Source organism: Coffea eugenioides, chromosome 7, assembly GCF_003713205.1.
Source record: "Coffea eugenioides isolate CCC68of chromosome 7, Ceug_1.0, whole genome shotgun sequence".
Classification (NCBI taxonomy): Eukaryota; Viridiplantae; Streptophyta; class Magnoliopsida; order Gentianales; family Rubiaceae; genus Coffea; species Coffea eugenioides.
Genome location: NC_040041.1, coordinates 9545006 through 9608080, shown reverse-complemented (window position 1 = coordinate 9608080; position 63075 = coordinate 9545006). Strand labels below are relative to the sequence as shown.

Genomic DNA, 63075 nt, shown 5'->3' with positions numbered 1-63075 from the left:
ACTGAGGAGCTCCTCCAAGAGTCTGCTCCCAAATCCTCAAGCTCCAAACCAACTTTTTCCGTAGACTAGTTGTTTCTTTTGGTTTATCCAACATTTGAGATTACTTTTAAGTTCTAACTTTCTGAGTTGCCTTGAGTATTGCAACTTGAACTGGCCTCTTGTTCATTAATTCCTTCGCAAGAAATTAAGTTCAATGATTTTATGGAGGCGAGTTGTTGTCAAGGAAAATGTCGAAATCTGGGGTTTGGATATGAAGAAGAGGAAAAGCATTCCATCTGAAAGGGTTAAAGGTAGAATCATAGTCATTACTTTTTGTTGGAATTAATTGATGACCTAAAATTGTTCACCGATGAGATGTGAATCTAATAACTAAAATTGAAATCTTAAAATTTAGAGATCTTTTGACTTTTTAAATCCCACCTCTCTCCTATTTAAAAAAAAAATAAGAACTCGATTTTTTTGCTGCAAAGCAGAGGAAGATAGGTACTTGCACATCAAAATTGAAAAAAAAAAAAAAGAAGAAGAAGAAGAAGATAATCCCATCCATCTTATTTTTCTCAAGCAATTGTTTTCATCCTAACGATTGCATCCACATGCACTGCTACTTTTTGCTATACATATAATGCAATATGTTATTCTCTTTATATACGGAAGTGACGAATAAGATGTAATTAGACCATAAATTTACGCTTTCAGTTGGTGGCACTCAAAATCATTCTGCTTCATTTTTTTTCTTTTCTGATTAAGATTTTCACCATTGAGTAAACGTGAAGAAAATATTGGCAAAAGTAATTTTTCCTGCTTTAGAAAAAAATTATGAAATCATAGACTTTCAATTAACGTTGAAGATGACACATTTCATACTAATGTTGCGAAAACCATTTCTCAATTCTGGTTATATACTTTTGACACATTATATTGATAAAGACATTTATCTCAACATCCGACAATCCGCGTTCGTTCCCCCCAAAAAAAAAAATTTCTGCATTTGTTTCTTTTCTTTTCTTTTTTTGCCTACACATGAAAACGACGATATACATATGAAAATCATAGTAAGAAATACGCCATGACATCGGCTTGTCCTTCATTTTCTTGTAATGAAAGTTATAATATATGAAAAATCTTGGAAACGAAAAATGCGAAAGTGATTGTTTACCCTGTCTTGAGTATGAAAATTGATGTTTAACCCTCATATGCATGCATTCTATTGTCTTCTTCCGTCGGCGTCCCCTTGACTAGGAACGATGATACCATTATACTATTATTACTGTTAAATTTCACAAGAAACCCTTGTGCTGTTTTGCTAATCACAGTAACTCTCCCATTTTCTCACTTTAATTTCAGGGTTAATTAGAAAGTGCACTCTCAGAAGATACATGCTTCTCACTTTGCTGCCTCCTTTTTTCGAGTGGATCAATTTGCTCCCAAAACTTTTCAATTTTGTCAAGATGATACGATTACGATCAATCGGAAGCCGGAATTGAATTCGAAGTCATCGTAATTGGTGTACTTACATGAATATGTCAAAAAAAAAAAGAAATTCCTATATAAATACAAATGCAATAGATCACTCGATGAGCCTTTGATCAGTTTAACCGTTTCATGCTTTAGCTCACCTGCTATACCTCTTCAAGCTTGACTTGAGCCAAGTAAATGCCAAGTTAAGTCGTACTTTTACCCGACAAACTTTTAATCATATCAGCTCGAGTTGTGACACCAAAAATATCTCTCAAACTTGACTGGAACTCAGATCATTGCCAAATCAAGTCAAATCTTTTACCATTATTGTGACACCTTAAAAAAAAAAGGTCGAATCTTTTACCAAGATGCTTGTGACTTGTGAGGAACTTGCAAGAAGCTTGAGTTGAGTCGCTAGCCGCCTCACAAAGGATAATAATAATGTTTCTATGACTAACTGAAACGGAAACAGATAAAAATGGCAAATTGTTGTCCAAACTGTTAGACGATGATGGTCGACCTGAGCTCTGAATCGGCCTTAGTTCAACAAGATGTTGCTTGAGCGCAAACTGTAAGGATGGAGTCTTCAGAGTTCAACGTGATGTTCATTGGCAACAGCAGCCCAAGAAGGAGACGTTTAGCTGAATTTCTCCTCTCGCTGTTGGCAGTCGAGAGAGAAATAAGACTGAAAATGGCCCAAAGTACAAGGTGAAGCACTTCTCATGTTGTGACCATGGGCGATTCACTGGTAACTCCATTTGGAACCATTTTTTACAGATTATCATCAATCCAAGCATCAAAAGCAGGCCAATGCATGACGGGCCTTAGCCCAACAGAATACCAAAGCTTAAATTGAAGAAGAAAAAGAAGATAGCAAATTCGAAACCTTGTCACGATTACTGCATAATATTCTATCAAGAACTACTTAGTAAAATGAAAAAAGCCATTTTTTATTTGCTTTTGAATTTCTAAATTGAAATGTTCACAGCAAAAGTGCGAAAACAAGGCCCTTTCTTTACTTTTCGTCTTTTATCCTCGTAATTCCTCAATCTAGATCAAGCATCCCATTATTCGCTAGTTGAGATTCCATCAAATATATATAAATATATATATATATGTCAGGTTTCCTACCTTGTTAAATCCATTGGGTGCAGCCACAGCCATTTGGTGCGTGTACGAGCCGAGACTCGTAATGCGATCTAATCCATTCACCTGCAAGCAAATATGAGGGAAAACGTCGGGATCATTAAGTCCCCTGGTTTATCTATGACTGTCAAATTGGTTTGGGATTTATAGCAAATCGAGATTCTAAGAGTTCAAGTCAGATATCTCATAACTGAAGATGATCGAGGGTATTCATAGAGAGAAAATGATGAACAATGATTAATGAACTACTCGCACTTTGATTTTTGGCATGTGGCCTCAGATTCCGTATGATAAAACTGAAATCTGAAATCTAAATATTGAAAAAATTAATTTGTTGAATTTTATTTTAAACACAAAAAAAAATATGAATATCTGAATTTTAATGTTGAAATTATTTATACTGTTTGATAAACATTTATACCTGAATGCTTAATAAGTTAAATTGTACAATTTTTCCCTTATATTTTTTTCATCCAAAAGAAGAAATAGAACCTATGATTTAATCAGTTTACAATTGTTAGGCATGAAATTGACAATATTTATTTTTAAATTAAATTAATATAAAGATGAAATATATCATATGAGGAGTATGGAGACGACACAAAAGTCATTAAAAAGGGAGATCAGAGAAGTAGAAAACCGTTACATAGAAAATATCAAGTTATTTAATTAGATAAAAATTTTGAACATAAAATATCAGGTTGTTTTATTAGATAAGAATTTTGAACATAATTAACAAACGATGGAAGATTTGGTAGATAAGATAAGGTAATTGAAATAATTATGTTGATTCTTATCAGAATTAAGCATTCAGTTACGATTCTTGTACTGAAAAAAATACATACAAGTTCAGCACCACGTAATAAATTCAGCAGATGGATTTTTATTTATCAAACATCCAAAGCATCTCAATATTTGAAAAAGTTCAGTTTGAGCACTCTTTTTTTTTTATGTTATCAAACAGGCCCTTAGCCACATCCAAGTTAACCTGTTAATCCATCCGAGGCTCAAAGTAGGAAGATGACAATGTACGTTAGCTATAAATGTGATAGTTTACATGTTAAGTAATGCACACATCTATTATTTATACTGTGACTAAATTGATTTTTAAAATGTGGTTTTAGATTTTAATTTGAAAAAGTTACTTTGTCATGTTCTCAATTGTTTTTTTTTTTATATTCTGGTTTTAAATTTTTTTAGTCTATAAAAAATTGAAAATCAGAAGTATCTAGTTTGGTGCTTTTTTAATTCTCATTTTCTAAATTCAATTTACACAATCGAAAGCAATTGAAAACAAGGTGAAATCCAACGAAAAGCAGGAGAAAATATATGCTATCAAGACACAGCGGCCACTTTCAAAGCTTCCGATTCAATGATATGGAGTTATGGACAAGGTGGTCCCAAACTTTCAAAAGCCAAAAAAATAAAAAAGAAGTAATTTGATATTGAACTTGAATCCAATTATCTCCACAATTGCCTGCCATCACTCAAATCACAACCGCCGTATGTTATATATAAATATATATATATATATTTCCTAATTATTCATCAATGATCATATGCCATTTTTATTTGTTGCACCTACACGAATGAGCGTGCATTAAACACAATGTGCTATGTCTAGAAAGCTTTGAATTTTCTTTTTCTTTTGTTATTAATTTCATTTTATATGAGCCCCTCAAATTCGATTACAATTAGAGATGGCGACCACGTTGCCAAAAGACTTCTCGCTCCTATTCTCCCTTGCCTCCACCCCCTTCGCTGTAGATAGCCCTAAAGAACATTACATCCAAAGTGTCTTTCCCTCGAAAACAAGAATCATTTTTTTACTATAACTACTAAACAAAATTAAGACTATCCTACATATGGAAAATTCGTGGAAGTTTCAGGAGCGGAATGGAATGACCAACTCCTTTCAACATCAAGAGCACCAATATGCTTAGGCCACCTCAGCAAAATTATGTGCTATGCTTAGGCAGAAGAATCACAACTTCACAAAGTGTACCGCCAAAATTTGCTGTAAGAGAGAGCTTCAATTCAACCTCAAAGGTTTTCAAATTTAAAACCTCCAAGCATAACTGCAAAAGAGACTGCTCTTTGTCAATCCCAGCTTTCCGGGATTCACAATATTGCCAATCTCTCTTCTGTTCTTCCTTTTGGATGATCAATTGCATTCACTCAAATCTTCTCCGTAAGATAAGACGAGCTTCCTAGCCCCGGCAAGGGAGCCATTTCCAAGTTGGCCTTTTGGCCCATGTTCCAAAGAATCATCCAATTCATCATGTCACAGCTCTGTCATTCGCAATATTGCCCCCTTCCCCCCTTGCCAGTTGCTAGTCCACCCACACCCATTCCCCGGCGGATCCGAGACTGGAACGGTTGTCAGAGCAACCGTTTTGAAAGGTGTAATACCATTTACACACAGTGTAATATCATCTGTATAAAGTGTAACAATAGAACAACAGCAGCGAGTAATACTAGAACAATATTTTTGTGGGTCTTGAAAATCGAGTTATAAAAAGTGATCTGAACCGCACAGATTCTTTTGACCTAATCATGACCATGCACCTTCCAGAGAGACAACCGTTCCGGCCCCTCCTCCCTCCCCGGCCGCTCATTCTCTTCATATACTGAGGCTTGCAGTTTAGTGGGCCCCTAATATCATGTGCTAAAAAATACACTTCACTTGCCACTTGCCACTTGCCACTCCCGTCTTCTCTTCCTCCTCCCCCTAACATCACAAGTCCCAGGCTCCCAGCAGCCCCCACCCCACTTAACTGCAACAAATACCAAAACATAACTAAACAAAAACCACCCCCACATTGGCTTCCCTTTCGTTTCTTTTCCCAATGCTTGCATAAACAGGCTTTCTGCAACCACTAAAAAGCCTTTCTTTTTCCTCTAAAAATCCAATCTTTACCAAAATGAGAACGAAACTCGGGTTCAAGATTGCAGCTTTTTTGTTTCTTGGGTTCTCTTCACTCCTCTTTTCTGCGGACTCCCAACCGACCTCCAATGACGCTGAGGTGATGTTGGCTCTCAAGAAGAGCCTCAACCCACCTGAAACTCTTGGTTGGTCTGACCCAGATCCTTGCAAATGGCCTCATGTGGGTTGCTCAGATGACAAACGGGTTATCCGGATCCAGATAGGAAACCGGAACTTGAAAGGTACACTTCCTCAAAGTCTCTCAAATCTCACTGAACTTGAAAGGCTAGAACTGCATTGGAACAACATTTCTGGACCTTTGCCAAGCTTAAGAGGGCTGAGTTCACTCCAGTTTCTAATGCTTTCCAACAATCAGTTTACTTCAATTCCTGCAGATTTTTTTGCTGGGATGACTTCATTGATATCTTGTGAGGTTGATAGGAACCCTTTTTCTGCTTGGGAAATTCCTGAAAGTATTAAAAATTCTTCAGCATTGCAGAATTTCTCAGCAAATAGTGCAAATATAACAGGGAAAATTCCGGGGTTTTTAGGTCCTGATGCTTTTCCTAGCTTGTCACTGTTGCATTTGGCTCTTAATGACTTGAGTGGTGAACTCCCCTCGAGTTTCTCAGGTTGGCAGCTTGAGTCTCTGTGGCTAAATGGGCAGAATCTTACAGGAACAATTGATGTGATTCAGAATGTGACATTTTTGAAGGAGGTTTGGTTGCATTCCAATGGATTTTCAGGTCCATTGCCTGAATTTTTGGGTTTGAAGGGTTTGGAGACCTTGAGTATTAGGGATAATGCCTTTACCGGTCCTGTTCCAGCAAGTTTGGTGAATCTTGAGTCTTTAAAAGTTGTCAATTTGACTAATAATTTATTGCAAGGGCCAATGCCAAAGTTCAATGATTCGGTTTCTGTGGACATGACTAAGAATACTAATAGCTTCTGTTTGCCAACTCCTGCTGATTGTGATCCTAGAGTGAATACATTGCTTTCAGTTGCGAAGTCAATGGATTATCCAAGGAAGTTCGCGGAGAATTGGAAAGGGAATGACCCATGTGCAGACTGGTTCGGGGTTACTTGCAACAATGGGAACATTACCATTGTCAATTTTGAGAATATGGGCCTAAGTGGTACTATTTCTCCTGCGTTTTCTTCTCTGAAGTCATTGCAAAGATTGGTTCTTGCTAACAACAATCTCACCGGTACCATCCCGGAGGAGCTGACTACTTTGTCTGCACTTAGTGAACTAGATGTATCAAACAATAATCTTCATGGTAAAGTTCCTGCATTTAGGAGTAACTTGGATGTCAAAACAAAAGGGAATCCTGATATTGGGAATGATAAGAGTAATGCCACTTCTCCTGGCACGTCTAGCCCGGGCACATCTGGTTCACCAAGTTCGGGAAGTGATGGTAGTTTGCTTCATCACAAGAAATCCAGGAACTGGATCGGAATTGTGGTGTTTTCTGTAATTGGAGGTATCTTTGTCCTTTGTTTGATCGGAATAGCAGCTTTTTGTTTGTACAGAAGCAAACAACAGCGGTTCAACAGAGTTCAAAGCCCAAATGCCATGGTAATTCATCATCATCATTCAGGATCTGATAATGAAAGTGTGAAGATCACAGTTGCAGGATCAAGTGTAAGTGTTGGAGCAATCAGCGACGTTCATACTGTTCATACTAGTGAAACTAGCGACATTCAAATGGTTGAGGCAGGAAACATGCAGATTTCCATTCAAATACTGAAGAATGTGACGAATAATTTTAGCGAAGAGAATATATTGGGCCAAGGAGGCTTTGGGACTGTTTACAAAGGTGCACTGCATGATGGAACAGAGATTGCTGTCAAGAGAATGGAGTCTGGTGTGCTTGCTGGGAAAGGGTTGGATGAGTTTAAGTCTGAGATTGCTGTTTTGACTAAGGTTCGTCATCGACATCTTGTTGCTCTTATTGGATACTGTCTTGATGGAAATGAGAAACTCCTTGTTTATGAATACATGCCTCAAGGTACATTAAGTAGGCATCTTTTCAACTGGGCAGATGAAGGATTGAAACCACTAGGATGGACTAAGAGGTTAATTATCGCTCTGGATGTTGCTCGAGGAGTTGAGTACCTACATGGTCTAGCCCATCAAAGCTTCATACACAGGGACCTAAAGCCTTCCAATATTCTACTTGGAGATGATATGAGGGCCAAAGTTGGTGATTTTGGACTTGTGCGTCTGGCTCCAGAAGGAAAGGGCTCTATTGAAACAAGAATTGCTGGAACATTTGGATATCTGGCACCCGAATATGCAGGTAAAATTTCTCCCTGGTTAGTTGTTGATATTATGCAACTGCACTATAACTTCTGTTTAAGTATCAATTTTTTCTTTTCTATTCTAGAATTTTGTATGACATTCTAACTGTCGCTTGAACCATGTGACACCAGAAGTTGATTGTTTAGTTTCTTGAGTAATTAAGTCTGTCCATGCACTGAACCGCATAAACATTGTCTCTTGTTATCTGTACTATCATCCATTATTCTAAAACTATAACAAGAATAACTTCTTGAAAGCAAAAAACGATCTTATTGTTTGTCATGATTATCATAACTTCCATTTTAATCTCATCGAACTACCATGGGCCTGGTCTCAATGCCTTTTAAGGAATCAGCTAGCATAGAAATTATACTTCCGTAGGACTTGTTACTCTCAAATTCTACCCTCAGAGAAAGTATCCTTTGCATAAATCTGCTTAGTCTTCCAACTGGAGAGCAAGAATTCTTTTTATCAAGTAGAATATAGCATAAACTCAGGGTAGAACAGCATGAAACTTCTTGAATTTTTAGGTTGAGTGCTAAGGCTCTTATTTGACTGCAAGAGGAGAGTCTTAATCTTATGACAAGCAAGAGGGTAGAATCTTAAACTCATGTCAAGCCAGAGAATAAAATCTTAGTATTTCTAGCACTATCACAAGCACTCTATCACTGCCAGACTGATTATGCCTGGGCCTCATGTTGAGCATCCTTTCGTACAATTATTGTCTTTTACTGCTCTTGATTATCAGTAAGTTGATGCAACCACTTGGTCAAGTCCATTTGATGGATTAACTTGCCTTCCTGTTTCATGCCTTTGCCAGTGACTGGGAGAGTGACCACTAAAGTCGATGTCTTCAGTTTCGGTGTGATCTTAATGGAACTGATCACAGGAAGAAAGGCTCTTGATGAAAGCCAACCTGAGGAAAGTGTGCACCTTGTTACATGGTTCCGAAGAGCACAGCTTAACAAGGACATGTTTCGAAAAGCAATTGACCCATCCATTGACCTTGATGAGGAAACACTAGCCAGCATCAGCACTGTTGCAGAGCTTGCAGGCCACTGCTGTGCAAGGGAACCATATCAAAGGCCTGAAATGGGGCATGCTGTCAATGTATTATCTTCTCTAGTAGAGCTTTGGAGACCAGCTGCTCAGAATACAGAGGACATATATGGCATTGACCTTGAAATGTCTCTGCCACAAGCCGTAAAGAAGTGGCAAGCAGAAGGCAGAAGCCATATGGACTCGTCTTCTTCTTCCTACCATCCAAGCTTGGACAACACTCAGACTAGCATACCTACCCGACCATATGGATTTGCCGAATCATTTACATCTGCTGATGGTAGGTGATTGATCACAATTTCCAACAATAGTACCCAGTGGTGATTGATTTCTCCTGTTCATTCCATTTTCCTCTTCCTCACTGTAAGTTTATGTAACCCTCAGCTTGTTGATCCATTTTTTACTATTTTTGGAAGTCACAACAACCTCTTCAGTTGATGTAGTCTGGACATCTTAGATTGTTGTTGGAGTTTTGGCAATGTGATTGAAAAGCTTCTGAAGTTCTCTTTTTCTAAGTGTCTGATATATAGCATATCTGGTTTCCCTTAAAAACTGTCAACTGACTTGTGATCTCCTTGAGGCTTCTCAAAGGACTATATTTTGTAACGTCAGGGGTCTCTCTCTTAAAAACCATAGGTCTTCTCATAATGCCCTTGAATGCCGAGAGACAGGTATCAGTGGTCCAGTATTAAACAACTAATGCTGGTAGGATGATTGAATTGGAGTGAAAAAAGATTGCTGAAATGATTTCAAGAATACAAAGTAGCTTTCAGTAAAAGGCCTGTTGGATGAGGTGCTATAATGATAGCAGCAGCAGGGTGAAATTACTCCACTGGTCGTTTCCTTTTTCTTCCAAATGGTCCCAGAAAGATTGTTATCTCGAGTATTTCATATTTGTATCGATCATGTGAATGCTTTTCATCAACACGCTGGTCCTACGTCTTCCTTTATTCGTAAATGCTCTAATTTACCTGTTCATTGGGAAATTGTTGCAAGGTAAATTCAAGTTGACAAGCAAATAATGCTCTTCAGGACAGAACAGGCATCTTTTGAGGACAAGGAAAAGGAAGAGTTTACTTGTTTCAAGCGCAAACTTATAGTCCATGTAAATTTCTGGATTTCACATCCACAAGTAATTCGACATTACAGAGTGAACATCATTAAGAAAATGTTCTACAAAAAAATCTGCGAAATACAGACAAAATATCGTAATCCATCTTCCAGAATCCAGATTGAGTCTTACTGAAAACTTTCTGCTGTCAAGAAAAACGGCGATGCATCTATACTTGCTGCTGAATACGTGCAAACTGGATCTTTGTGCTAAATAATTCTCTCCCAAATCATAACTAAAAGCCTCTACATATAACTTAAGACCTAAAGTAGATTAGAAGCATTCTTCAAACACTAATTAAACGCAGATGCATAAATTTGTTATAGAGTTCCAGTAGACACGAAGCAACTAAATTTCATGAACATTGCTTTGTGATTTCTTTCTTTGATTTTCATATTCGCATTTTGTTTTAACTTCTATTCCATACCGGTGGCCAAGAAATAGTTTCCATTTTGAGATAAATAGCTTCACTGGCAAATCAGATGTTGTTTTCCTCTATCTTTACTTAGTCATCAAGCTTCTTAATGTTCTAAAGCATCTGGTAGTTGGTACCAAACCAAACAGAACAAATAAAGGAGTCTTGTCTCGTGGGGTCTCTCAATCCAATACCAGACAAAGAGAAAAATAGCTGCCTGGGGGGACTCACCATGTCTGATAAAAAACATGTGAATGTGAGCGCTGTGTTGTGCTGTTGCTGTCGTCTGTACAACGCATGGATTCTCATTTTGGTTACGAATTATGCAGGCATTTCTGGGCTGTCTGTGATCTGTTGCTTTCCTCTGTTTTTAAAGATTGTTTTGTGTTACGAGATCATAGGAAATGCTTTAAAATTGTGGGCGTCAACCACAGCAAAGGTTTTCCCACATGCAGCTCAGCCTGCCGCTCTCAAGTCTGAACTCATCAAACTTCCACGTATTGTTAATTATCATCACAATCTATGAGAGCTAAAGTCCACTAACTTACATGAATCGTCGTATATTGTGCATGCAGCAAGAAAAAGGATGTACTTATCCAGAGAAATGGAAAAATCAGCGAAAACTACGCTAGAAAGAAACATTTGGAAGGATGATGTAATACTCTAAAACCTTGTTCCTTTTTTATTTTTTTTGTTTCTCTCTGGAATCGTATCAAAATAATATTCTCAATTTTCACGAGCTTGTTAACGTTTTTATAATGATTATGAAGTGTTACATGAGGAGGGCATTTGATCCGTATAAAATACAAGGAAAATCCTATATTAAGCGACAGAAAACAAACTAATGGATAACTTATCTTCTTGAATTTAAGAATTCCCATATTTGTGTCTACGAATATCGTGATTTAGAATCGTCATAATATTATAGGTGGAACTTTGACAATTCTAACTTCAAATCTAGCTGGAGGGGGAAAAAATGAAGAAGAAGAAGAAGAAGAGCGTTAGGTCATAGGACTGAATTGTAGTTGTGCAAAACTTTAGTCAGATACAAATATTTTCAAATACGCCGTAAAGAATTTCAGTCCTAATTAAACATATTTTCTTGCTATTATTGGGTGTAGAATAGGAATGATGGAATCTTCCCACGTGATTTATCAAAAGTAACTTTAATTTGCTGATTGTGATTGATCAATTTTAACAAAATCTAGAACAATAGAGAATTCAATATTAGTATCAATTTATGGATTAATTTTTTATTCAGTGTCAGTATCATAAATTTTTTTATTATTAGTTATTTATCAATCTAATCCTTATTCAGTTTTTGAGGTCTCGTGCCTTTCAGAAAGGGAAAAACAGAAAAAGAACTCTTTGGTGGGCCAGCCGGTTCCGGTGTTTCCGCAAGATATCTAGAAAGCGATGACTAATTTTCCCTCCGAGTAAAATAAAACTGGACCCATTTTATTTTTCCTGCTGCCAGAATATTAAACGCAAATTTGAGTAATGGGAGGAATTGAAGAAAGGAAACTAAGAAAATCTCTAGAAGCGATAAAGATGGAATTGACAACTTTTCTATGATATCAACATCGAAGATTTATATATTTCACCCAACACTAGTTTCTTGCTTTTTGCATTTTTATAGTGATGGGGTAGAGTTTCCAGAAAGTTTTAGTCAATATAGGATTGTTGTCAAATTCTTTTATATATATATATATATATATATATTTTTTTTTTTGTAAGTGAAAATTTTTGAGCTCAATATCTCTTACAGTCCTGCTAACAACCTCTCGCACCTCATCATCTAATCCAACTCTCCTCCATCAAATTTATTTAAGCAGAGTACTTCTGAATTTGTGAAGAGAATAAAATACAATTGTTCAAAAGTGTTTTTTTAAAATATCTTAATAAAAAAGTTTAATGATGAGTATAAGGATAAATCTTTTTTACACTGATGTTATAATCCTAAATTATATGTGATTGTTTTTTATTTGGCTTGTACTTGTGAATTATGTAGTAAAAGCTAGTAATAGAAGTCTATAAAGCAACTGGCTAAGCAAAAAAACACTCGAAAGAAACTTGAATTAACACAATTCAAGGAGTAGAACACAAGAAATTGCTTAAAGATTGGATTGAATGAAAGAAACATGAAAATGGAAACTTTGCTGTATGTCATCCATGTCTTCTGCGCAACTATCACAGCCGTGAAACAGGGAAACCATTTTCTCAAGAAAGACGTGGACAGAACATGTAATTTGTCCTGAAGCCATTTGACGGGAAAATTTTCTTTCTATCATGGAGTAAGGTTTGGATTAGACAGAAAAAATATACATGCATAATTACGTTCGGTATTATCTTTTTTTCCCCTTCTTCTTTTTTTTTCAATCTGTGGACGCGGATGTTAATATCCATAACATATATAACTATCACCTTAGGTTGCTTTTATGCCCAGGTAAAAACTTGTTTTTTTGTTCTCCATTTTGGCTTGAGTTGAATCACTTTGAATAGGATTTATATGTTAATCGTAATTAAAATGTAGCAATTTTATGTTGGTTTGGATCAACTACATGACAAGTCTATTTGTTGGCCTTTGATAAGTGAAATAGCCCCATTTGAACGAATAAGGACTACACAGTTATATTTGGATTATATTTGTTATCAATCTTATTTAAAACACCAATCATATGATCGTGCTAAGGATTTTTCTAATGGATTAATACAACTAGTATTCATCTAACCTATCATATATACACATAGTAATAATTATTATTGTCTCTTGCATTTATATACTTTTCCTATTGAATGTTGCCTACATTCCTTTGTATTTATTTACTTTTCTTAATTAATCTTATATTTTAAAACATATAACACCTGAAATATATTTTAATGAGTGCTCTATGAGCACCCGTTATACTAAACTGAACTAACGGTATGTAGATATTCTATAATTATTACTAGAACTATGGGGAGTGTCCGCACACCGCGCGGGTGTTTGGTATCTGTGGTTAAAGAATTGTTTTCGTTGAACTAAAAATAGTACACTATGCGACATAATTAGAGGCAGATACGATTACGAGACAAACAACATAAGAACCATCTAATATTAGAATCAGCAAGTTCCCCAAGACAAATAAGTAGATGCAACAAATTCCCAAAAATGTACGGACGAATAGGTTTCCCATGATTCAGATAGATAATAGAGTAGTTCAAAAGGACATTATGTATGTCCACTTATTTAGTGATAGTAATAGTAGTAAAATCTTTTAGATGCTGTAATAGGCAGCATTCAGATACGTTGCTACTTGGTGGTTTCTTCATTTTGTTTTGCAGGGGTTGTACCACTGGTTCCTTCACTGGACTTTATAGACGGTGAGGGTGCCAAAGTGGTTGAGCTGTCTCTTTTCTTTGTCTCCACTGCTTGTATTGCAACATCCATTTGTGTTCCTTTAGAGTTGAGGTCCGGGTTGTCGGCAACTTCAGTTGTGCTTATTGCACTTCCGGTATTCCAAGATGCAGATGTTGTTCCGTAGTGACAAATATTAGAAAACCACACAAATGACTTGATACCCAGAAAGCTAACCTTATTCCGGAAACCCCACCGAGAGCTTTTTCTTGTTGTTATCCCGAACCTATAACATTATAAGGAAACCAGTCAAATTACAGAGGCCTTCTAAATTTGTGAAAAAATTGTATGTTGCAGCTAAATTACAAGGGTCAAGTGTCAAATTTTAGGAATTAAGCACACATCGACGCCACACACGGCCCAAACCACCCACATGAACGACAAAATTGCGGGAAAAATCTTATTTCAAGCTGAACCACTAGGAGTAGCTGCGGCTAAAGAACATTCTGAGATGCTCGGTAGAAAAGCATAAAAAATAGCCCAAATCCCAAAATATTAAAAGGGTGAAACTGAAGAAGACGAAAGAGGAGGCATTGAAATAAGCATAATCAATGCGCAGGCATTTGGGCATTAACATACAAACGCTTGGTTATTTAATTGAGGCTATAATGTCAAAGAAATGGGGTCTTTCGGACATGAGCTCGGATGAGAGGGGAAAGGAAGAGGCATGGAAAATCCCAATCCCTGAAGCTGAAAGGGGGGAAATAATAAACCCATGTTTATGGCTGTTAAATTCAGGCATAAATGACAGCAAAATAGTGGAGTTCACACCTGAGAGAGGATGAAAAGACAAGCTGGGGATCAGGACGGTAAAGCTAACAATATCATGAGACAACATCCAAAGAATACAAAAACTAATACCCAGATGCAAACATGAAGCTATCCGGAAAGCTCATGAAACATTAGGCAACAGTGGCCAAGAACAGCGGGGAAAAAGGCTGTTCAAGTTACAGATACAAACGGTTGTCTGTGAGAGCGGCCAAGACTCATTTTAGGCAATTTCAGTCAAAGCGCGAGTCCCAAACGGCTGTCTGCGGCTCAAGAGCTGAACGTGTGCTGTGTAAAGGCCATTTCAGTAATTACACAAACCCATATGCTTATATGAGTTGTACCAAAAGCAACAAATGGTTCCAGATTAATTGCACATACCATAAATACCCAAACACGCAACCACATTTAAAGTTTTAAATGTCTATAAAGGAGGCCATTTCGGTTAATATACCCAATCACACTTACTTGTACCTTCAGCTTGCAAAACACTTCATAATATAAGGAATTCCCAAAAAGTCCCTACCTATGCGGTTGAAATTCAACCTACTCTTTGATCAAAACTCAATCTTATATAGTATAAGGATACGTAGGGTAGGCTATCTTTTCTCTTTTTAATTTTTGCACTTTTATATATTCACCAAAAGAGAAAAAGGATATCCATATATGACCCGTAAGAAAATTCATGTACACTTTATACCAACAAAAGATCAAGACGCCCCTTCTCACCTTCTGATGCGACTTATTAATTGGTTGCACGATATTCGCAAGTAAACAATCAAGCTGTTCTTGTTCAAGGAAGTTTTAAAATTGGTTTTTAACAGCATCAAAAGTTATCTAATACTGTTCTTGTCCAAATATATTTGCTTACATCATCATTACAATTTTCAATACACCTTTTTATCTTCCCAATTACCTTTTTATCTCATATACATCACATCACAAAAAGTGTTACAGTAAAAATATCTCAAATAACTTACAATCCAAACACACTAACTTAGTACTATCTCACCTCAATTTTTTTTTTCCTTTTATTTCTGTCAACAAAATTTTGATCAATTTGTGTGGACCCTTCTACTTTGTTCGGTTTTTGGGTACAACCTTAGCATGATTCAATCGTTCAAAAGCGGGAAAGACTGCACTTATTTCAAAGCAATGGGTCAAAACTTAGCCGTGTTATCATCCCGGTGCAAAGTTGTTTAATTTGAGCCTATTGAGACTAGAGTAGATAGAATAGTGTACCATTTTTCTTAAATCAAGGTGGAAACCCATATAGTTGAATGGAATATTCAACAATTGCATTTCCTGGGGGTCCATTAAGCAAAGATAATTATAGTTATTTGAATACTTAAAGTTTTAAACCATTATTAAGAGGACAATACAACCAAGAAAAGAACGTTAAACATCAAGGGTCCCTAGATAAGACCGGAATGTTCATTCTCGCAAGAAAAAAATGGCTTCTACAGAGGTGCAGTTGTATATTTAGATAGTATTTGCAAATTGCAAAAGACGTGGGGATACTGAATTACCCAAAAAGAGAAAAAGAGGCAGATAAATGGTTTTGTCATTTGGAACTTGTATGACCTGTCGATATAAACTATGGCCAATTTGTTCATAGGCGCCTGGCCAAATAGAACTCACAGATTCCTATAAGGAAAGTACTAATGGATTATAGTCAGAAATTAATTATGGTGAGTATAATAATGTATATTTTGACAATAATTTGTTTGCAAATGGGTGAATTTGGAGCCTTCCTACTATCGATACCTCCAATTTGGGAATTGAGGGGAAATTGTCTCTTATGATCACAAGAAAAGAAAAGACATACAAAAGTATTTTGTTAATTCGTAGGATTATGTGTTAATAGAAATGAAATATCGGCCCCATTTGGCAAGTGAGTTTTTTGGATATTTGTCTAAAATTTTACTGTAACTTACTGTAAAAGTTGTAGAAAAAATTTTTGAAATATGTAAATTTTTGGATATTTTGAAATGTATAGCTTAAAAATTTTGAAATTTTTTTTGAGATTACTGTAATTAAAGTTGTTAAAAAACTTGTAACAAACAAATTTGGCTAAAAATTTGCTTGTCAAACAAGGCCACCCTTTTTCTTTGTACAGAACGATGATTTATCTTTTTTTTTTTTTGTAAGAAAAAAGTTTAGATGCATTCGGCTCCAATCACCATTACGAACCATATATAAGTCGCTCAGAGTTATTATATTGATAGTGAGATTTACCTACTTTCTTATCTCTTTTCTTTTTAGTAAAAGAGGTCTACTATAATGCCAATTCGGCATTCATTCGTTGGAAACTAATTCGCAGATAAACAATTCACCATTAAAGAATGCTTATTTTGCTCTTTGGGACACTTACTTCTCAATAAATATTCATTCATTGGCTTTTAGAACTATCCGAATTTTAAATTTTTGTCTACACTTGGGAATTTGCACTGTAGTACAAAATAACAAATGGTGAAAAGTTGGCAGGACTGTAAAGAAGGAAAAGGAAAGAAACAAAACAAAGACAGACGGCAATCTGAATGGTAAAACAATTACAAAGAAAAATTAGTATTAGTTTACCAGATCAGCTCCCACTGTCCTATGCATGAGCCCTGACTGGGTCTTCCAGTCAAACACCTTGAGCCGACTGCAAAATTTCAATATCTAATTAAAATACGAAACATTTGCCAGCATGCGCTGCGCTGCCCATCGTGAACAATTGGACTCTTATTTTCAAACCTTCAACGGTCAACATTCAAATACTACAACGTACATCGCTTTATTATTCTCGTCTATGATTTTGAACAATTCCCTCTTTTCCCCTACCTATTCCTACCTTTGAGTCTTTGACCTCAATAATTTGATGCCCGTATAAAAACGCTGATTCTCGTAATACACACGCAGAAAACACAAACGAATCACCTAACCCATTAAACCTTCATCGTCCTATTTCTTTATTGCAGAAGCATACATATATATCCAACTCCCTCAAGCAATCCGCCTTATATGTTATCTTCTATATTGTAAACTTCATTGTGAATAGGGCGTTATCTGGCCTATTCTTGCAAGCAAGCAAGAAATCACATTATTACAATTTGTTTTCTTTTGCTCTCATTGATTTGGTGTAGTACTTTCAAGCTTCAGCATGATCTTTTCTTGGAGACACAAGAGAGCAAATCGCCGCGGCCAGGCTAGGAAAAATGAGGCTTTGGAGGGGAATTGTGACTTAGAACTCACGATTCCAAAACATTTTCAGTGCCCGATTTCTCTTGATCTAATGAAGGATCCTGTGACATTGTCAACCGGGATCACATATGATCGAGAGAACATCGAAAGATGGATTGAGGCTGGCAATCAAACTTGTCCCGTGACGAACCAAGCCTTGAAGAGTTTTGATCAAATCCCAAACCATTCCATAAGGAGGATGATTCAAGATTGGTGTGTTGAGAATAAATCTTATGGAGTAGAAAGGATACCAACGCCCAGGATTCCGATAACCCCTTATGAGGTTTCGGAGATCAGCTCGAAGATTGTAGCTGCTACAACTCGTAAAGATGGAAACAAGTGCCAAGAATTGGTGGGAAAGATCAGAAATTTGGCGAAAGAAAGTGAACGTAACAAAAAACGCGTAGTCGAAAATGGAGTTGGCTATGTTTTATCCTCTTCATTCGAGACTTTCGCGGGCGATTCGATGGAGAAACACGAAGTTTTACTAAAGGAGATCTTGTCTGCATTGACATGGATGTTCCCACTTGGGATTGAAGGCCAATCCAAGCTAGGTTCATCGGCGTCCTTACGTTGCATTGCATGGTTTTTGCACGGCGAAGATTTATCCACACGACAACATGCAGTAATGGTACTCAAAGAGTTGCTTGCAAATTCTTTAGACCATCAAATTTCCGATGGACTAATAGAAATTGAAGGCATTTCTGAAGCTTTGTTCAAGATTTTGAAAGTCCCAATTGGCCCTACAGCCACAAAAGCTTCTCTAATGGTCACATATTACATGTTACAATCTGAAAAGAGTGAGAAGTTGGCATCAAGATTTGTTGAGATGGGCTTGGTTTCTTTGGTGGTAGAAATGCTTGTTGATGGAGAAAAAAGTACATCAGAGAAGGCGCTTGGAGTTTTGGAGGCCATATGCAATTGGGAAGAAGGAAGAGAAAAGGCGTGCAGCAATGCTTTGACTATGCCATTGCTGGTTAAGAAAATTTTGAGGGTTTCAGAAATGGGTACAGAATTTGCCGTCTCAACTTTGTCGAAGCTTTGTAAAGAGGTTGAAGATGAAAATCCTGTGATTGAAGCATTGGAAGTTGGTGCTTTTCAGAAGCTTTTGGTTGTTTTACAAGTTGGATGCGGTGAAAATACCAAAGAGAAAATCACTGAACTGTTGAAGTTGATGAATCTTTACAGAAATAGAATAGATTGTTTTGATTCATTAAGCGGTTTCAAGTATATTCAGAGGCCATATTGATTACTGAACTAGATAATTTTTGCAGAAATTAGGCAAATGTATAGGATATACAATATATATATATATATATTACACTACAGTTATACATCATTGTAAATTTTACTGATTCTTTGGCCAATTGATCTGGTGCTGAATTTTCATACGATTTAACAATGATTATTGTGCCTGCGAAACAATTAAAATTTCAGATTGTTTCATTTTTTTTTTTTGGTTTCCCCCTCAAACTTTATTAAATTATTAAAGTTTTTTCCTTTCCAACTTCATTTTTCGTGAATTCTGGCGCAGAAGTCATAGGTTGACTGCTGGACTATTGCCAAAATCCGGCATTGAATAGTTGTATATTATTAGTTGGACGCAAACAAGCGAATTAAAGTAACTGATATCGTATAGTTTATTGGTTCACTTTTTCTATTTCTTCTAGAAGAGTAATACTATCCCCAACCAGGCAACCATTCGCCTGAATTCAATCTTCTTAACTTAGTTTAAAAAGATTAATGTCAAAATTTTTTTATATAGAAGTGTATGAGAAGTACAAGTTATGCTAATGTCTAAAGCTAAACGTAATTTTCTTTACTTGAACTTAGGATCATAACACCATTTTAATGTACATACATGAAAATGAAGTTTCAACCATTTGCTCAATTCCCTCCCAAGAACCACAAATGAAATTAAAGAATAAAAACAATACACTATATACAAATGATTTTTAATAAATTATAGTTGAGGGGGCCATTTGATGAATACTATTCCATTGGTGATATAGGAGGAATTTCATGATAAAATATACGGTTCAGGCCTTCAGGGAGCCTTGAGGTACAGTTGCAGGGGTAAATTGCAAATTCTACAAACTTGCAAAATCCTAAAATGGTATTTTAATAGTAGTAGATTTATCAATCAGGCCATGTAAAGCAGGAAAATGTTCACTTCAGGGGTCAACTATTTGAAATTTTTCTAGAAATATTATACCAGTCCCACCATTAACCATTCAACATTGTTGTCGAAATTGAGGGGCCAAAAAAAAAAAGAAGAAAAGATGACTCTTCAAAGATAACTACATGTAATAGGAATCCTATTCCCTAAGACCATGTGGTAAGTTCACCTAATTTAACTAAGGAGCATGAAACTTTAATGTACGTTCACATTGAGGAAATAGTTCAACAAATTTGATAAATTAGCTAGCCCGTCAAGAAAAGCAAGGAAAAACCAATTTGTTAAAATTTTTTGGCTAGACAATTAGTTACAAATTTATAGCTAGAGGATAATCTGTGCATGATTTATGATGTACTTTCTGTCATTAGTGCAAATTTTAATGAACTTATGATGTTTTATCAAAAAGAAAAAAGGGATAATCTTATTGCAATGTGTAGTTTGCGACAGGCCATTTGGGATTTATACCATGTTGAGCACATTAGCTAGATGTTGCAATGACCTGCATAGTAATTTCAAGCCCCTAAATTCATGTTTTCTCTCTTGGATCAAATTATTTTGAAATCACACACGACAATACATTTGAAGGAGGACACACGTATTTGGTTTCTTGAAAACCTCATTCAAACTATAAATTTGGTGCCGGCCTGCCTACCCACGATGGACGTTGAATCTCTTAAGATTTCTAGCTGCTATAGTGACGAAATTAATTTCTAGAAAGGTTGCAGTTATTTTTCTAAAGCTACTCCTTTAGTTGCTGTGTTTCATTAAAATTGATCTATTTACTTAGTTATTTAATTTTGTTTTCACAAATAGAGGTTCCTTTTGTGCAGTTGGCGTGCCTCAAGAATGGAAAAGCAAAATAACGATGAACCTTGTTCTTGGTTGATTATTTCACCTTATTATGTGTTCTGGTTTTGAATAATTAGTGTTTTTTTTTGCTTGGTTTTGTGTTCAGATTTTAGATCTGTTAATAGTTAGCTAAATCTGATTATTCTATTTAATTATTTTTTATAATTAACTTTTACAAGATTTAAATCAAGGGAGAACAAGCCCCAAATCTCTTCATAGTCCATCTTATCAAGTCTAAAGTTGAGAATGGAAGCTCAGGATACCACCAATTTTGGGCCTCCATGTTCCACATGTAACTCCAATATTCTTGGGGATACCATACTTCCAATAAACTCGGGGATCATCTTTGGAGGTCCCGGATACACCTTACCCAGGAATGGAGGAAGAGGATAATTGTGGATCATCTTAACCAGTAAGGACAATAGTTAGGTGATTATAACGTATTTGATTCGGCTCTCGAACTCTTCCCTTTTTCTATTCTCTCTTGTAAAGTTTAGAGTCTTCGCTTGGATTTTTTGAAAAAAAAGAAAAAGAAGTGTTGGGTAATTAATATTATTCTCTTTTTTTTAGTAAAGAAATTAAATGGAATATTTCAAAGGGTTAAGTCTACTTAGTACAGTTTCTCTCATTAAATAATCATATTTATTTCTTCACATTGACATACTCTTATCTAATACTATGTTTTTGGAGGCATCTTCTAACTAAGTGGGGATCTTTTGAATACTATGAGCTGCAGTATATAAGTTTTTTATTACATTTCTAATACTCTTCCTCTTAAGGGTCAAGAAATGCTTTAATAATAGGTTAATCAAAGGCACCCTTCTCCTAACAACTTCGTAACATTCCACGCTGTGAATTAAGAAACACCTTTTAACTTGGTTAGGGGGATTTTAAGACTAAACAGCTGTAGGAAGTCTGAGCCATCATATATTTATATAGCTAAAAGCTCTTAGCTGAGCTCTGGCATTGATTAATCTTCTTTCTTCTCTTCTGTGGGTTGAAAAGCCTTTTGGCATTCAGAAAGGGTTTATCGTTTGACTTTTCAGAATCTTTACTTTTAGCCCAGATTAGATCTTACATTTTCAGTTGTCATCACACAAGTCTAATGTTGAATTGATGCATCTGGATCAGCAATTCATTAGGAATGAGAATACTAGTAGATTATTAGCCCACCAACCTGCAATGAGTTTCATCCTCCTTCATGGGACACACTCATAAATTGCCCAAAAGCAAAAGGGGTTTCTGACTAATGAACAGAACCAATGGTCAGAGGGGATTTAGCAGTCACTTGGATCAATCAAGAAACATATTACTCCCTCCTTCCTCCGTCCCACTTTGACAGTCCTGTTTTTCTTTTTCGTCTGTTCCAAATTATAGTTCACTTTCCAATTGAAAAATGTAATTATATTTTAATTTCTCTAAAATACCCTTATTCAATGCAGATTGTTATTAGTATAAACTACCTTATTTAATATAGATTGTTAACCTACCCCATTTAATACATATAGATTTAATGTGAAATAATGTAAAATGAAGATCGATTCTTTCTTGACCATCAATTCAAGTTTCTATGAATAATTAATATATAGTTGTACTCTATTTAATATAAGGATATTTTAGGAAAATAACAATTTAAATTTATTTTTCCAACAAAGTTAACTATTTTTCCTTAAACTGTGTGAAAGAAAAACTAGGACTATCAAAATGGGACAGAGGGAGTAATTACCAAAACAAAGGAGAAACATAAAAACAAATCCCATCAATCCTCGTCAAATAATTGCTTAAAAGCAATTACTATTTCTTTAATAACCAATCAAAATGCTAAGATACAAGTCAATTCGTACTACATGTGTATGATCGATCCACAACATATTTAAGCATATAACTTCCCTAGTCATAATTCATGGAATATTTAAGATATAGTTGCTGGTACTAAACACGAGTAAACATCTTTGAATTTTTGTTTTTGGAAGCCACTTGGAGAATTACTACTCCACTTGGAGATACTTAACATAGGCCTACAACTTCAGTACTTTAATCCAAAAAAAAAACCAAGTAAATATATTGGAATTGAAGCCCTGACAGGCATGTGGGTTGCTCCGCCAGATATGCAGTATATAACGCCTTTCACCTTGGTGAGATTTATTATCACTAAGATCTAAACATCTAAAATGGGAATAAATAATTGCACAAGTGTGGTTCACATCTGACTGCAAGAAACGTCTATGTGAAGATGGCATTTACTAAACCCTTACAAAAAATGCTATTTTAAAAGAATGGAAGAGGGAATGAGCTAAAGAAATGCTTCCTTTGCATCTATAGACTAAACTGTTGAACAAAAGCCCTAGGATTTTGAGCAGTTAATGTCTGAAGTTGGACTTCCTTGAGCATCAAAAGTGTTGACTTTCTGCCATTTCACTACCAGCTACATTAGATTGTATATGACAGAGTGATCAGTGCTGAATCAGCCTAATTTTTAATTGCCACTTAAAGCAGAGAATGTCCAAATGATCCATGCTTAAGCTAACAATTGGTTGCATAACAGGGGCAATGCTGCAATATCACTCAGCTGATTAAGAGATGCGAAGACTTCTTAAATATTATACAGACGATAAGACTTAATATGAAGCTCCTGGGAAGCATGCAGACACTTAGTCACCAACTCTATAACAAACATCAACAGTCATCTTCAACTCTAAGCAATTAAGGTAGCAGGAAGATTTAGCCATGGATTCCCCTCAAAAGTCCAGGCCACTCTCCTTCAACATTTTCTTGCTTTACCTATTTTTATCTACAAATCTTCTAACATATTTTGTCTCCACAAGACTGCATTCTTCTTCCTGTACTCTAAATTCCAACATAGACACTATTAGTACCATTGCTACCAACACTATTACTGAACCCATCATTAGTCAGCATGCACAGCAAGATGAGACGCAAACAACTGCAGACCTTCCAGCGGAGTTCCTTGCTTTCACGTCTCCACAGAAGCTCCCCTTTGGATTCAACACAAATTTCAACTCTGACAAAATGATACCTCCAGTTGGACATGCTTGCACCCTCTTTCCTGATAAGCTTAGTCGATATATGTCGTACAAAGTCAACGGGTCCTGCCCTGATGATGAACTCCTGGCCCAGAAGCTTCTTCTGAAGGGCTGTGAGCCACTCCCACGCCGCCGTTGCCGTCCAGCTGCCCAGAAGGAATATGTGGAACCTTACCCTCTTCCACAAAGCTCATGGACCACACCATCAGATTCATCTGTTGTATGGACTGCATATTCTTGCAAGAACTACTCGTGTCTCATTAATCGAATGCATACTCAGAAAGGTTTTGATGATTGTAAAGACTGTTTTGATCTTGAAGGTCGAGAGAAACATAGATGGGCAGGAACAAGCATCAGTGACGGCCTTGACTTCTCCATAGATGATGTACTGGCAGTAAAGAAACCTGGCACCATTAGGATAGGGCTGGATATTGGAGGAGGCGTGGCCACATTTGCAGTAAGAATGAGAGAAAGGAACATAACAATAATAACGACATCCATGAACCTGAATGGTCCTTTCAATACTTTTATAGCATCAAGAGGGGTGATACCTTTGTACATAAGCATTTCACAAAGACTACCATTCTTTGACAACACATTGGATATTGTCCACTCAATGCATGTCTTGAGCAATTGGATACCAACAACACTGCTTCATTTCTTGTTCTTTGACATCTATAGGGTGCTTAGACCTGGGGGACTCTTCTGGCTTGACCATTTCTTCTGTGTTGGTGATCAGCTGGAACAGGTTTATGCACCTCTAATAGAAAGCATTGGGTTCAACAAGGTGAAGTGGGTAGTAGGGCCAAAACTGGACCGAGGGCCAGAACTCCGTGAGATGTATCTTTCAGCATTATTACAGAAGCCACTAAAGAATTCTTGGTGATTGTATTAGCTAATTTATTACATGTTGATCAATTTCTCATTTCTCTCACTCGATAATTTTCTTTTTTCTTTCAAATTTTGAAAGGAAAAAATTTTTGTCCACATTCCTACTTTTAATTTATGGCAAAAAGTAAAGCTGCAGATTAAATACAGTTCCAAGTTAATTCAGCAGATTATGTCTTCTAGGCTCAAATTTAAGGGCCTCTTGTTGTCTGGAACTTCTCACCTTCAAATGAACCTTTTTATTCATGTAAACTAACAGTTCAAACACCAATTTTAATATAGATCCTAGATCTTTCTACCTTACATACACTTCCTCTTTTAATTTCTAAATCTTTTGTTTATTGTGCATATCTGACAAAATATAATAGCACTAGTCTACTCTGTCATGTTGGCTTACTTGGATTTCAAATATGAAGGCTTACTTGAATTTCGAGTATGTATTTGATATTTAACATGTAATTGCACCTCAAGATTTCCCTTCAGATTATGTTGAAAAATGTCTGACATTGATGGGGCATTCTGCCAAAAGAATTAAAGGGAAATAGCCCATTACATTTACACATAACAAATGATTCAGCATATCTATCCACCCTTTTTCCTGCTGTAGCGAACTCTTTGTCCATCAAGGAACAAAAGAGAAGTGGATTACAAAAGGCGGCTATCCTGGCTTGCAATCTACTTAAAAGGGCACACAGTAAACCATGCCTAGGTTAATGAAATGGACAGGCCTACACATATTGGGCATTTAGTTCTGCAAATATTTCTATGCTTGTATAAAGATTACATAGACATGTTGATCTCGAATGCAAAAGAATACCGTTTGTAGCACTTGCTAAATACCTTTGCAAGAGAGAAAGAAGGAACCAGTAGCTGTATCTTCCAAACTAGGAATTAACTGGATAACCCCTATTGAAATGTAAGCTTGTTAATTGAACCTGACTAATATGTTAATTTTCCAAACAAAGTAGGGGATTTTTAAATTTCCACTTTATCTACTGCAGCATAAATTCAACCTACACTCACTAACATGTATTTCCTTAAAACTCTAGACTACTATATGCAGCATGTGACAGACTCACAGAATGAAGCACATCTGAACTTTTTCACGGGTTAATGGTCTATTGCCTGGTACCTCAAGTTGTCATGCGGCTGAAAACTTATGTGTGGAAAGGAAGTAAGCTGTCCTTAGAGTCCAGCACAGCTTGCCAGAATGATAGATGAAAAGGACAAAGTCCCAAAAAAAAAAAAAATTTGTTCTGGAGTATTTGCACTATAGCCATTTTCGCTTGGAACATATTTCAGATATGGAGTCAAATGGAGAATAAATTTTACTTGTGAGACAGGGCCACGCAAATATTGAGCTTAGTTGATCACTATTTAGTCCCAGTCAGGATCATATCTCAAGGTTAGCTTCTCATAGCTTCAATTATTGTTCCAGCCATACAGAAGCAATAGGAAAAAGGTTATAGTTTTGCACCCGCTGCCTAGTTCCAGCTCAAGAACAGAAGAGGAGGATTGCTGTAATAATTGCCGCAGAAAGCTCATTGATGCAAACCATTACTCGTACTGCTCCATTGCTTGTCAGGTAAAATTGCAAGACGGACCCAATTCATTCAACAAGTCTTTCATTTTGTACAATTTTCTCATGTTATGTACATAAAAGTTTCAGATAGAGGTCTGCTCAAGAGATTCATATAATCCAGAATCTACCTCCCATGCACTCGAAACACCACCAACAGAGGCAGAGCAAAGCAAACAACTCAAAAGATCAGGCTCAGATAGGAGTAAAGGAATACCAAAGCGGGCACCTACAAAGTAGAGAGGATCTTTTGCTTATGTTTCTTATCATAACAACATCAAAGTAGAACCATAGTTTGAACTCATCTACAGGCTATCTTTTGGGAATGTCCCTTCAAAACTTTATATGTATGGATCCGATTTCAAGTTTGTTGCGGATTCGCTTTCCTTTTTATAAGTTCTTAATTGATGAGGCACCATGGAGATGCAGCCTATTTACACAAATTTTCGTTTAACTATCGCATCAGTCTCAAACCACCCAAAAAATCAACCTTTTCCACAGTCCAGCTTAATAGGATATTCATGAGAACTAGAGGGCTAAAAAAGTTATGAATTTTCCACAAATAAAATTGAAAATCATCAAGAAATTCAGCATTGAAAATCATGATGGCAAAAACACTCCTACAACTATCTAAACCGGAACGATATAATAAATTCTTAAAATAAAATACAAAAAAACCAAAAAAAAAACATTCTAACCCGGTATGCAGCTCCCAGAAAACTAGCGAACTTGAACCAGAGATGGGACTTTTATGTATACTTCATTCCTGGGTCATCAGGGATTTTGGTAGGAAGCGATGAGAAACGAAGAATTGAGCTTGGCAAACTTTTTTTTCTTCTTTTCATTTTCTCGCATTTTTCCTTTTGTGTGTTTAAACTTTAATGGGGAGCTGTCCAAAAAAAACGTTATCACGAGAAAACAAAGGCGTTGGGAGTTATAGCTAAAAGCGTGTCGACATGCGTTTTAGAGCTGAAGTCACAATGGAAAGATTACTAACAGAATGTAAAATTTGATAAGCACATGTTATGTAGAATGCTGATTCTTTTTATATTTAAGAGATAGGTTGCATTTTTGTCTGCAAAAAGTTTGAGAGGATTAATGTTCTAACCAAAATGCCAAAATTGGACCTGTAACTTTTATGTGTTGTTTCTTTCAAAGTGCAAAAAAGAAGCAAACAGTAGTAATGCTATACAGAGCAGCCTAAAAGAATCGAGTGATTAGAGTTCTGGATCACAAAATGTTGGGAAAACAGTAACATAAACGTGCAAAAGAAGAGTAAAAGATTCAGATTTTTTTTTCAAGCAAAGATCAAGAGAGATTATTATTTTTAAATTCAATGAGATACAACCCAAAAGTAGCAAGTCATTTGCTTTGTAAATTTCCATTCTTTCCATATACATGTCTAAACAATGATGGTCAGATGTACAGGACTTCAGTGCTTTAGACCAACTCCAAGCAGGTTTCTGAACCAGTAGTTCAGGATCTTCTGTATATGGGGAACTAAAAATGATTCACCAACAGTATACAGTGAATTTTAGAACTAATCACAATTGAAAATGGGAAAATCTATGTAACTTTGAATTTCTAATTGTCTATCAGAAAGAATTTGTGCACGAGGAAGAAAGATGATCAAGGCCTGTAGATCACTAGTCCTCATCAGTTACTTTCTATTTGAAAAATCTCAGAACCACCAAAATTCAGCAAAGCAGCCTCTGGGTAGTAGACATATGATGCAGCAGGGGACACCAGAGCTCCATAAGGTTCTAGCTCATAGCTTGGCTGTGCTGCCCTTGATGGTGCAAGTGAAGTGCAACATGCATCACACACAAAAACTGGAGGGACAGCTTCAGAATCCTCAATGCCGCAGCAGCGTGTATGCTGCCATATCTCACACATGTCACATGAAACCATCCTCTCACCATCATCATCCTGAGCACCACACCTACATCTGACTTTCCAGTTGTCTGCTCCACCTTCATACCTCAGATCAGTTTCCAGATTCAGTCCGGTACCTCTTACCCAAAGTTCTGTACCAGACTCAAGAATGCCAAAGAGTACCTCTTCGTCACTCATTCCCTCAGTTTCTATGATATCTGTTACCAGAAGATGTTTCATGATGCAGTAAGTGTCCCTCATTGCACTCTGTATAGCTATCTTTAGATCCCCAATGGTAGAATGCAGAGGAACCACAATGTACTCCCCCCTTGGGAGTTCCCTAGTAAGTTCAGTTTCCATCTCTGTCAAACTTGGCATTAATCTGCAAGTGAATCTAAGTGCGAGATCTTGCTCATCCCTGAATGGCCACTCCTTCACAAAGTATTTGCTATTCAGAACTGTACCTGCAGCCAATCTCACCATGTCCACTTCAGGATAATCGAAAAGGATATTATCATACAAGCAAGAGAGATCACCAAAAACATCATTTCGTGGCACCGTATGACAGGCCTGAACTGCCGCTGGAACTTTTCCTTCACCAAATTTTACACCATTCTTAACCTCCTCGATTGTGAATTCTAGCTTTCTTGTTGCTCTATTTACCATCCTCCTGACTATGTAACCCCCAACAACCACATTATTCAGTGATTTCAGTACGTAATCAATCAAACCTGTATCACCTATTTGTTGGCGAGCTGCATCTCGTACCTCCTGCCTGTTCATCACAGAACTCCTGAATCTGTTTGCTGCTTTCTTCTCCCTTAAAGCATCAACAATCACATTAGCTGTAAACTCCAATCTTCTAACAGGCCATCGGCTATCCCAATTAGCAGCAACTGCAGAAAATTTCCGGCATTTTGCTGACTTCTCCTTTTCAAAATGTTGCTTAAGAACAGCTTTCCTCTCAAAATAACCTGAAGAAACTAACCGTGCCATGGCAGTTGATTTAGCTGCATTTCTTCTCATTTCAGCCCTGGACTTGAGAACAAGCATAAATCTGAAGAGATCACGCAAGGTGATCAAATTGGTCTCACTCAAGTTTCTGTAGCAGTGAATTATTTCCTTGATTTCCTTGCATCTATCTGTGAAATCGAAATCACGAATCACATCATCAAGTTTCAGGGAGCTAAGAAGTTCAATTGCTCTTTCATAATGATGCTCTCTCACCCCAAAGCTGCCATGGCAAAACCGATATCCCCATCTACCAAACCAAGGATGTCCATAAGCAACACCATGAAGCAACCTAAGATCCATCATATGCTTCTTTGAAACATCCTCTACTGTGATTTTACTGCAAAAGAACAGAAAAGAAGAGGTAAATTTGGTGCAATTCTCTGCTCTCCAAACACGCAGATTTGGCTTAATCTGCAGACTTTTTTTTTATTTTTCAGATGAAGGGTTATATGAAAAGCATTCTGCTTAACTCAAAAGAACTTAGCTGTTCAGATAGAGATACTTAAAAATAAAATAAAATATTGTGCCGACTGCATCACATGTACATGGTAGCGCAGTTGGGTAAAGTTCTCAACTCTTCGACTATCAGACATGGTGGCACAGAGGAAAAGCGCTCAACCAGGACAATCAGATACTGGAGGGATAATTATTTAAACCAGAACAAAACCTTGAATGTCTGAATATAACCTTTGGCAGGCATTAGGTTTAGCATTAACTGAATCCTATTTATGCTGCAGGACATGTATGCAACAGGGGATGTGGAAACCAGAAACTAACAGCCTAACCAAGATTTTGCAACTGCTGATACAACCGTCATGTCGTTGAAGAAAATAAATTAGATCTACCTCAATTTTGCACTCGTCTTATAACTTTGAATGGGAAGTGAGCATACTGATATACTAAAAATCGTTTTTGAAAGAAGAGAAAGGAGTCTGGAGAATAATGATAAACTCAATTCTATTCTTTGTTCCCCTTTCATCCACCCTGAACAAAAAATCAATTTGGTTTTCTACAATCCAGAAGCCCCAAATGCAATTTTTTTATTTTCAAACAATCATACTGCTATTGTGTGTAGGTCCTTAAGCAAGTATGTAAGCCTCCTGAGGATGCTTCTAACAGACTGCAAATAGCTGAAGTTTGGACTCCTCAACAGTTCAATCAGAAGCCAAGGGGAGGAAAAGTAGAAAAGTAGAGCAGTGAGCATGAAGCTTACAGAATACATCCTCTAATTCTCACTTGTATGCATGTAAGCACAGTATTCTACAATTTAATATGGCCAAAGTTGTTGTAGAACCATCAATGATGACTTGAATGACTACTACTAAAAAGACTATCATAAAGCAAATGAAAATTCTTTCTCCAGTAAAGGAGTACAAATTTTATCAAGATGTACGGTGCATCTGAATTTGGAAGATGACCGAAAATAGTGTACTAACTTTAGAGTAACCTGTGAGGCTACATAACCCAAAGTCAGTATTACTGAGACCCCCAAAGTGCAAAACATTTAGGCAATTAATGGGCAGATAAACCCCGGAGATGTAATCTGGAGGTGTTTCACAAAATACATCTTCATTTCTAAACAAAGATGATAATTACATGAGCTCGGCACCATATAATGTTGTTAAATGAATGTCCTGCTAGATGGATTATAACATTTAGATTCAAGTTTAGTACAATCACCAAAAAAAAGCAGCATTTTAGGGTTCAGATTACTAGAATTGAAAACCATAACTTCTTATTTCCTATTAATGTGGGAAAATAAAACAATCAATTAATACTACCACAAATAATTCATAAAATTCAAATCCGTTGCCTGAGCAAGATGAATAGAACAACCTTACATCCAAGACAAATATCATCAAAAGTTAATTTGATGAATTCAAGACATTTCGTTACCTAGCTTGTAGATTAGAGCAGATTCTGTCCCAAAGATCCATTATCTCTCTTCCGCATAGCTTCTTAGATCCACCTTCAATCCCATTAATGCAGAGAAGATGTCCAAATCCATTGCAGTGAATCAACCCATGCAAGAGATGGGTTTCAAGATCAAAAGCATCTCTTCCCAGAGGCTTATTCCACTTCCCATCAACTGGTATTATCAGATGATACTTCCTTCTGGACACAAAATGATGACTCCACCCTGTAATAATCACAAAAAATAACGTGTCCCATGTTCAAGAACCCCGAGAAAATTGCAGTTCCAATCCAAAATTACAAACCCAGATAAAACTCCCAAAAAACCCACTTCAAAATCATCAAAACAAGCAAAAGGGAAGCTTTACCAGCACATCTGCAGTGATCACAAAAGGGACTGAGGGAGTGCTTCACATGTTCTTCAATAGCGTAGAGAGGAACCACAAATCCCCCATTTTCATGAACCAGAAATGTGGACCAAATTGACATTCCTTCCACTTTATAGTCCTGAAGCTCTGCACACTGTTGAAGGAAAATGCGAATGTTGTCTCTGAAAGGGCCATTGAGCAAGATGGGGTAGCCAGGATCACCAAAAGTGTGGAATCCATAGTATTTTGGGATGCCTTTTCTCATCTTCTGGGCTTCAAGATTTGATTTTGACATTCTTGATGAGGTTTTAGCTCATGACATTAATGAAAAATGATTGAGTTTTCTGAGATGAATTCTTGAGGAAAACAGAAGCAGTTCTGGAGCTGGATTTTGTTGCAGAGTTTAGCAGTTATGACAAGTGGTGAAGTCAGTTATTTGGCAGAGTATCCTAATGGTTTGTTAGTTATTTGGCGCGGTTGATCGGATGGCTTGAAGTTTGAAAACAAGCCCATTATGACTGAAATGGATCTCTTGAGCTGGGGTTTTATTCAATACTTTTGATGGTCAATCTGATAGATTGGGAAAGATCCTACGGTGGCTGTAGCTCTCCCGCGGTGCCTGTAGGTCTTCTATTCTGATGGCCGAGGGAATATGTGGGTCGTCGATTCTTTTTGCAATTGAAATCGTGATTACGATGCTGCAGCTGGAAATTGTGCCGGTGAGATTGATTAGTTCAGTGATTGACACGCGTTCACGAGCAAATAATTAACATGTGTCCACGAGTAGTGGATAAACGGTTATAGGTTGTTAGGTTGTTTTAGTTTGGGAAAATCATCTTAAATGTTTCTCATATATTCTTCAGAAAAAAAATGTTCCTTAATATATCGTCAAATATATTTTTTCGTCATTCATTTTTAAACTATTAAATTTAAATCCATTACAAATTCAAATTAGTAAATTTCAATTCCAACTTAAGTTTTCGACAACTTTTTTGTTTGAAAATTATCATGTGACTCACATTCAATCATTTTTTATGTACAAAAAATTCATATCCTACTTTTTTAAAGACCAAAATAAATATGGATTGGATCCGATCCTACTTATTTGAAAAAAAATGAATATAATTCAGTTCAAATCCTACTTTTTTAGAGTTAAAAATAAATTTGGATTGGGTCATATGTTTAATTACAAATGGGATTTAACTATTTTTGCTCTCAAGAAAATGACTATGTATGAGCCACGTGATGGAGTCAGGATAAAAAGTGGTTGAAAACCTCAATTGGGATTAAATTTTACCGACTTAATTTTGAAAGGGATGTAAAGTTATCATTTTAACAATAAACAACGAAAATTTTTATTTGGTAAAATGTGACAAACATTTTGAACGATTTTCTCTTTCGACTTTGTGTTTTCTTGATTTCACTTGCTAATTTGCCATTTTGGTGAATTGGTAGTATAAGTTGTCTCATGGGCAATGCTTGTTGGTTCTATTAAGAGAAAAAAGGTGAAATATTCAATTCCTGTTATCCACGTCGCTAATTAAAATTCCCATGATTCAGTAAGTGTGATTTCCATAATCCCATTTGCTCTGGCTCCATGACCAAATTAATTTGTTTTAAATTTCTTATAAATTTCACTTGTTATATTTAATATGTGAGTTTTGAAAGTAATTGGTTCGAGTCTAATGAAACTCACTCGAGCTTTAAATTATATCTTTTGTTATATTTATTAGTGTAAAATATCTATCATACCCTTGTTCAAAATTATATAAAATATTAATCTATATCATTTGAACTCGATTCGACTCAGTTCGACTATACTCAACTGAGCTAAATATGATCGATTTCTAGTAAGATAAAACAAAATTGAACTCGAGTTCAGGTATGTTAACTCAAGTGGATCTTGATTCAACTTGATTATCCCCCTAATTAGAGAACATACTATACCTTTAACCAAAAAAAAAATGCATGTTAACAATGCAAAGGGTTCTTAGTTATTAAGTGAGATAATTTTAGGCATTGATAGACTACCAAAATCCTTTGTCCCATTCCCTAAATGTTACTACCTAATAATGCAGATATAGAATTTACGTAAAGAACAAAACAAATTATGAACTTTACAAGCTAGAACTTTAGCGGTATACAGGAAGGTGTTTAATTCGAAATTATGGGGAAACTACCAATGCAATTTCTTCTTTGTTTCCGCTTTATCTCAATGCAATCTAAAATAATGCTAGTGCAAACTACTTTTTAAGTGTCGACATTTCCACTGTCTAATCACAAGGTAATTTGATCTCCACTTATCCTATTATATCTTAAGTATTTTGTTTAAAAAATTATTGTCAGTTTGTGTATCTTGAACCACAAGGTAATCAATCAAAGATGATCTCTCTCCAATGGCCAATAATACTACTAACTGGCAAAACAGGTTCCATTTCTCCTCCTGAGCGACAAAGTTGCCAACATTATGAAGTCATCACATTGGGTGGAAAAGAATAATTTACCCATTCCAGTCAAACAAGCACTAGTGGACTCCACGTTATCTTCAGAGAAAATTCTTGCCTTCTTGGATCTTCTTTCCTCCATTTTAATAGCGTCAATGACCGTTTCGAAACGCAGATTGACTTATAGGTCGACTTGGGAACCAAGTCACTCGCTCATTGATTGCCAAAAGTTCTGTCATAAATTTCAACCCTCCTCTTTCTTTTCTCCAATCATCATTTGCATCTTATCTTTCTTATTCTTGCTTCAATATATTTGAGATTAGTTGATCTTTTGATCGTCAGACTTGGCAGCTTCTTTAAACTATGAATTCCCTAAGAACTTTTTGCTCATCTATTCCCCTCTTGGGATATTTTCTCAGTAGTCTTTTTCGTCAGATCACCGATATGAGCTCTGATGAAGATGAGGAGACAATGAAGAGTACCATCGCCAGAGCACAGAATGTAGCAGCCCAAAAGCATTTTCAGCAAGTTCAACACATCAAAGCATTTTGATCGTCGGTCGAAGTTTCCTTACTTAGACTCAAAAGTCATTGGGGGTACTTCGCTGTACTACTATATTATAATTTGCCTCCTGGAACCCAAAAAGGCTACCATCCCAATAAGAGATTCGACTTCATCATCAAGGGACGAGGGCTTGTATTAATCTTGTTTTTCTTTTTGTTGTGCTTTCATTTTGCATGTAGATAAAGATCTTGGACATGATTCCAGTTTAGTAAGTTTTAGCTTATTGTACTTGAACTGGCAAGTTAGTTTTTTCACTTGCAGACCTAGTGCTAGTAAGGTTGTTGTATGCTTCTTCCTTCATTTTCTTTTACTGGGATGGTAATATATCCTGATCTTTTGATTGTGATCCTGCTAAGGATAGCATGATGAAATAGCTTCAACAACTTATCAGATTTCCCCAGTTAATTCCCAAGAAAAGCTTACTTTTTTTTTTTTATACTTGTATTCACCATGATATCAATTGATCAAGGACTTAATTTTTGTTACTTCTATTGCTGCTATGTTGTTGTCACTGCAAAATTGAAGAGTACTTCTAATGGAGGCACAACGCTCAAGTGCCTCATCCAAAACCCCATTCCAACCAGATGAACTCAGCATGCACTTGAAATTGATTTTGTTGGCTAAAAAGATGCTTATGCCGGAAAGTGGTGAAAAGCTAGAAGGAAAAACAAAAAATTCTCCACTCACTGAACAAAAGGATGGTGATTACATATAAAACCAAAGCACTAGTTGCACCCCACGAATCAGAATCGATCCTTTTGGTCTCTTCTTTCTGTCAGTTTATCAAATCCCAACAACATATGAGCCCTGCGCCGTCTAGCTGCCGTGTCATGCATTAAGTTGATAACTAGTAGAAAAGTAGGATCTAAATTTTTTTGGTCTCCAAAATTATGCATTCACTTTCTTTTCCTTTACTGGATATTTTAACTTGCTACAGAAACTTTTTGTGTATTGGTTTAGTTTTTTTTTTTTTTTTTTTTTGAAGCATGGTTTAGTTTTTTGTTGTGAAAGACTGAAATCAGATACATGGTTAGTACAGGAGGGTAATATGCGTGGCGAGAGCAAATGAAGATATATTGAGCTTATAGTCATAAGAGTCCTCACTAAATATATTTATTGAGAAGATACTCATCACGTAGATTCCACGCAGTATAACGGATGCTGAATTGTACGGTTGTCAATAACAATTATTTGAAATAATGTAATATTTTTTGAACAATGTGTAATTTTACATGAGCTATTTAGAAAACTTAATAATATATACGCAATTATTACATATGAGATCCATATAAGCAGTAACGGAATATCACATCTATGTTGTAAGGATGTGCAAAAAAATTATATAAAATTATAAAATATTTTAAAAATATTATACCATTTAGAGACGGTTCGCTGCATATATGACATAATTAATATTTCAAAATTCAGGGGGTGTTGTGTAAGTATTTTGCCATTTCTGCATAGGACGCAGACACTTGTAAGGATTCATGGAATGGGCAAGCCTTTCAATAGTCAACTTTCTCCATTTGACCTATCCTGATAGTTTTTCCAACAATAGAGCGGAAGAAATTTTTAAACCTAATCCTCAACCCAACTCAAAAGGCAATTGCTGACTTTCAAGTTGGACCAAGGGACTTAGACCAATCCTGATAGTTGATTTGCAAACTTCGTTGTCATGGGGTGCCATTTCTTGTTCTTGTTTAATCCTTTTTCGTGCTATTCAATTAATTTGACAAAATGTCACTGCTTTTAAATTCTTATACTTGTCTTTTTTACACTTCAAAATATCCTATATTATTTTTTTGTGTAATTATCTATTTGTAACATTTTAGAAAATGTGTAATTTCATTTTTGTTCAATTCTATACCTTATATACCAATGTTAGAAAGCGAACCTATTCGAGTATCATTTGAAGCGTCAGTCTAGATACGCATCTTTTTTTTTGGTCAGTCAATTTTCATGACCACAGCATAGCTGGATCAAAAACCAATTCATTTTATTTTATTTTTCTCTTTGAATCGATGATACACTATTATACAGGGCCAGAGCCGCTTGCATTACATTTTACACTGGGAATCAATCCTCAATCCGTTTCATTCATCAAATACAGCTTTTGATTATTACTGATCATATCCACATCGATAATTTTACCTGCATCCTCTGATAGTATACAAGTGCAGGAAGAAAAATTCAGCTGCTTTGATGCTTCTCTAATCAGCTCTTCGATGCTCTCAGGAACCCATAATACAACACCGCATTTTCGAGCATCCTTAGGCTCCCAAGGGTGAAAAGGAAACACAGTGCATTTCCGTCGTAGCATTTTATCCGTTGTCGTCCACAGAATTCCATCTTTCAAGTTACAATGATGCAAGAAAGTAAACATATCATTGCAGAGATGCCAAAAGAAACTCCTGATCATGAAGAATGATAAAGAGCATAACAGCAAAAGGGAAGACACAACAATCCGAATTCTAGCATCTGCTGACTTGATTGATTAGTTAATAACTGATTCCTGCTACTAATTTTGCAGCCAACTTTCAAAGCCAGATGAAACAAGGGATAGCAAACTATTGGAACCACAAGGATACATTGAGAATCGGGTCAAGAATGCATGAAATCGAGAGGAGGGAGTGAGTCACGAAAAGAAAAAAAAAGCAGCTAAGAGAAAACTACAGCAAATCTTTAAAAGTGGTTCTACCAGAAAATTAACAACAAAGATATGTGTACACGATCAACTTTTTAGTATATATTGTTAGCTAGTTTAACACACTGCAATCACAGAAACTTCATCTGATACAAGCATTGAGCTTTATAAAAGTGCAAGAACTCTACTATACCTGTGCTCTCTTGAGAAAGATCAGACAATTCTGATGATTGAGCTGATTCTGCTTCTTCTAAGAGGTCCATCATATTCTTATTTCCAGAAATTCTCCCCTCATCAAGTGGAGTGTTTCCCCATCTACCATTAAAACAATTGGCCAGAAGCAGTTTAGCTCTTCATCGTATAGGAAAAAACAAATTAATGTCAAAGAAAATACACGACCAGAGTATGGTTTGTGAGTACTCAACAGAATTTAAACGAGATCTTTTCACAAATATTTTCCCGATTAACTATCCAAGAATGAACTTTGAAGAGCCATCACATCTTTATGTTCGAAAAGAATTCAATCCACTTAAAATAATGTGATTAAAAAGTCAAATCAATTCATATGCACCTGTCCCTTGCGAAAACACTAGCCCCTGCATCCAAAAGCAACTTTGCCATAAAATATTGTCCTTGAGAAGCAGCTACATGGAGTGGAGTTCGTTGATCATAGTCCTTGGAGTTTGGATCAATGCCTCTAGTTAGAAACCTTCGAAGGAGATCCGAGTCGCCCTTCGCAACCACCGTACACAAAAAGTTACCAGCATTCTCAATCTGCAACGATGCTCCTTCTTTCACAAGTAATGATGCAACATGTTCATGTCCACTCTTGATAGCTTCAAGTAATGGCGTGTTGCCAAAGTTATCTACTTCCATAATGCATCAACTTAGTATTTTTGAGATCTTCAGATACAGAAGTCCATCAGGAATTCAATTGCAAGAAGATTCTTTGAAGGTTACCTGTGACATTTATGTCTACACCCTCTTGGATAAGAAATTGAGCAATATCTTCATATCCTCTTGATGCAGCAAGATGCTGGTGAGAAGACAAAATGAAAAGCTCTACTCAGTCAACACTTGCAGGAAACAATTATCTGATACTTCTATCATAAGCAACACTCAGTGAAACAACTAAGACACACTAATAATCAGTATTATGATGCCATGTACAATATTAAAAGGAAATTTACCAAGGGCGACCGTCCATCATAATCGTTCTTGTTAGGATCAGCACCAGCTCGGATCAAATTTTTCAGCTGCTGAAGATCACCGTAATAAGCTGCACTATTTACCTTCAGAGCCAGTTCAGCCTCTTGCTTTACAATATGGAGTGTAATGTCTGACTCCAGTTGCTTCAAGCTAAAAGCTGAATCCTTTTCCTGTTGTAGGATTTTAGACATAATGAAGAAACTAAAATACCATGCTTTTTTGTTCTTGATGAAGAGATGAGAAAAGAACAATAACATAAAAAATAAAATTCAGAAACTAGTTTGGAAGATATCAAAGAAATTAACTTTATGCACAACCAGCCAGAGAAAACCAATAGAAGCAGGAGAAAACATAAGTCAGAATTGGATCATTACAAGAGTTAAAATACCTCCAGTAAGTTAGTCAGAACTGTTCTCCCATCATGAAAATAAACCTCAAGAATATTGGAGAATGACTGCTTATCAATCCGAAGAAGTCGACATAGCTCACAAACCCGAACAGTATACGGCTGTGGAATGTTACAAAGAATAGAAACAATTCCAAATACACTGTTAGGCTCTAGAAGTGAAAGTGTCTCTTCCGAGCCATCTTTTGCTGTGCCAACCTCCTCCTGCACAAAAAGACTTTCATCAATTTAAATTGATAAGGCCTGATAAGAACAGATGTTGACATGATTTTTTTTCTGGCAGTATACTGCCATCATGTTGTGCAGTGTCCTTATCCCAAATAATTTGATAAAGATAATCCAAATTGATTTTATTCCATGCTGGGCAAGTTAGGTAGAGTATAGGCTCTAAGAAAGAATGGGTATCACTAACATATTGGAAAAGTTATGGACATAAGTTCAACCGAAATAAAAGTTGAAACAAATGAAAATGTCTCACAATTTTTGGCTCAGTGGAGACTTTCACTGTTCCCTTCACAAACATGTCATTTAGAGAAAAAGAATTGGAAAAACAGACATATTTGAAGATGAGCAATTGCAAATCCGGAATGTATGGCGTGTAAGAAAGAAATGACAATTGAATCACATAAAAAGAAGTTAGGAATGAAGGCTACATCTGATATAGAAAGTTTATTAAGCAGAATACCTACCAAAACACCATGGCAGACAAAATATAGCTGGTCTACTGCATGTCCTTGTTCCATAATGACTTCTCCCGGAAGGAAGAACTCCTCGTGAACTCTAGTTACCTGATAATGAGACAGTATGAAAATAAATCAATGATTCAGGGCCACAAGAGAGATTCAATTCTCTCCAGATTCTTCTTATTCTCATAATTGATGCTCAGAACTGATACTTGTGCAGAAATTCTATTTCTCGGTTCATTTTTGTCAATATGAAACATATACCAAGAATTGAACAGAAATAACAAAACTTCTTTCACCGCTGCAATCATGTCTCAGCAACTGTGTCTCTAGTCCCATCTTATTATTGCCATAGTCAACATGTAGCCTCTATCATGATTTATAAGGCCAAATCAAATACGTACAGTAAAATTTGAATCCCTTATAGCAGAACTATGCATTAGAACTCCTCCATTCCTGAATCTGCAGCAATTTTAAATGTAGTCCATCTCTCTCTCTCTCTCACTCTCTCTCTCTCTAACAAACATGGTGCATACAGTAATTCTGTTTTCCTAATTTGTACGACCAAGGCCAATGAAAACTATAACTAAATGTATACCTCATGATTACTTAACATCAGAACTAGTTTGGAAATTCCCTTTCAGACTATTAAGAGAGGGTATCATGGTAAATTTTTAACGAGTAACAAGAGAATCCATGTTATAAACTCATTCAACAAAAACACAGAAGTAACAACAGATGGTTTATGGCCAACACAGCATGAAGAAGTACAATCAGAAGAAAATAGTGGTCTCAACTTGAACGCATCTGTACATAATGTATTATTCCAAGCAAATATAAAAATCAACAAATCGCTATATAGATGCATCAAGAGTCATGATTCTAAAGTACAAAAATAAATAACTTACTATCTGATTGATAAATTCTGCTGAACATCCCTTAAAAAGAATAACCTCTTCGATATAGGACTTGTATAAACTCTGAGAAATCTGAAAATCAGTATATTAACTCATCAATAAGATGTTAGATTGTATGGACCTATTCAAGAAATAATTTACAGACAAAGATTAGTACTGAGCCAAACAATAAGATTAGAAAATGAATTTAGAGACATCTGATGTGAAACATAATTACACACCGTTAATTCTATCAAATCCAAGACTATTCTGGTACTTGAGAAATATAGGAAAACTGTTAGAAACTAAAAGCATGGTTTACTGTCAAAGATCTTGGGACAACAAAGATTACAGAATTGGCAATACGACTAACTACACCTAGTAAAAGCATTTGTCAATTTTTATTTTTTTTTTATAAAAAGAACAAAAAGAGAAAGCTTAAGCTTGTTAACACATTCATTCTTTTTGATACCTTAGCACGGATAGAGATGGGAATATCCTGGAGTACAGCAGCATCTGTATAGCTGCTTTCATACTGCAAGCGCAAATGGCCTCTGATTTGATTACGGATGTCCTTCCCAAGTCTATTTCTGTTCATATATTTGATTAGATCAGTCATTTTGTCCCTATATTTTTCTGTCTTTGATCCTTTGACGATTAGTGCTGTCATGTTACCAATCAGATAAGCACCAAGAATCATGTCGAAAGAAACATAAATCATAATGAAGATCATTTCTCTCACATTGACTGCATGAATATCTCCGTAACCTGTACCAGACAGACATTCATTTATCATGTTCTAAACCATGAAAAAAAAATGAGAATCTATTCAGACCAAAAACAGCAGTTCTTGCAAGGCAAACACAAAGTATATAGAGTTATTCTATTCCACCGAGCACTTCATATAGACATTTAGACATCAACAATTATATTGCACTAATTAGCATTCAAGCTATCAATCAGATTATTTATCTCAAACCACCAGCATGGTAGAGTTTTTTAAGTATTGTACTCATCAGCAATGACTTTTGGCATCAAATAGCTTTAAAATGAAAAAACTTGGTTTTCTTATATAATAGCCCTATAATGGGAAGATCAAGAAGTAAGATTGTGTCTCAAGGTGCAAGGCACAACCAGCCATCTGATTCCCCTAAAGCGTCCTTTGGACCAGTTTCCCATACAAACAGCCACTGTTATGGCCTGCCCTGTACTCATGAGATTTTCATATTATTGAGCAATTATTCAGCATCTCAAATTGTTTTTCCTGATCAAACATTGAGAACTATATAAGAATGGAGACAAATACCAAGAGGCTACTCCTGTCATATGACATTCAATTAGCCAACAATATGCTTACGCAGATATGACATGTCCCAATTCATGCAAATAAAAGAGGTGCATTAATGGAAAATACATGCCATTGCCAACATAACCACTGTATACATATGTAGTTTTAAAACATCCATATCTAAAGTCTCATTCTCTAGAGCCCTTCCCCCCCCCCCCAACAACAAAAAAAATCCAAAAGAAATGAATTTAAAAAAAAAAAGAAATAAGAAAAAAACAAAGAAAAAGAGATGCGGAATCACAACTAAAGGTAAAATACCGAAGAAAAGGACAAGATTTCAAACTTCTTCCTCTCAAAGCAAACACGTTTCCTAAGTGTTTCCTAATTGTTATATTTTTATGCATCCAACAAGTCAGAAAATTAAATCTGATAAGCCTTAGTGGCCTGGTAAGTTGTGCAGTATTTTATAGCTGGAATGGACATGCCAAATGACAAAAGAAGAAAACAGAAGAATCTTTGATAAAAAGTGATTAAAGATGAGTTGCACTTACCCACAGTTGCCATGGTGACGATGGCAAAATACATTGAAGTTGTGTACCTCTTCCATAGATCAATATCTCTGAAGCTTGAGTACTGGTAATCACCTAGCTTCAAACTCCCAATCCATGTGTAGCCTTCTTTCTCAGGAGGCAGAGTGGTAGCAAGATAATAGAATATGCAGGCTGCAGTATGCGTGCAATATAGCTCAACAGCAATAAGTTTTACTATCCTAGTGAAGAGATAATTGATCCGAATATCTTTCTCCATATGCTGAAAAAACTTATTGCCCTTGCGTACCCGACTCAATCTGATCCACAGAAAGTATCTGACCACTTCTTTGTGGCCAACAGCCTATTTATTCAAGTTGTATCAGAGGGGATCAGATTCCATGCTGCAATCTATTTGTATGTACAAAACTATAACTTTCACTAATGACAATATCTAGGCAAAACAATCTGTGACTTATCTTGAATTTCATGCCTTCATAAATTGATTGATAGATCTAAAAGGCAATCAAGATACTGATTTACAATTAGGAAGTCTTTCCTGAAATCTGAGTTATTTCAGTGTGAGGAGTGAATGACAACTTTATTTTCATGTGGATCACAAATATCTGAGAGTTCTGGGTGCTTATAGCTGATCTTATTTGTTCTTTATCAAATGAGAAAGTATGAGAGAACGGTAACTGTGCAGCTGCATTGTACTCATAATAGGCTTCTTTTTATACTGCATGATTGACATCCTATATACCATCTCTGATGCCGCTGAGAAACAAGATTATACCCACAATATTCTACAACCTAGATCATAAATTATCATTTCCTTTTTGCATTAACTAAAGTACTAAAACCACATTATAGTAGTATAATCAATGATTTAACAAAAAAGTAAGAATACAACCTTATAAATGAAATCCCAAGGCATGCAACCAAGAAGGTCAATGATAAAGTGGGATTTTATGTATCTGCCAAGAAACAACACAATCATTTGTACAATTAATAGGCTAAACAACATGCCAGTATAATGCTGAGGTTTAAGAGAAAGGCAACTAACCGAAGCGCAATTGGAGTTCGCTTATAGACCATTCTATAGGTCTGACTATCCCTATAGGCCACAAGGAATTGCAGGATAATGTCCACAAGGAAAGCTGCCTGACCTGCAATATCCATGAAGAGGAGCTTTCTCGGCAATCCCCTGAAGAACCCGAACTCGAAAGGTGTAAAAAATGATGAGTAAACAGCCCAAATGAGTATGAATTTTTCCCATGCCCGATACCACCTGCATTCAACCATATTCATGAATATGTGAACATTTTAGGGTGTTAAAAGTGGAATATTAGTTGGGTTGCCCATTTGGCACGAAGACGGTAGTAAAATCTCCCGACTACTGGACTATACTGGAAACAGGATAAACGTCTCCAAATTTCTCTCTTAACTTTCCAAAAGACGAAGTTCTTTTCTTGAATAGAAGAAGTAACTTATCAAAGTAAACAATGCCCACAAGATCAGAAAACAACTTATCGTACTATCACTTCTTGATAAGAAAATTTTTGCAGATAATGGACTTGCTTAGCTGGCTCATGCCTTTTTCTTTTTTTTTTTTGAGCTAAGGCAACAACTTATTAGCTCAATATAGTGAAGAAAAAGGACTAGCATAAAGCTTAGTCCTTACAATAGGACTTCAGAAGATGAACTTCTGTTCTCTTAATGGATTGCAAAGAATGTGGAGCATTAAGTTTAAAAGTGGTGTTCAATTTTATAGACCCAGTGTTCATCTTGCTTCCACGGAATTATTCTCATGAAAGTGTTGCCATTTCAAAGTTTCGTTAGCTAGTTCTTGTGAACACCACATGTAAACAGGATCCTCAAGCCTAGATATCCCAAATGTATTTGATGTATTCAACAACTTAATGCTCCTAATTGTATTTCGGCAACCACATTGAAAAGCATGCCAACAATACTTCCTAATAGTAGAGCTTCCTCTTGCAAGACAGAAGCCGATCCCTTCGCCAGCAACAAAGTACTGAGAAATGGACAGTCCGCTTAAAAATTTTTGTACTATACTCCTTCCATTTGCCATCTTATGGTAGTCTTGGCATCGAAATCTTCCTTTCTTCTTTCTTTTCATTTTCTTTTAATTAAAGGAGATTGGTGACACCCCCATCTAAAGGAGGTACCAAGAAGATTCAACATTTAGCTGGCCACTGCACCGGAAGACACTGAGACTCGAAACAAAACACGATTTTGGTAATTCATCGTTCAAATATCCATGCGAACATGAAAAAAATTCTAGAATCAGCAAGGATAATCTGTAGAACATCAACATTCAAAAATCCTGACTATTCACAATGTAACATGAAATTGGAATATCACAATTTTAAAAAATGGTAGGATTTTGCTACCTTTTTTTGGTAATAAAAGTGTCCAGTTATCCAACTTAATCTTATATTACCAAAAAAAAAAATATTGGGTACGTTGTTAATTAATTGACATGTATGTAATTTTTTTTTCCCATTCATCTAGAGAAGAAGCTGTAAGCCTGCAATCTCTTTGCTGTCCTTTTTGTATTTTCTAGCTCGGGCAGGCAGGTCATGTGGACAAACAAGAAGAAGTATTTTAGTAAGGTATTGTTACTCGTATTTATTACTCCCTTATATTTAAGAATTTTTTCAAATTAATTTCGCTGTTATAAAAAAAATTAATATATACAACTCCTCCAGCGTACACGTGAAAAAAAGAAGAAGAAGTTAGTATACGTGTTTCCTCGTCCCGTCTATTTAAAATATCCTTGAGTTTGTTTGGATAAGAGTTTATTTGGATGATTTATTTAAGATAATTACTGTAATATTTTTTGTGATATGATGTATATGAGATAAAAAGTTGATTGAAAAGATAAAAAGGTGGTTAAAATTTGTAATGAAATCAAATTGTCCAAACAAATCCAAGCTTGTAACGCTAAAAGTCGTAACTTGGCACCCCGAGTCAACTCAACTGCTAGCCTAGTACTCATTTAAGTGGGGCCCAACCACCACTGCTCCCATGCCACGTTTCCTTCGTTTCTAAATCATCTCTCCGCCACCCTCAGCCCAGTTCGACTCAAATAAAATCATTATCGAAAATTAAGAAAACATTCCCACCACAAGCTTGGCAAGCAGGAACGCCACTTGTGAGAGAAAAAAAAAAAGTAAAAAAGGGAAGGAAAACGGACCTGTTGTCAGGATGAATGACGAGCCCTTGGGACAGGTCTTTGAGGCCGTTGATCACGCTTTGTCTGCTAAACCGCCGGTGAGTCGAGTCGAGTCCTAACTCGTGCTCGATCAATTCGAATCGGCTTCCTCGGGAGGACTTTATTCTGTCCCTCAAATCTTCCACCTCGTATTCTCCTTCGCCATTTCTACTCTCCCCTTCCTCTCTATGACTATTTCCTCTCCCCATTCAAAATCACGCACTGCAATCCAATTACAACCAATAATGCTGCAACCTTTCTTTTAAAAAATTTTTAAAATTCTGCAACCAACATTATATAGATTGTATATGATCGTGTAGATGGCTCGAAATTTCTTTTTCGAAAACTTTCGGAACAGGAGATTTGGAGGCAGAATTTGTCACTGAAAAAAAACAGAGATATTCAAATCTGGAGGGGCGGGGGAGAGATTGCTGGAGGGAGAGTGAGGGACAGGGATGTTGCTTGTGCGGGTCTTAAGTCGTAACAGGACTTGGAAAGAAAGAGAAGAGCCTTCCTCCTATTTATACGCAACTGAAAGCTTATCATTTCTGAAAAGAAAGTATTATTTTATAAAAAGCAGTAAAATACTCTGATGATCATGGCAGGCAGGCAGGCTGGCTGCACTTTTTATATCGTATCACAGTTTCCTTACTTGTTTTTTATTCCAAGCACTTAAAAACCTCAAGGGTTAATCTTCTTATCAAAACTCCATTAATAAAGGTTTTCTAACAAAAAGTCGAATTGATAAGCAATAGGGATAATTGCAGAAACCTCCCCTAAGGTTTTTAACACTAGCACTCACCTCCCCTATGGTTTAAGAAATAGCACTTACCTCCCCTAAGAGGAAATTGGGACCTATTGCTAACAAAAGATTGTGGGAATTTACCTTTATACCCTAATTATTTGGAGAAACCTAATGAACGAATTTTGCAAAAGAAACCTTGCTTCTTGTCGACAAATAAAGTAACTAATTAAACTACCTGTGAGTGTTACTTTCACACTTTTGATTTATGTTAAGTACAAAGCCTACTAGTTTCCCTTTCGTAAAAATATTAGTGTCACACTTTTTGAATTTTACTTACAAACGTTTATGTATTTAACACAAATTAAATGATTCAGAATAAAATGTCCATAAATAGCTAGTATTTTATTCACGTAACGGAAGAAACCCATAAAGAGCTGGTATGTTATGGGCAATTTCTTTTTTTTTTTTACTTTCACATATTTAATTTATGTTAAATACAAAACCTACCAGTTTCCCTTTCATAAAAATATTAGTGTAACACTTTTTGAATTTTAGTTACAAATATTTATGTATTTAACATAAATTAAATGATTTAGAGTAAAATGTCCATAAAGAGTCGGTACTTTTTTCATGTACTTAAGGAAAGTTGTAAAGAGTTAGTACTTTATGGGTCATTTCTTTTTTAAAAAATATTTAATTTATGTTAAATAGATAACCACCCAGTTTACTTTTCGTAAGAATATTACTATAATACTTTTTGAATTTTACTTACAAACATTTATATATTTATCATAAATTAAATGTTTGAGAATAAAATACCCATAAAGAAATGAAAATAAGGTCCATTAGCCCACAAACTACACCTTTTGAAGTTTATTAATTATTAATTGATTTATAGTGTTTTATCATTCATTTACTAATACTACTTAGCATGCAGTACAAAGGGTAAATCAGGCACAAATTTCTTATCTCACTCTTTAAAACAATATGCAATATAATTTTAAGGGCATTTTTCTGGCTTGGACTGAATATGCAATAGAATCAATAAGTTCAAGAGAGGTTAGTGCTATTTCTTAAATCACAGAGGAAGTGAGTGCTAGTATTAGAAATTTCAGGGGAGGTTTCTACAATTTTCCCTAAGCAATATACCATGAGTTGGACTCTCGAATTGATAAGTCCCGGGGCATGTTGTAGGAGGGATAATGTAAAGAATACTCTGTATTGTATGTGATGCGTGATGGTTAATTAACTTTTAAGGATCAATTACTGATTCTCTAAACAGAATAAGGGCACGAGGAAACCACTGAGATTGCTGCAGTTGTTTAATTTTTATTTGTTTAATCGATGTTGATTTGTATGGATGGATGGATTGCCAAGGTGACTGCTGCGTTGCTGTCGCGGTTATGATCCTTAACAATGGGGCGGTTATTAGACCAACGTTTGTCTTTATCTAATCCAGTACGTTTTCAGACCTGATGTCACGCCAACTATACTAATTTCTTTTAGGGCAAAAAAATCTCGACCGTCATCAAATTATTTCTATTCTTAACTTTTAACCATTCAAATAAGAGTAAATCTTCTGGCTATCACTGTTTGATTCATGATATGTATGCAAAAATTAAATTTCAAATTCAAATTTTGTATAGTTATCATTTATTCAATGTTAACAATATATACATTGTCAATATAAAAAAGATTAATCCTTCAATTAAATTATATCGTATCAAATAAGTCACTTAACTCGTTTGGAAAAAAAAAATAAGTCACTTAACTAATTATAATTAGTATATAAATGGCCATTTCATCAAATTTAGCTCTTAATTTACAAGATAAGCCAAAGACGTGTAATTTATAATGTGAGTAGTTTGATGGTTAGAGTTGATAATATAGTTTGATGGCGGTTTTTTTCTCCCTTTCTTTTTTGGTGAATAAAGTTCGTCGAGATAATGGTATACATTTGAGATAAGAATCAGCGAGGTAATGTTTGATGACTATTATATATTGTTAGGATTATTGTGGAATTTAAACAGTTTGTTTTCAGAGGCCACGACACATGCACAATTCAAATCTAGATTGACTTGCCTATCTATAAGACCAAAATGAAAATGCAACTTTTGTTTTTCTTTTAGTCGAATTCGGTATTGAAAATTTTTTCTCAAACGTGATTCATTTGTAAAATCATTTTTAGCTCCAAGCTTTTTATTAGTTAGTCCTGATAAAGTGTCCGACAGCGTATTTTTTTTTAAACGAGGTATTCAGTAACACAATATAAAGACTACTTATTCCTATTTTTTATGAATTTAATTCTTTTTCTATTTTGTTGGTTAAATTTTTAAAGAACTTAGGAAGTGGGTGGTTACATATTTGTAGGGGAAAGGGTTGAGTTAGATAGTAAGATATTCTGAATTCAAAATCTCCCACTTACAATTAAACCAAAAAAAAAAAAAAAACAAAGGCAATTCCACATATACATGTGATTATGTGTGTGTGTGTGTGTGAGAGAGAGAGAGAGAGAGAGAGAGAGAGGGAGAGAGGGATTATACCTATATATAGGAAAATAGGACAGGTGCAAAAATAAGTAGTACTAATAAGAATTATCATTTAATGTAAACCAATTAATTGTAGGGTAAACTACTCTATCGACGAGTAGAGGATTTGTGTTAATGAATAGTGCATAACAACGTGCTTTGACAAATTCTTATTTACTAGTACGATTTATTAGATACTCGTCTAATTTGTGTTAGTGCATGACAATGTGCTTTGACAAATTCTTATTTAGTACTACGATTTATTAGATTTACACAAGGCATATGCATACAAATAATGTGTACATGGCTCAAATTTTAGTTTAAAACATGAATCTACTAGTTATGTCAAAAACAAACAGAAGTCGGGCTAGAAAATCAGACTGATAATTGCGTTGAATTAATATACTATGTCTAAAACACAACATTGTGCCGAGCTGAACAGCACAAGATGTAACTTATGATCCAAACTAGCTATGGTTGAATTGTACCTCAGAAGAAGCTGCGAGATCATCATGTTGTGGCAAATTAAGCATTTTGCCAGATCATGTTGTGATAATGTTGCGTTTTGACTCTAATTAATTATAGCTTGAATCATGGTAATTGACAGCTGAAGGTTGGAAGACGACAAGCTGTCTTTGTAATCAACGGTAGCTACTTCCCCCGCTGGCAGATTTATAGTAATACTATAGGATTTTCCAATACTATTAGTACATTATTAATAATAAAATGGTAACAATTTTAGAGTTTTTCCATTTTGTGCCCTAAAGACATATAAAAGGTCGATCTGGTATTTAATTAGTTATCTGTCAAAGTTTAAATTTAGGGTTTTTTTAACAAGTGCCCTCAGAGCACCCGTTAACGCACCTAATATTCATTTAACATACCATATATATATACATACTAACAATTATTATCTTCTCTTACATTTATATACTTTTCCTATCTAATCTTATCTATCATCTTTTATATTTATTTACTTTTACTAATTAATCTTATATTTTTAAAAATATAATATTTGAAATATATCTTAACGAGTGTCTTATGGTCACCTGTTAGACAGATTAAAGTTTCTTCGTTTCAAGAAGAGAGGATAATGGTTAAAATTTATAGTGGGCACATCCCTTATATATTCCGTGAACTTATCCTTAGCATATTATTGATGCATTTTTCTTGATATATCATGCTGCTTCTTAGTGCAGAAAGGACAGGCTAACATAAAATTACTCCCATTTCCTATAAAAAGTGATGCACAAGTGAAAAACTCCGCATGCAGCAGGGCAGTTTTAGTGCTAAAAGACGATCCAAGTATTTAATTCTAGTTAAAATAGAGCAGTCAAATTTTGGTTGCTCCATCTAAACCTCTTTCGACCCTGGAGGAGTTTGAATTCTTTAATGAAGGAGTTTTTCATAGTGCATCTCCACTGACTTTATAATTGAAGATAGTGGGAAAATATGCAAAGAAATGCTTGCAATCACTGAGAGGAATAAAGTGCTATATTATTAGAATGCATGGTTTCTGAATTCAGGACATAGAAAGTCATAAACTGAGAGAGCAAGAGCAGAAAGCATATTTAAAGTCAGTAGGTGGGATTTGGTGGCCCTAAAAAATTGAAAAGACCATACAAGAAAATCAATAGCACTTGATGTGTGGCCAAAACTGGCTTTGATAGATTAGGTAGAGACATACGACCTTAGGTCCTTAACCCTGTTCTTAGGGGAAAAAGGCAAAAGAATTCCCAAAACCATGTTCCTAAAATAAGACAATATACTTGTATATGTTGCTTTGATTGACCTAGCAAATTAAATAGTCGTTTTTCAGCTCAAAACATAAGAAAGATAATTCATGTTACAATTAAGTACTGAAAGTTTGCATGCCATCTGTAGGCCACTGTTTAAAGCATTCTTTGATCACCAGCTAATTATAGTATCATATCATGATTTGACATATCGACTTGCCATCAACTTCTTCAATATATACATGCGACAACCTTTAATGGTGATTGATAAATTAAGCTAAGGAATGTCATCAGAGGGAGCTGGACTAACAACTTTAATTAGTGTTATAATTCAAAAGAAAAGATCCGAGGAATTGTATAAGAAGGCCATTAACTAAGCTGAGTGAAGAAGTGCCAAACCGCAGCAGATATGTAAGTTCACTAATGGACGTCTACCATGCAGTGCACAAACCACTAACTCTTTTTTTTTCTATAAAGCCATCAGCCTCAGACTCTAGCCAAATTGCTGATGATCAAGTCCACTTGAAAAGGCTCTTCAAAACCAAGTTTTTGCAAGTGTTGAACCCACTTATCACATTTATACTTAAACTAAATCATTCATACAACTGATCCGATCCATTTGGTCCCGTGAGCTTTAATCAGTGACTGTTGCTTAATTGTATTTCTTCTATATATATATGTATTAGCTAGGGATTGTTAGGTTGCAAAACTTAGTTTAAACTACAGAGATGATGCAAAATTTGCTTGTTTACTTACCAAATTTTCATATTGTGGGTACATTTGGTAAGAGAAAAAATGATACAATTTGAACACTAAGACGTAATAATTTTATCAAATACTAGTAGCTAGGTTTCAATAAATACCCCATTATGAAATTTTGCTTTGAACCACGCTGATCTTTTGGAGAACTTTCCTCATTATCTTGATGATGAAAGATTGTTACCGATCGACTGAGAAATTCATCCAAGGACAGTGAGTTGTCAAGAGTTCCGTTTCTTTAGCTTTTATTTTCAATCGATTATATATGCCAATCTTTACTTCTATATTCATAAATTTTCATCAAACATACGTAACAAAAGTTTGTCTTTCATCCACTAGATCGATGCATGTCGCTCATCTATATTACTTCTATATTATTATGTGCTTATCCCTGAAATTGACAGCAACGAGTTAATGCTCAAGTTGATTATCACTTTCGTTGAACACACATGTTGTCTGAGACTTATACTTTCAGCTTCCTATCTTTATCACATCTGGCAACCTAATGTGATTGCTTACATTATCACCCACTAGTTATTTGAAGGCATAAACCATGGACCTAACAAAATTTAATATTGTGGTCTAGTCTTCATCTGATCACGAAATCCAGAACTAGAGATATATGTAAATACTTGATGAATTGAACCAGTGAAACAATTTGGTCCTGTACAATCATTTTCTTTCTTTGAAGGTGTTCCTTTCTTCATCCCCCTTCGATCAGGATTCTCATGCATAACGTGAAAAGATATTGTATGGTTGCCATGGACTCTCTTTGAACTACGAGCACTTTCCAAAATTTTGCCTTACTTTCTTGAAGTTTTTCCCGCCGTAATCCTTTTCAACCTTTGGTTCTCGTGACTAGAATCAAGTACACCATTGTGCCAAGTTGTAATGCTATAACTGTATGCTTATCCAATTAAATTTACTACACAAAAAATTACGTCCTAATTTAATTTGAAAACAAAGAATAGTAATATTCCGGAAGCTCCTCGTACATAATGGCTTTTTTGTTACGTATTTTGCTGTTGCAATGTTTCTTCATGCCACTTCTCGTCAAAAGATATGCTTAGCACATGATTACTAACATAATCAGTTCCAGCTAGCATCAATTTCAGTTGTAGACAAAACGAATGAGCATTCCACAAACATGGTAGGAAACCCTGTATTTTTATCCAATTCTTATCATTATTACTCAAACGTCTAATATTATTTTAAATAAACAAAATAAATAAGTAGGATTATCAAAAATTTTATTCTTAATTAACTAACTCCATAATAATGTGATAGTGGTGTCCGAGTTAGTGGGTGGTTAATTCTGATTAGTGGGCAAATAAGGATAAAAGTTCCATTAGTAATTGACAACCTAGGATAACTATACACTTAACAAGTAACCTAATCAACGACACATTCACTTCTTTCCCCCTAGAAACTATAACAAATGTGAGAAAAAGATGAAGAAATAGTTTTTCTTGTATGACTCCATGACATAGCATGATTATTCTATTTAATACGATAGATCTGCAATTTAGCTCCCTAGACCTGTTCCGGCCATGGCTGGCCTTAGGCCACCAGACCCACACACCTAACTCTTTATTCCACTACAAATTGATCAAATTAACACCCGAATGCTTGAGGAAACATAAAACAGATAGCTTGCTCTAGATGGTCCTGTTCCTGATGAGCTAGGCTCTTCCAAGCAAAACTTAATCCAGTGATTACCATCAATGGTGGCTGAAGAACATGGAACGGTGACCTGGAATATTAAATTGGAGTTTAACAATCTCAGAGTTGGCTATATATCAGGAATTGGATCGAAACAAGGGTCTTGGATTTTGAGGTATTTTATCTTATCTATGTTGTGGCCCACTTTCGTTCTGTTTCTCACATTTGATTCGGTACACAGGCTTTTAAATCTTCATGGATGAATGCCGTAAGAAAAAAATACGTGTGTTTCTGGCTTTGAGTTAGTCAACTATGACTTACCTACTTAATCGTATGTTGGCTGTAATCAAGGTGTGAATCTTTACATAGAAGTCACTTATATATTGATTGTTTACTAGGGAGCAGTAATACCGTGGCATGTAAGCCATATTAGATAAATTTGAAGTTGGCTACAAATTGGATAACTGATCTTCAAAGGCTAAATTATGTTTGGGTTTTCAAGTTGATTTGTGAATCACGAAATGGACCTTTCATCTATGAGCAATTTTTACTAAAGTTCAGACCAACATTACTTGGTCTAAAGCACTATTTTAATTGGACTTCAAAATGGTTCAATTCAACTAGTCGATGTGTATTAGTAATAAGATCTCAAACATTGGTGATTGACGAATTTTGTTTTAAAAAAACCCCTTGTTGGCATGATTAAGCCGGTGCATTTAGAAATACTTATGCAATGACTAAATTGTGATTGACCAAGTTAATATAGGGACAACTATTGTGTAAATAAAGTCCAGAGTTTATGACAAAATTCAATATCGATAAAACGACTATCTTTACAAGCACACGAGTTAAGAAACGATCCCTATAGGGCTAAGATAATCATGATAAAGCAATTAAAGTATTTTAAAATTTCATTATGGCCTAAAAAGGTTTTACAATTGACTGTTTTTGTATGAACTAGTTCTATCGGTTAAATCAAGTCCAAAGTGTTTTAGAAGTAACCCAACAAAATATAATAATGTAGTGAAGTAGAGCAAGTCAATTTCATAAATTATATTATTTTTTAAAAAAATCCAAATCTATTGTAATGACCCAAACTTAATTAGACTCCCTAAAGAATTTATTTTAAAAGTCCAACAATATTTTAAAGACTCAGTTTTGTTTCAATGAATTCAAAAACTCTTTTAAGTACCCAAGTGAATCGTGAACCCAAATGTAAATTTGAACAAAACATTTTGCATGAATGGACTTAACTCTAAGTCCAAGTCGAAACTCAAATTCAGTCTAAATTAATTAATGTAGGGCCGTTTATACTAGAATATAAAGTTTCTTTGTGAATATATGAATTTAAGCAATTTTTTTTTAAAAAAAAAAAAAGAAGAAGAAAAGTTTTGAAATCGAGGAACCTTCTGAAAAAATTGTAACTTTCTAAGTTAGGAAATTTTCTAAGAAGGGGAATCATTCCATTTTTAGGAAACTATTCAAGTACATTTTATCGAAAGTCTAGACATGTTTTATAGGATTACTTGAGAAAAAAAATAAATCCTTTAAGAATAAGACACGAGAACTAATTATGGTATACATGTTATTGACAATAGGTTCGAAGCAAGTTTAAGGTATGTTCGGATATCTTCAAGTTAGCAGTTCGAGATAGGTGGTACTCATCCCTTTGTATTTTCTAAAATGTTAAATATGAATTTTCTCAATTAAATGCTTTATTTTGATATATGCAATATGGATTATGTATACCTATTTGAAATGTTTTGCTATGCAATATTTTATGAAATAAGTGGCATATTTTCATGAAATGAAAGAAATATGTATGTGACATGTGAAATGATTTTATGTTATAAAAACTCTAAATGGTCATAAAATAGACAGTAGGGGCTATAGTTCTGGTATGTTATGTTATGTTAGTCGTGAGAGTCAGTGTAGAGTCCGGCCGATTGACTTATGTTATGTTATGTAGTCAAGGGGTTTATGCAAAACCTCTTGATCGTCCTCCTAGAAGGGTTAATTTCTAGATTGAGTACTCAGAGGTCGAATATTGCGTGTACTTATTTGTGAGCTATATTTATGAAATGAGATGACATGATTGATATATTTTATGACTTGCAAGTATGTTCAAATGTTCAATGAATACGATCGTGTCATATTATGTGTGTTTCTATACCACGTTCGGCGGAAGCCACCTCTAGAATTTGTTGGACTAAGTGCCAAGTTAGACGGAAGCCACTTATATGCATGCCGCCACTCATTTTCAATGAAATATGTTTATACAATATTTGAAATGGGATGCCATGTTTTTAATTGATGTATGCATGTGGTATGGTATGATCGAATTTGTAAATGTATATAATATGTATATAACTACATGATCCGACATGGGAGTAAGTACTATTTATTGGGCGTACATCGCTCAACCACGTTTCTTTATTTTTTCTTGCAGATCAAGAAAATCAACTCGTGTATGTTTAGAAGAAAAATGAGAGAGATAAATAGGTAGATGTTTACATTCTAGAAAATTAAAGTAAAGCATTTTGTAGATGCAATTTAGTAAAATGTATGTATTTCATTAGTATTTATAAGTTTTAAATTTTAGTAAAATTTTGTAAATTATAATTATGGTACCTTATATTTATGAAAGTAAGGTCTCGTAGATACAGCGCGCCACGTTGCAAATCCAGTCCAGGTACCCGGGTTTGCTACGTGACACATGGAGCATAAGTTTCGGATGCCCTCTAAGTGAGAATAGAGTCTCGTGTCCTTGGATTTGCTGGCCCTTAGCTTCGCCAGTAATTGCTGAAGTGAGAGCTTCTGTCATTCTTCTTCTTTTTTTTTTTTGTCGAAAATTGAACAAAAGTGTATATAGGTGAGCACTTGCTTGATGCTTTACAATGTGCATTTAGCACAGTAGGAGAGCTTCTGTCATTCAGTTTTGTTCTTTTCTCTAGTTCTATCGTTGTCCTTGGGCACTAAAGGGCCCTTTTTGCCTTTTCACTGCCCACTGCCTTTTCACTCCACAAAATTGTCATCTCCCCAATGAACCAGCTGGAGAACCCTTTTGTTGGGCTTAAGCTTATCCTCTGCATGCAGATAATTCAAGTTTTAACAATTGGCAGGGGATAAAAAACAGCATTTTCCCACTTCAGTTTAGTTTAAGCAATGTAAATTAAAAAATATAGCATATACTAGTGGTCTCAGGGTTCCTGGGGTTCTTTTTTTTTTTTTCATTTTAATGAAAAAAAAAAGTTCCTGGTCCTTGAAGGAACTTGGTGGCCAGTAATTTAAACAGCGTGCAAAGTTATTTTAATTAATTGTCGCAAATTGAACTAATTTATATGCTAAGTGTGGTTAAGTAGAACGTAATCAAATTAAAGAAGCTGGGAAATGACAAAGCATTGAGTCATGCTTAATCATCATCTGGGACAAGCACTTCTTCATTGGTGGAATCAGACTCTACCGCCTGTCAGCAGAACGGCATTGCAAAATAGCTATACAACAATACTATGAGATTCTGTTCATCAGTCATCACTGGAACTAATCAGACGACTTGGCATCTCTTATCGAAATTTTTAGGTAACCAAACAAGTGAGCTCAACTATATACGTCCAGTCAAATTCGAGTCGAGCTAAAACATACATAGTAAATTAGTAGATTTCCTGCAAGATAACATAAACAACGAAATCAGAAGAGGTTTTAGATGCGTAGATTCCCTTTCACCAGATAAGATAAGATCATGGCTTTGCTGCATAGGTTCAGCATAATGTACCATTTCAATTGCACGCAACTGGAGAACCTTATGTGAATGGTATGTTTAAACGAAGTGCGCAGAGAAGGTTAAATCATGATAGTTTGACAAAATTTTTCTTTTTCGTTTTTAGATTATAATTTTGTGATTAGCACCTAGAATTTTGAGATTGCACAATTGATGAATTTTATGCTTTTTGATAACATCCAAGGCCTAAGAAGAACTCTAGTACAACTAAATAACCAAATATTGGAAACTAGATAGGTGATTAAGTTTAAGAAAATTTCTAACGAGTACCTGGTTAGTACATTTAAATCACACTTAACTTACTATGTAAAAGTGCATATTCATGTCTATTGTCTCTTTGCATTTCCATACTTTCTCGAATTAACTTCACTATCACACAAAATTAACATGTGAGGACTCCATTAATGAGGATTCAATGGACACTTGTTAGCCAAATCCTAAGTGTAAAACAAGAAAATAAAACTTTTAGCGCCCTATGGTAATTGTATGAAAATATTTAAATCTAGTGAAAATTATTCTGTTGCGTTATAAATACATTTCTTAATCCTTTTATGTTTTCAATGACTTTTTCATCTCACATAAACAAAATTCCAAATAGTAGTACTCTGAAAACTTTTTTGCAAATAATCTTTAACCCAAATAGACCAATTGTATTGTTCCTTTTAATAATTAGCATACGTTTACGGGCATAACTTTTTTTGTTTTTAAAACTCTAATCCTAAATAAGGGAAGGGAAAAAAGGGTCGAAATAGAGGGAAAAATTCGAGAGTCAAAACAAAAACATCACTTTTTCTTTCTTTATTACCCGAACGGTAGAATTTCATTAATAGCAATTGAAAATACAAGAATATTACAAACTAAATAAGGGCACCTACTCTCGTAACTGCCTCCGCAGACTCATCACGCCACATGAAGAATTTCAATTAGGGACTTTACAGCCACATGATTTCTGTAGCTGCTACATCCTTTACCAGCCCATGCGTAGTAAGCAGTTATATTGGGTTAAATCCGCACTACAACGGGAGTTTAGTTTGGGCTCTACTATGGATTTCTTAAACGGGTCAAGCATTGGGCTTGCCAAAACCATGCTGAGAAAATTCTTTCAGTTGTACTTCGACAGACAGACCGTTGATAGTCGAAATTGAGCTCTATACGACAGCGTTCTAGCAGAAGTGGGACTTGCAGACGTTAACTTTAAACCCCCGCCGCCCGATTTGATTTAACCGGAAAAAAATCGGAGAAAGATGGAAGAAAGAGTGAAATTCTTGGCTATGATCGGCGCCGGAGCTCTGTTGGGTTCTGCTGCCACCGTGGCTGTTCTCAAGCTTCTTCCTAGGTTCCTTACCATGCATAACTCTTCATACTTAAACAACATTTTCACAGTTACCTAAAGCATTAATTTCTACTGTTCTCTGTTTTTTTTTTTTTTTGGGGTGCAGAAGAATGAAAAGCGAGTGCATAAGGGAAGCAGCCAAAACGAATGGCGGTATTTCTGTTCTAGCTCTCTTTATTATTGTGATCATCATTAATATTATTGTTAAATTGTACTTTTTGAAGTTTTCTCATGGGTTACACACACACACACACACACACTTCTACTTGAGTAACAGATACAATGTTGACATTTGTGTCAGGTACGAAACATTATAACTATCCTGCGGTTGTGGATCGGGGGGTTGGAAATCCAGACCTGCTAGCTGATGAAGTAGTTTCTGAGCACCTTACTAGGTACAGTTGGGCTTTTAACTCGCAAAAATTTTTTTTTCCCTGAGCAGCTCATTACTAACTGAAGAATCTTATGTAGGACTTTTCTTATTACAACCACGTAACTCCTTTTTGTGGTTAGTCAGACATTGCATTCTAGCTGTTGTTATGTGTTTAAAACTTTTCGTTCCCCTTTTCAAACCCTTGCACTTTGAGTGCTTTTTTTTTTTGTTTGTCTTCTGGATTATTGTTTCAACTACTGGGAAGTAGGAGGCACCTTTCAACTCTAGAGCTATTCAAATTTGTGATTTGAAATAATGATCTGATGCTAATGGCCTGTTCTTTTGTGTTCTCGTTAGGAACATTCAGTTCTTTGGCCTAGAGTCCCAAGAGAAAGTCACTCAATCATATGTGGTGGTAATTGGACTTGGTGGAGTTGGAAGTCATGCTGCCTCTATGCTTTTGAGGTCTGGGGTTGGGCGACTGCTTCTGGTGGACTTTGACCAGGTACCTTCTTGTTGAAATGCCATCCTTAGTTGTGTACAATGTTCGACTGTATGCTTCTTCACTTATTGGTGTTTAATTTTACTTATGGAGTGTTTTCTTTTACTCTGTATTTTCTCTGTTTAATCATCTCAATTCCATTTTGGCTGATCAGCACTTTACCTGTTTAAATATAATTTACTTACCTGTTTAAATCGAAAACTTCCAGATTTCATATCCAAAACATTTATAAGATTTAATTTTCTTTCTTTGGTGATTGTTACAATAATGTTAAACTTGATCTAATTGCATATGAGTAACAATTAAAATCTAGTAAACTTGAAGATATTTACTAATACAGAGGATTTAAATTTATTGAATATATTGAATTGATTTACTTTAAAATGAACATCATAACAAATCCACTAATTGAGCAATGATAATCTAACCATAGGCAAAAGGTGCTACACCCAATTGTAGGAAGTTAAGCTAGCAGAGATCTTAAGGATGGAAATGACCATGCTTCCTCCACTTTAACACCGGATCCAGATATTAAAAGAATATTTTCAAAGAGAAATGGAAAGCAGCGAAGCTATGATTTCATATGACTATCAAGTTCTGAATCCCAAAGCCTTCTCGGGTGCTTTTCAGATGCCTTTTCGATCAGGTTGAGGGCTCAAGTTTGAAAAGATGGAAGTGTTTGAAAACTGGATATATGGTTTTGAGCCCTTTTGTTTTGTTTAGTTTCTAGGCTAGGCTGTTTTTCAATTCTTCCCTTACTGGATTACCTACCTGTACAACTTTTGTTCCAGCTTGGGTCCTGGTTTCCAACATTCAAGAGATCTTTATCCTAAATGGTCAAGTTTTAAAATTGGCTATTTGAATGTTTTCGTCTAAATTTAGCTTGAAGGGACTTTTTTTGGATTTTTTTATATATTATCAAAGTACATTTTCTATATATATATATATATGTATGTATAATGCTTTTACTTTTAAAGCTATTTTGTGTAGGTATCAGTTTCGTCATTGAACCGGCATGCTGTAGCAACAAGAGAGGATGTTGGTACTCCAAAAGCTTTATGCCTTAAGAAGCATTTTCAGTCCATTTTCCCCGAGTGTCATGTAAATGCAAAGGTCCTGCTATATGATTCATCCTCTGAAGAAGAAATTCTTTCAGGCAACCCTGATTTTGTTTTGGATTGCATTGACAATATTGACACTAAGGTAACTTCTAGTGCTTTTTGTTTGCTAAACTTTTAAAACACTTCCCAACACAGTGTGGAAGTATGTTCTTACCAGCTTATGGATCCCTGCTTGACTAGTTATTGTTTTGACTAACGTTTCTTTTGCAAGAAGTTCTGGCTTGAATGTAAATTTCTATCAACTTCTGGAAGAATTGTATGTTTAATACATTGATTCTCTTTATTTTGTATAAGATCCTTAACCTGGGGAAGTTCTGGTACACCCTAAACTCATGTCTAAATGACATGATATATGTTGGTAAGGATTCTCAGTTAAATGAAATGATAGCATCATTCTACCCTGTATAATTTGACCAATAGATTATAAATTTTTCCCATCAAAAAGTTATGTAGAAATTGTGCATCAGTTTTCCATTCATTCATGGACTAAAATGAACCTGACTTATCCTCTCTCACGGGCAGAATATCAACTTTGTCCTTCTCAATCAATGAAAAGTTTTCATCTGCCCCTGCCCTACTTCTGTTGCCAACATCTAAGACTGAATAATTGTAGTAATCGTTAGTCTAGTCAAATTTGAGATTTTGATGTACAAAAGTTAACTTTTAGTTTCCGTGTGATACAGGTTGCACTTCTTGCTGCCTGTGTACGTAGAGGTTTAAAAGTTCTTTCTGCCACAGGAGCTGGTGCAAGAGCTGATCCAACAAGAATCCGTGTAGCAGACTTAAGAGAGTCAACAAATGATCCGTTATCCCGATCGGTAATTGATTTGCCTTTTGGATTTGGTGTTGCACTTTAGGTCTATGTATAATATGTTGCATACAAGTATTTTGTTCATCTAAAACTGGACATCATTTTTTTGACTAGGAAGAGTACTTTATGTACTTTGTATGGTTAAATTGTGTGGCTGAGAAATGCATACTTCTGGTAGAATTCAATTGGGAAATTTAGACTAGTAATGCTGTTAGGCTTCTTCTCTACTGAATTTGGCACATGGTGAACCATTTTTATTTGGACCTTCTTTATTTGGTCTTCTTAGAAGCTTACACGTATTGACCATTGAAGATCTTGGAGTTATATGAATCATTCTATAAATGAGTATTAAGATTGAATCTTACTGTGTTTTGGAGTTTGCTTATCTACACTTCTGTTGAATATTTATCATGCATTTTGATCCATTGTTGTTGTAGGCATACAGTTGCAATATGGAAGTTGGCCATCTATAAATTTTGTTTCCAAGCGTGTTTGGATATACATGTTTTTTGGTGAGAATAGCTCTTAAGAAATACTGGTTTGCAGGTGAGACATCGACTGAGGAAGGACTATGGTATTGATGGTGGCATTCCTGTTGTTTTCTCTTTAGAGAAACCCAAGGCAAAGTTGCTTCCTTTTAAAGGGCCTAGTGGCGAAGAAGAAAATCCTTCAGATTACCAAGTAAGAATACTTGCTACTGATGTAAAGAGAGTGAGGGACTGGTGACGACAGAGGTAGATGAGGAAGTAATATTGTAGTATTGAGTCGGTTGGAAATTAGAATTGCAATTGGTAGGCTGAGCTAATTCGTGGATAATGGTCCCTATAGAATTCACTTTAGAAGTTTTTACAAATTTGTGCATGTAACCTAAGTTTTTTTTTTTTTAAACCCTCTCACCCCTCTCCACACCCTTTCCACCCTCAACCTTATGCTTACTCTCACAAGAGGTGCAGATTTTTATTCGACAATTTAACTTCGGCGTTGGGATGTTAGGTTGTTCCAGGTTTCAGGGTTCGCATCATTCCTGTTCTGGGAACCATACCTGCAATATTTGGACAAATTATGGCTTCCTATGTTGTAACACAACTGGCCGGCCTGCAAGTTCAAATGGAGCCAGTAGTGAATCTTGATACAGATCATTACTGTATTCTCCATCAGCGTCTTATTGAGCATGAAGAGTTACTCTATGGCACAGCCATGCAAGTACAGGTACATGGTTCTGGTTCTTTTCCTTGGATTTTCTTTAACAAGCATTAAAAGAACTTGCAAATTTCCTTTTTCTCTGGTGGGTTTTTGAGAGGGGATATTTTTTGTATTTAAGCCAATGCTCAATAATAATTTTTTGTCATCAAAATTTTACAATTAGATGCTTCTACTCTGATTAATAATATAGGAAACAATGGTGTACTTGGGAATCAAAACTCTGAAGCCATTATCCTCCTACCCATCCAGATATGAGAAAATGATTTTCTTTATTGAGATGCTTTAATTTTAATTTCTTCTGCTACATGCTTCTTTTGGGTTTCGTTTGCTTTGTAGTTTCATTTATTTCTGATAGTTGGAATACTGAACCCTTGTGAAAAAGAGAGGGGGGGGGGTCCATATCATTCCTGGTAAATTATATGTTGAAATATTTAACATCATACCATTTCTTGTCACTCTAAAGGTAGATGTTGAAGAAGTTATGTATATTGTGAAAGAGTTATGGCATGGACGAAGTGCAAGAGATCAGTCCTTAAACAATGTAGGGCGTGGAATGTGGCGTTCTGTGAATGAATTAATGCTTGTAAGGTAGGGGTGCAAAAGAGATTGATTAAAACTACTTGCCGGCAACTTTTTGACTTATTTCACTTTCTTTATTGTTGTTTTTTTCTTCTTGTGTTTTTCATCTTAATTTGTCTGTTGGGTATGCTAAACTAGTACTGAAATACTAGGTGGAAACCTATTGTTTTAAAATTGTATTATTTAGTTCAAGTAAATTTTTGGATAACAAAGAATTTTCATTCAGATGAAGTGTGATATGATGAGAGTTGAGAGGAGGTTGGATGGCAACATACTGCAAATTCCATAATAGCGAATGGGACATAGGTTGCCTTAACTTTAAGAGGGAGTATAGCTGGGGAGAAGTATGTTTACCCATTCTACCCAAAGATCCAAAGTCTCTTACTAGTTTTCATTGACCACTAAACTATTTGATGTTGATATAGTGTTCATATCATGTTAATATGCTTGTTTGCTTTTCTTTCCTGTGGCACTTTAAACAACCACTTTTTTGCCTGATTATAGCAATATTTCATTGTTTTCTTTC

The 63075-nt window shown here is 35.6% G+C and overlaps 6 protein-coding genes across 8 annotated transcripts in view; 4 read left to right on the top strand and 2 right to left on the bottom strand.

The window, feature by feature from the left end:
* Positions 1 to 5325: 5325 nt before the first annotated feature.
* LOC113777660 (receptor protein kinase TMK1) lies at positions 5326 to 9386 on the top strand. Its single transcript, XM_027322817.1, has 2 exons — positions 5326 to 7833; positions 8656 to 9386. The coding sequence occupies exons 1-2, from the start codon at positions 5529 to 5531 to the stop codon at positions 9180 to 9182; spliced, it is 2832 nt and encodes a 943-aa protein (XP_027178618.1). The 5' UTR covers positions 5326 to 5528; the 3' UTR covers positions 9183 to 9386.
* Positions 9387 to 17543: 8157 nt separating this feature from the next.
* LOC113778561 (U-box domain-containing protein 21) lies at positions 17544 to 19138 on the top strand. The gene has a single exon (XM_027324002.1). The coding sequence runs from the start codon at positions 17731 to 17733 to the stop codon at positions 19057 to 19059; it is 1329 nt and encodes a 442-aa protein (XP_027179803.1). The 5' UTR covers positions 17544 to 17730; the 3' UTR covers positions 19060 to 19138.
* A 3940-nt stretch (positions 19139 to 23078) lies between these two features.
* LOC113777512 lies at positions 23079 to 26573 on the top strand. Its single transcript, XM_027322624.1, has one exon. It carries the CDS (start codon positions 23566 to 23568, stop codon positions 24766 to 24768), a length of 1203 nt encoding a protein of 400 aa, XP_027178425.1. The 5' UTR covers positions 23079 to 23565; the 3' UTR covers positions 24769 to 26573.
* Positions 26574 to 28005: 1432 nt separating this feature from the next.
* On the bottom strand, positions 28006 to 31815 carry LOC113776820 (PHD finger protein MALE MEIOCYTE DEATH 1). The gene is made up of 3 exons (XM_027321877.1): positions 31521 to 31815; positions 31135 to 31378; positions 28006 to 29575 (listed from the first exon to the last, which is right to left on the bottom strand). Exons 1-3 carry the CDS (start codon positions 31813 to 31815, stop codon positions 28006 to 28008), a joined length of 2109 nt encoding a protein of 702 aa, XP_027177678.1.
* A 4695-nt stretch (positions 31816 to 36510) lies between these two features.
* LOC113777411 (potassium channel SKOR) lies at positions 36511 to 45949 on the bottom strand. 3 transcript variants are annotated; one of them, XM_027322468.1, is made up of 13 exons: positions 45402 to 45949; positions 43248 to 43472; positions 43095 to 43158; positions 42206 to 42545; positions 40839 to 41134; positions 40379 to 40459; positions 39477 to 39575; positions 38770 to 38991; positions 38363 to 38551; positions 38133 to 38208; positions 37744 to 38038; positions 37366 to 37487; positions 36511 to 36877 (listed from the first exon to the last, which is right to left on the bottom strand). In XM_027322468.1, the coding sequence occupies exons 1-13, from the start codon at positions 45626 to 45628 to the stop codon at positions 36612 to 36614; spliced, it is 2502 nt and encodes an 833-aa protein (XP_027178269.1). In that variant the 5' UTR covers positions 45629 to 45949; the 3' UTR covers positions 36511 to 36611. The 3 variants fall into 3 exon arrangements, with proteins under 3 accessions (XP_027178269.1, XP_027178270.1, XP_027178271.1); XM_027322469.1 differs by having other exon boundaries at positions 36511 to 36856; XM_027322470.1 differs by having other exon boundaries at positions 36786 to 36939.
* Positions 45950 to 57800: 11851 nt separating this feature from the next.
* Positions 57801 to 63075, top strand: part of LOC113778291 (tRNA threonylcarbamoyladenosine dehydratase) — a 6956-nt gene continuing 1681 nt past the window's right edge. The window contains exons 1-9 of the mRNA XM_027323644.1: positions 57801 to 57963; positions 58067 to 58113; positions 58262 to 58355; positions 58691 to 58838; positions 59826 to 60038; positions 60640 to 60774; positions 61314 to 61448; positions 61761 to 61976; positions 62434 to 62558. Coding sequence (XP_027179445.1) covers positions 57872 to 57963; positions 58067 to 58113; positions 58262 to 58355; positions 58691 to 58838; positions 59826 to 60038; positions 60640 to 60774; positions 61314 to 61448; positions 61761 to 61976; positions 62434 to 62558 — 1205 coding nt within the window. The 5' untranslated portion in view covers positions 57801 to 57871. The remainder of the gene's footprint in view (positions 57964 to 58066; positions 58114 to 58261; positions 58356 to 58690; positions 58839 to 59825; positions 60039 to 60639; positions 60775 to 61313; positions 61449 to 61760; positions 61977 to 62433; positions 62559 to 63075) is intronic.

Coding starts and splice junctions, on each gene's coding strand:
- LOC113777660 (XM_027322817.1), top strand. CDS start 5,529: ATGAGAACGAAACTCGGGTTCAAGATTGCAGCTTTTTTGTTTCTTGGG. Junction 7,834..8,655: donor TCTGGCACCCGAATATGCAG/GTAAAATTTCTC, acceptor TGCCTTTGCCAG/TGACTGGGAGAGTGACCACT.
- LOC113778561 (XM_027324002.1), top strand. CDS start 17,731: ATGATCTTTTCTTGGAGACACAAGAGAGCAAATCGCCGCGGCCAGGCT.
- LOC113777512 (XM_027322624.1), top strand. CDS start 23,566: ATGGATTCCCCTCAAAAGTCCAGGCCACTCTCCTTCAACATTTTCTTG.
- LOC113776820 (XM_027321877.1), bottom strand. CDS start 31,815: ATGTCAAAATCAAATCTTGAAGCCCAGAAGATGAGAAAAGGCATCCCA. Junction 31,379..31,520: donor TGATCACTGCAGATGTGCTG/GTAAAGCTTCCC, acceptor TGATTATTACAG/GGTGGAGTCATCATTTTGTG. Junction 29,576..31,134: donor TGCTCTAATCTACAAGCTAG/GTAACGAAATGT, acceptor GTTCTTTTGCAG/TAAAATCACAGTAGAGGATG.
- LOC113777411 (XM_027322468.1), bottom strand. CDS start 45,628: ATGGGGAGAGGAAATAGTCATAGAGAGGAAGGGGAGAGTAGAAATGGC. Junction 42,546..43,094: donor CTTGGGATTTCATTTATAAG/GTTGTATTCTTA, acceptor TTGAATAAATAG/GCTGTTGGCCACAAAGAAGT. Junction 41,135..42,205: donor CGTCACCATGGCAACTGTGG/GTAAGTGCAACT, acceptor TGTCTGGTACAG/GTTACGGAGATATTCATGCA.